Here is a 57,792-nt window from a genome sequence, read left to right as displayed (position 1 = left end):
GCTTGGAGAAGAGACAGCTGAGGGGGGGATATGATAGAGGTGTTTAAAATCATGAGAGGTCTAGAACGGGTAGACGTGAATTGGTTATTTACTCTTTCGGATAATAGAAAGACTAGGGGGCACTCCATGAAGTTAGCATGTGGCACATTTAAAACTAATCGGAGAAAGTTCTTTTTCACTCAACGCACAATTAAACTCTGGAATTTGTTGCCAGAAGATGTGGGTTAGTGCAGTTAGTATAGCTGTTTTTAAAAAAGGATTGGATAAGTTCTTGGAGAGAAGTCCATTACCTGCTATTAATTAAGTTGGCTTAGATAATAACCACTGCTATTACTAGCAACGGTAACATGGAATAGACTTAGTTTTTGGGTACTTGCCAGGTTCTTATGGCCTGGATTGGCCACTGTTGGAAAAAGGATGCTGGGCTTGATGGACCCTTGGTCTGACCCAGTATGGCATCTTCTTATGTTCTTATGTAAGTTCAAGCATGCCTGCTACATATGCCTCTCCCTGCACTCAGCTACAAAATGTCCAAACAGAGGGAGTAATGGTAGAGTGAAATGTGGACAATGGAATGACTTTATGTTATGATTTGTGGGTTGGTGGACCCTTGGCCCAAGGTATGAGTTTTTACAATCTGTGGGGAGGAGCCCCACAGGCCCACACTGATGAGAGGCGAGGTCAGGCATGCAGGGAGCTCTGGGTAAGACTGTGGAGAAGTCCTGAGGAGCCAGGAGGGATTCCCCAGTAGATAAGCAGCTGCCGATAATACCTTGACTGAGACCCCCGGAGGGGAAGGCACCAGGCAGGCCGTAGAGTGGGAGGCTTGATCCTGGCATGCCGGAGGAATAGCGGAGACACACCCCGAGGGGCAGAGCTGCGGAGTGAGGGAGATGTAGCTGTAGTGACGCAGGCTAACCCGAGGAGCAGGGAAGCCCGAGTCAGGTTTCCGATGATGATGTAGGTAGAACCTGAGGGGCGGGGTGCATAGGCAGTCTTTGTATGATAGAGAAGCACAGCCCCATGGAGTGGGGAAGTGCTGGTAGTCTCGTAGCATGTAGACGCAACCCCGAGGAGCGAGGAGGCGCGGACTGTCACGGTAAAGCACAAGGACACTGTCCCGAGGAGCAGTCTCTTGAGAAGTAGGGAGACGCAGCCCCAAGGAGCAGGGAAGCGCAGACAGTCTAGACAGCACGTAGGCATGACCCCGAGGAGCAGGGAAGCGCTAGATTAACTGCCGAGTGGTAAGGGTGTTCCAGGGAACAACCCCGAGGAGCGAGAAGCCTTGCAGAATAGGACTTCCGGAAGCGCAGGGCCAGCCTGAGGAGCGGGGGAGGCTAGGAGACAAGGTCCCCATGAGAGTGCTACTGGCCCCCGAAGTGCAGCTACCAGAGTCCAAGGTCCAATGGAGTCCAACAGCATAGCCACTGGAACACGGAACAGGAGCTACTAGAGATGTACAGAACTCGTTGCCAAGTCGGCTAGCTGAGGGCGAAGGTGGAGCTTAAGTACCTTGATCCGATGACATCATCAAGCAGGGACACCCCCGAGGTTCCTGCCAAAGAGGCTTCAAAGGAGGGCCCGGTGACGTACGTGCCTAGGAAGGCCCGGAGACAACGTAGATGGCAGCGGTGTCTTGGCCGCCACGAGGAACCATGGGGAATGCGGCGGTAGAGATTGGCCTGTGCCACGAGCAGACCCGGGGAGGGCTGGAGAATGGTGCAGGATGTAAGTAAGCGCGGTCGCAGCCATCTGCGACCAAAGGGCATAACACTTTAGCACCAGCCCCTATAAATTTGGAGGCCATGCAGCCATGGCTCAGCATGTACCCGAAGAAAAAAGCAGCAAAAAAATTACTGGTGTTGCAATTCAGCCTTGGAAGGGCCCTTGAGAGGGGGGACTGTTGCGATTCTGCCCCGTTGGGCAGTATCTCACCTTTTTTTCTCTTCTCTGCTGCTTCCTCAGCACGGCTGGAACTGCGCTGCTTCAACTTTACTGCGGCCCAGGGCCGCAGATGCTATCTTCATGCAACTGGAGTCGCGCTGTCACATCTGGCACGGCTCGGAGGCCGCCAACGCTCTCCTTTAGCGGCAGGAGCCGCGCTGAGAGATCCACTGTGTTCAGGGGATCACTGACAGTGTTTCCCCGCAGTCCAGAGACTGCCAACATGCTCCCTACACGGCTGGAGCCGCATTGCTACCTATCTTGCGGTCAGGGGACAGCTGTAGGCATTCCCATGTGGCCCGGAGGGCACCGATTTACCTCAAGCCCTCTTTTGGGAAGGGCCTATCATCCCCGACTTTTCCTGCTACAGGAGGCTGCCTCTGGTCCATCCACGGCAGGGAAGCCGCCTGCCTCCTCGGGGCCTGCCCTGAGGCCTGGTCCCTGCTCCTGCAGTTCTCGGCATCTTCATCGCAGCAGGGCCGCTGTTCAGGGTCCTGCCCCTTCTTCCTAAGGGGCGAATCCATGCCTCTTCTTCATTCTTAAAGGGACAGCATGGGAGCAGTGCAATTCTGACATCATCTTGGGAGCCACCTCTCTAGCAGTATAAAAAGCTTCAGGCTTCATTCCTTCCTTGACTTCGCAAGAAGCCAGTCCTCCTTAGGACTTCTCGTCTTTAGCTTCTCAAGGCATTTCGTTCTATGTGGGATCCCATGTCTTCGTCTTCTCCTGGTCTCTCGTCTCATCAGTTTCTGTGTTCCAAATGTTCCTGATGTTCATCAGTCATATGTCTTCATGTCTAGATGTCTCCTTTTTCCGGATGACCTTCCTTCTTCATGGCAATGCAAGTCTCCAAGAGGTTCCAGCTTTTATTTTCTTTATCCTGACTTCGTCACCGAGGCATTCCCTCAAATCTTCAACCCTGTCTGGATCCTTGGAGTCTTCTACTTGCCTCCACTCCATGAATGAACTCTGTTTCCTGTTCCATCCCGGTGTGGTCTGTCCCTGGCTTTAATTGGCTGTGGAGGGCACGCTTCGGTACAGACTTCGTCAGAGTCTTCACTTCATCTTCTCTTTTCCCTGTGTGGGGAACCACCAGCGTGGTCCGAGACCTGTCTTCATTGGCTGAGTAGGGCACATGATGTGTAGTACCGACTCAGCATCTTTACGACGGCGGCGGTCATCTTTAAATACGGCAGCGGCCATCTTTACGATGGCGGCGGCCATCTTTAAAGATGGCGCCGGCCAGCCAGTGCTCCTACCATGTGACAGGGGCCGGCCAATGGCACGGATACCCTGTCATATGGTAAGGGCAAAGGGCCATCGGCGCCATCTTTATGAGTGGCAGCCGACGGCCCGAGAACGGGAGATCGCTCCTGGGACCACCACTAGACCACCAGGTAAATTTAAAATGTTTTGGGGGGCTCGGGAAGGTGGGGGAAGCTAAGGGGTTGTTTTTAAAGGGTCGGGTGGGTTTTTTTTTATCGGGCCATCGGCGCCATTTTTGAGTGGCAGCCAAAATGGCGCCGATGGACCGAGAGCGGGAGATTGGTCCCCGCGCCCCCACTGGACCACCAGGTACTCGTAAAACGTTTTGGGGGGGGGGGGGGGGGGGTTCGGGAGGGTGGGGGAAGGTAAGGGGTTTGTTTTATAGGGTTTAGGGGTTTTTTTGGTGTGCCGGTTTTCCCTGCCCTCCCCCTCCCCCGATTTACGATTTTTCACGATAAATCGGGGGAATTTCTATTGTATCACGACTCTTAACGATTTTTGACGATTTAAAATATATCTGATGATTGTTTTAAATTGTCAAAAAACGATTCACATCCCTAATAATGAATGCTCTAAATACTATGGCCCCTGTGTCTCTTCAAAGCCTAAGATAAACTGCTGTATTCTATAGTGTGTACATACAGATAATCACAGATGTGAGCAATGTGGCTTTCCATACAGTACCAGAAAACATTTAATAGGTGAGCAGCTAGAAAAAGGCATGGTTAATTAGCAATGCTAGATGGTTCTTAATGCAGATTACTGAAACTTAATTTTTTTTGGGCTTACCTTCCTGATGTACACGAGGCATGGTATCAAACAGGCCAACTCCTCCCATAGCTGCCTCAGACAAGGTGCCGAGGATCAGCTGCTCAGAGGGAGTGAAGGTGCTCCCTCTGCATTCCACCTGGCCCATTTCCACTTCACTATTCTCCTCAGGTCCCTCCACTTGTGCACCAGTTCCCCAATGCAATGGTTGTGGTGGAACACCGAATTGACAGCATGCCTGATCCGCTTCCAGATCTGCTCCTTCCTGTATGCACCCACCATACGAGACTGTGGACCATACAACAGATTCTGGTGCCAAATAGCATGCTTGACAAGCATGCCAACCTCAGCTGGTAAGAAGTTCAGCTTACGAATCAGAACTGCACGTGCCTGAGACATGGTGAAGGTGCCCATTGAGTGGACCAGTGATCCTGTTGAAGGGAGCCCAATTTGCGCATTTCCACACCCACAGTCGCATAAGTTACACGCACAGGTGGATCCTATTAGCGCAAATTGCAATTATGCGTGCCGATAATTAAAATTGATGCGGGCTTGTGTGCGCTGGCTGAGTTGTATGCACTGCCCATTGATTTTAATAAAGATGTGCGCGCTGCCCATTGACTTTAATGAAGATGTGCGTGCCGCCGATTTACATCAATAGAGCTGTACGTGCTGTCCTATAAAAAAATGTGTGTGTGCAGCTATTAACGATTATATGCAACATGTGCGTGCTGTTCCTTTCCCTACCGGTAATTATGAGTAATCACCTACCAGTTTGTCTCACTGCCCTGCTGGGTGTGGGAGGTGCTGATTAGCAGCTGGCCACGATTGGGTTGACGTTCTCTGTGATCCTGCAGTGTTCACAAGTCTGTGCACATACTAGTCATTTGATTGCTGCAACTGTAGGAACCAGAGTGAAATGTGTAGGTAAGAAGGCTTTAATGAATCCTGAGAAGGGGAAATCTGTTTTTATTCTTGGATACTTGTGTATAATGTTTGTATCTCGGATTAGAAGTTTTCTGTGTTTGCTCTGAAAGGGGAACCATGCCATACTTTCTCTTTCTAACATGTGACCTCTGCTTCTCACCAGCCTCTGTGAGGTACATTATCGAGGTTTTATAGCAGTTCACCTTTGTATGTCACTTGAATCTCTTCCCACTGTACCAGCTCACCAAACAGCCTGGTATGCCGATGATATTGTATTGTTTGCTATGTTGTACATTATGAGAGTTAAAGGCAGCATTTGCGTGCCTCCCATTGACTTTAATGAAGATGTGCGCGCCGCCTATTAACATCAATGGAGCTGTGCGCGCCTCCCATTGACTTTAATGAAGATGTGCGCGCCGCCTATTAACATCAATGGAGCTGTGCGCGCAGCCCATTGACTTTAATGAAGATGTGTGCGCCACCTATTAGCATCAATGGAGTTGTGTGTGCAGCCCATTGACTTTAATGAAGATGTGCGCGCCACCTATTAGCATCAATGGAGCTGTGCGCACCTCCCATTGACTTTAATGAAGATGTGCGCGCTGCCTATTAACATCAATGGAGCTGTGCGCACCTCCCATTGATTTTAATGAAGATGTGCGCGCTGCCTATTAACATCAATGGAGCTGTGCGCACAGCCCATTGACTTTAATGAAGATGTGCGCGCCACCTATTAGCATCAATGGAGTTGTGTGTGCAGCCTATTGACTTTAATGAAGATGTGCGCGCAGACTAATAACATCAATGGAGCTGTGCGCGCCGCCCATTGACTTTAATGAAGATGTGCGCGCCACCTATTAAAATCAATGGAGCTGTGTATGCCACCTATTAACATCAATGAAGCTGTGCGCGCCATCTATTAACATCAATGGAACTGTGCGCGCAGCCCATTCACTTTAATGAAGATGTGCGCGCAGCCTATTAACATCAATGGAGCTCTGTTGAAAGCTTATGAGAGTTAGAGGGAATATGTATTACATACCTAGGATAACTTATTTTTGTGTGCAGGCTATGAACACCCTGAAGCTGTATAACATGGGTGAGGTTAACCAAAACCTTTTTTTGGTGTCCTTAATTAATTATGACCATGTGTTTGAGTATGTATGTGCTGTGATATGTAACGAGGGTGTTGTTAACAGAAAACTTTGGCCCTATGGCTGCCCCCTATCCATGGCTTCATGGTGTGTATAGGAATGCAGAGTAAAACTAGGTATAGGGCTGGTATCTACAAACGTGTTGACCCATCAGCTGTTCCTCCTTCTCCATATTAGGATCCATATCTGCACTACACCTCGTGTTAACTTTCTAAGCAAATAAACCTAAATGTCACCTTTATGCCTACACTGCCCTGCCTCCCTGTGCCCCTCAGCTTTCAAGTAATGTAAAGATTGTTAGGAAAAGAGATGACAAAGATATTTCTATGTGTCTTGCATGTCCAGGTCAGTGAACATCCCAGCTGTATGTCTTGTGGGAGATGTTGCTGGCAATCTTCTGTGATCATACGGACTCCGATACCACTCCTTGCCTTTGAAGATGGTTCTTCCTTCTTGACCACTGGATGATTAGTTGCAGTCTTACTGTACCTATACTCTCCTTCCCTCCCCATCTTCCTTCCATGACCCACCTTCCTTCCCTGACCCACCTTCCTTCCATGACCCACCCAGACAATACATGAGCCCTTCCCCCTTCCCCCTTCCCCCTTCCACCCATAACCCAGCAGCATGCCCTTACCTGAAATGAACACACCAGTTTAGAAAAACAAATTTTTCTCTATATAAAAAATATGTACAATATTTACAATATGAAAAAAAAAAGGAAGAGAAGAGGAGAACTAGGGAGCAAAACTATTTACATAAAAAAACCCCCCGGGAAGTTAGGGAGGCAGGGAAAAGAGAGGATGATCACGGATGGATCAGATTCCTCAGGACCTTTACAGCTGCGCTAAGCAGCTGTAAAGGTCCTGAGGATCTGATCTGTGTTCCGGATCATCCTCTCTTGGAAGGCATTCATGGCCCTTAGTCCCTCTCGGACCCCCTTACGAAAGTCATTAATTGCCTTTGAGTCAGAGGCTCATCATCGGGAGAACGTGCTCCCGATGATGAGCCTCTGTGCTGCTGCCGTGAGGGGGGGCGGTGAGGCACGAGAGGGCTGAAAATGCCTTCCTGGACCAGCAAAGGCTGGCCCCTGGGTGCCCTGGTGTCCCTAACTCCCCGGGCAAAATGGGGAGGATGCCCTACGGAGGGGGGGCTATGGGGAGGCCTGGGGTGCGCCTCCACATGGGGAGGTGGCCACTGCCGATGTCGTCTCCTCGCGGAGGGGGGGGGGGGAGAAGGGGAGAATCCGCGCCCCCCCCCTCCCGGAGTGGCTGCAGCTCCTTCACATGGAGCTGGGCCTGGCCTGGCCTCTTCAGCATCTGTAGCATTGTCAAACAAAAGGAGAGGTCAGAATAAACAGTACAATCAGGTTCAGAAAGAAGATAGAAAATTCCAGTAGATTGGAAGGATCACTTACCACCAGGCCCAGCCCGCTCTGCCTGCAGCCGTTCCAGCCACCTCCTCCTCTGTAGGCACAGCCACAGGGCCTTCTTCTTCAGGTCCTCTATTCATTAGAAGAAAAAGAAGAGAGAACCATGAGTGTACTCTGATAGTAATAATAGGAACTGCATACTTGAATGTGAGTGGTATAACATTAATGAACCTTGAAGAACCATGATAATAAGCTTAAATAATCATGTAGGTTATAACCTTTGCCAATTATCTTTTAACATTACAGTAAACTATAACACTGCAATACTCTGCCTGGTTCCTCCTCTGAGGCCTAACCTGACATTCACACTCCCACATTACCCCCATCTGCTGTAGTAAAGTCTACTTACTCCACGGGTGTGCGATACTTGCTCATTATAGTGGACTTGCAACCGCCTCCAGGATTGCCGAAGGCGGGGGAAGTCAGTCCTACGGCCACAGACTGGAAACAGGGTGCTTTGCCTTTCTACTACCAGGGTCGCCAGCAGTTCGATGTCCCTGGTGGTGAAATTTGGCTGCCTGTCTCGACCTGCGATTTTGCTGTATTGGCAAAACGGGAAGTCCCGCCCTCGCGTTCGCATGCACATGGGCACACGTGCACGATTGCGAGAGGCGCACAAGTATATTTGTGCGCATAACCCGCGCGCACGGCACCACGAGTGACGTGCACAAATCATGGCCAATACATTCGCGTATTTTGTATAGTGCGCACACGAGTGTGCAAACTGCAAAATTTATGTGGCCCACTGTATGCGCAGTAGCACGCGCCGTTATATAGCCGCGCGCGGGTCTTTTAAAATCTACCCCAATAGGTCTAAGTGATTTACAATAAAACATACATAAAATTAATATTAATGACAACACATGCACAATAAAAAACATAACAATAACTAAAGATCAACCAACAACAGCACAAGGTAAACATAAAGATTATACGGAAGAGAGTTCTTCAGAAGGAGTTTGTGTTTTATAGAAATTATCAAATAGATAAACATCACCCGATCAAGCCTCTGTTAACTTAGGCTAGCCGTAGGCCTGCTGTAAAAGGAAAAGCTTCAGTTGAGATCTAAATTTTTTAAAGTTATCTTGAGTACGGAGATCATAAGGTAATGAGTTCCATAAAGATGGCGCTGCTACTGAAATGAGGTTTCTCGGGTTGAGGTCAGATGGGCAAGACGAACAGAAGGTATGTCTAGTAATCGGCGTTGTGAGGATCTTAAGTCATGAGTTGGCTTATAGATCCTTAACAGAGCATTGGATCATGAAGGAGAGTCAGGACTGAGCAGTTTAAAGGTGATCATAGCAATTTTATACCAAATGCGTTCAAGAATTGGTAGCCACTTTAGACTATTTAGAATAGGTGTGACAGTGGCGTAGCCACGGGTGGGCCTGGGTGGGCAGGTGCCCACCCAACTTAGACCCAGGCCCACCCAACTGGCACCGGAACTGCAAGGCTGTCGCGGGATCCCATCCCCGCGACAGCGAACAAGAGAACCCACGCCTCGCGCGCCATCACGGCACACATGGGGAAGCACTGCTGCGGCCGTATAGCCAACCGGTCTTCCTGTTCGGGGGGGAGCGGAAGCGCCGCGCGCAGCTTCCGCTTCCTCCCCCAATGCAGGAAGATCAGCTGCCTCTCCTGCTGCCACCCGTTCTCCTGCTATCTTCAGACCAAACAGCCCGCCGAATTTCCTGTTTGGGGGAGCGGAAGCGCCGCGCACAGCTTCCGCTTTCTCCCCCAAAGCAGGAAGATCAGCTGCCTCTCCTGCTGCCACCGGCCTCCTGCTATCTTCGGGCGTCGGGCCGTACTGCCCGCCGATCTTCCTGCTTGGGGGGGGGGGGGGGGAGGGAGGAAGCGGACGTTGTGCGCTGCGCTTCCGCCCCCCCCCCCCCCCGACAGGAAGTTCGGACGCCCGAAGATAGCAGGAGTCCGGTGGCAGCAGGAGAGGCAGCTGATCTTCCTGCTCTGGGGGAGAAAGCGGAAGCTGTGCACGTGCTTGAACGTGTATGTGTGGATGAGAATGGGAGTGTGTGTGGGTGAAAACTGGAGCCTGGGTGTGTATGTGGGTGAGAATGGAAGCTTGAATATGTGGGTGAATGGGAGCTCGAATGTGTGTATGTGTGGTTGAGAATGGGAGCCTGGGTTTGTGGGTGGGTGAGAATGGGAGCTTGAATGTGTGTATATATGGGTGAGAATGAGAGCCTGGGTTTGTGTGGGTGGGTGAGAATGGAAGCTTGAATATGTGGATAAGAATGGGTGCTTGAATGTGTGTATGTGTGGGTGAGAATAGTACCTTAAATGTGTATATGTATGGATGAGAATGGGAGCTTGAATATGTGTGGGTGAGACTGGGAGCATGGGTTTGTGGGTGAGAATGGGAGTCTGGGTTTATGTATGTGGGTGAGAATGGGTGCCTGGATGTGCGTCTGTGTGTGCATAAGAATATAAGCCAGGGGAGGGGTGAGAAAGTGAGAACTTGAATGTGAGCTTGGGGGTGGGGGGGAGAGCATATGAGAGTGAGAGCTTGAGTGTGTGAGAGGGAGTCTGTGAGAGAAAGCGTGTGTGTGTGTGTGTGTGTGTGTGTGTGTGTGGAAGGGAAGAAGACAGTAATAGAAGAAAGACACTGAAAAGGAATTAGGAAATGAGCTATAAGGGAAAAAATGGGAAAAAGAGACCAGGACCAACTGATTAGAAAAATACAAAGATCAGACAACAAAGGTAAAAATATATATCTATATTTTGAGATGTTAGCAATTTAAATATAAGCAACACAACCGCTCTCTCAAAATTTATGGACAGGTAGGAGCCGTGTATAAAATCGTAATAATAAGAAGGCTAAAGTACCACAAATCACCGTGAATTATGTTTGTATCATTAAGTAAACCTCATACTTAGGCGTAGATGTGAATGCTATGCTGCATAGTTTGGCATTATTTATCAGTAAAAAAACAACTAGTAGACCTGCATGCCTACAGCCCACCCATGTTAACCTTGTGCCCACCCAAAAAATCAATTCTGGCTACGCCACTGAGGTGTGATATGATCAAAACATTTTGTATTAGATACGAGTCTGGCAGCTGAATTTAATAATAATTGTAGCGATTGCAAAGAAGTCTTAGGCAAGGCTAAAAGTAGACTATTACAATAATCTACATGGGGGAAAATAATGGCATGTACGATGGTGTGGAAATCAGGATTATGAAACAAATGACGTAGTCCAGAAATTAAATGTAGTTTGTAAAAACCTGTTTTGATAATTGATTTAATTTGAGCCTGAAATGATAGATTGCATCAAGAAAGATGCCAAGACTTTTAATGGGATTGTCAAGTGAATAAGTTAAATTGTCAAGAGTATTTGTGTTGTTTTGAGAGACAGAGTGAGGTCGATGTAACAAGAGAAATTCAGTTTTATCTGTATTAAGTAATAATTTGTTCTGGTGCAGCCAATGTTTTATAGCTGACAAACAGATATGAAGATGGTCTAAAGTATTTTGCCAGGGGGTTTGTACTTTGATAAAAAACTGGATGTCGCCAGCATAAATTTTGAATCCATCAGTGATGCTAGCCAGTAACTTAGTGATGGGGGCAAGGTAGACATTAAAGAGCATAGCGGTTAAGGCAGAACCTTGTGGAATGCCAGATTTTAAGTAGTGAACTTGTGATTGCTGATGATTACATTTAAATGACTGTATACGATCTTCTAAATAATCAGAAAACCACGAAAGGACAGAACCTGCAATGCCACAGTCGCGAAGGCGAAAAAGCTAAGTGTCATGATCGATCGTATCGAAGGCTGATGATGTATCCAAAGATACCGGAAGATATTGATGGTCACTGTCGAGACCACGTTTAATTGTGTCAATAAGGGAAATGAGAAGTAATTCAGTGCTCCTTGAACAGCGAAAACCAAACTGATGTGGGTTTAGAATTTCATTGTCTTCAAGAAAATCAGTAAATTGTTATAGGACTACACATTTGATAATCTTTGCTACAAAAGGCAGGGAAGAGATGGGTCTATAATTAGTGCATCTAAGTGAGGTTTTTTGAGTAACGGCTTAACTACTGCTTTTTTTTTTAAACTACTGGGGACAGATCCAGTGTTCAGTGACTTATTAACAATGTAAGTAAGAGATGAAGTAAGAATGTCTTTGATGGCTTTGAATACTGAAATGGGTACATTAGTCATGGGCTAGAACCGAAGCTCAAGGGCACTCTGCACAAGCAATTGTTAGCACCAAAAGCGCACACAAAACTTTATTTGGTCACAGTTTCAATATTCAGAATTTTTTTTATTCAACACTGTGACTCCTTGCATTAGGGTGCTCAGAACAATAATATATATATTTCCCTCGACGCCGCTGCAGCTCACAGACGTATAAAGAAGCGAAATAATCTTCTCCGATTATTATAATCTTCTCCGATTATTTCGCTTCTTTTTTTCGCTTCTTTATACGTCTGTGAGCTGCAGCGGCGTCGAGGGAAATATATAAATGACCTCATATAAATAGGCATGTTGTGTAATGCTAGATAGCATGTAAATAATATGCCATTCAATATAATCATGGGTCAACTGTAAATGAGCATTTTCACTATGCTTCGTGAATTAGTCCAGGAAAATTCCCAAGATATTCAAAGTTTCACAGAAGTCACAAAAGTTATTTCGAATAGTATTAATTTCTGGTTTAACTTTGCGAAATTACTAGCATCATTAGACCAGACTATTGAGAAACTTATAAGTGAATGATTAGACCAAGGGACATCCTGTATACTAAGAGTACTATCAGAATAATGCTTAGATGAATTATTAATGAAAACAAGGTCAAGAATATTTCCTAAACGATGTGTTGGGCTATGAACTAATTGGGACAACCCCAAAGAAGAAAATATCTCAATGAATAGATTCACTTGATTATCATGTGCCATGTAATTAAAATGTAAATTGAAATCACCTATCAAGATATTATTTAGATCAGTTTTAGCTAATAAGAGTTGTTCAAACAACAAAGACAAATTAGAATAGGAAAATTAGTTCTTACCTGTTAATTTTCATTCCTGTACTACCACGGATCAGTCCAGACCGTGGGTTGAGCCTCCTTTCCAGCAGGTGGAGACAGACTAAAACTGAAAGGATGTCCTACATGAGGACAGAGCCTATCCTGTAACCCTTCAGTATAACCATTGTCAAACAGAAAACAAGAAAACCAGAATAGGATCAAGCAAGTAACCATAAGGCTCAAATGAGCAACTGTAGAACAATGTAAGAAACATGGTATGACTATATGCTCTTACATGTATTTGGTATTTGAACAACCAAGGCTTCCGGTGTAATTGCTCAGTATTCTTGCAAAGAATGAAGTATCAAAATCTGCGAATCTGCAAAAACAAGCTTCGAGAGAACAGAACAGAAGACAGACAGGGAAGGGCGTCTGGACTGATCCGTGGTACTACAGGAACAAAAATTAACAGGTAAGAACTAATTTTCCTTTCCCTGTACGTACCCGGATCAGTCCAGACCATGGGATGTACCAAACCTTCCCTATCCTGGGTGGGATTCAGACAGTCCCGCTCGAAGCACTTGCCACCCAAAGGAACCAAAAACCGGCACTTGCACATCCAGATGTTAGTGTTGAGCAAAAGTATGCAAGGACGTCCAGAATGCGGCCCTGCAAATCTCTTGCGGAGAGACCGATTGGCTCTCTGCCCAGGAAGTAGCCTGAGAACGTAGCGAGTGAGCCTTTAAGCCCTCCAGAATTGTCCGTCCTTGGCAGAGATAAGCCGAGGAAATCGCTTCCTTCAACCATCGTGCAATAGTGGTCTTAGAAGCCGGCTTGCCCCGATTGGGACCACTCCAGAGGACAAAAAGATGGTCCAAGACCCGAAAGTCATTGGTAACCTGAAGATACCAGAGGAGAACGCGTTTGACATCCAGTTTACGAAGGTTGTCTCCAGAGGTACCCACAATTTCGTCCGGAGAAAACGCTGGAAGCTCTACCGACTGGTTGACATGGAAGGCGGACACCACCTTCGGAAGAAAAGAGGGCACCGTTTCGAGACAGACACCGGAGTTGGAGAATCGCAAAATGGGTTCCCGACAGGACAACGCTTGAATCTTAGAGACCCACCGAGCGGAGGCGATTGAAACAAGGAAAATTGTCTTGAGCATAATGTCCTTTACCATAGCCCGACAGAGAGGTTCGAACGGAGCAGAACAGAGGGCCCGGAGGACCAGATTGAGACTACATGAAGGACAAGTATTGCGAGCGGGCGGCCGCAGGTGTTTGACTCCCCTCAAGAACCGAACTACGTCCGGGTGAGCTGCTAAAGGATGACCCTCGACCCATCTGAAAAGAGAGCCAAGAGTAGAAACTTGCAAGCGGAGAGAACTGAAGGAGAGGCCCTTGGAGAGACCCTTCTGTAGAAAAGAAAGAACTAACGAGACTGGGGCGGAGTGAGCTGAGACACCTGACTCCTCACAAACAGTCTCAAAGACTTTCCAAATGCGCACGTAGGCTAGAGAAGTTGACTGCTTCTGGGCTTGAAGCAAGGTGGAGATGACCTCTTCCTTGTAGCCTTATGTCTTAGACACTGCCGTTCAAAAGCCAGGCCGCTAGACAAAAGTGATCGGCCTGGTCGAAAAATACGGGCCGCTGCCACAGTAGACGAGGAAGATGGCCCAGCCGCAGAGGTCTGTCCATCACCAGGTTGACAAGATCTGCGAACCATGGCCTGCGAGGCTACTTGGGTGCTACCAGAACCACTGGCCCCCTGTGGAATTCTATTCTCCTGAAAACCTTTCCCACTAGAGGAAACACATACAGAAGGGCGTCTGCGGGCCAAGGAAGAGCCAGATCATCCACTCCCTCTGAGCCGTGCTCCCTCCAGCGGCTGAAAAACTGATTGGCCTTGGCATTGCGCTTGGTCGCCATTAAGTCCAGGTGGGGGGGACCCCACCTGCCGACGATCAGATCCATGGCTGCGTCTGAGAGTTCCCACTCTCCCGGATCGAGCAATTGGTGACTGAGAAAATTGGCTTGAACATTCTCCTTGCCCGCAATGTGGGAGGCCACCAGGCAATCCAGGTGTCATTCTGTCCAGGCGAAGAGACGGCTGGCTTCCAGGGCTACCAGGCAACTGCGGGTGCCCCCCTGACGATTGATATATGACACGGTGGTGGAGTTGTCGGACAGCACTCTCACCGCTTTGCCGCTAATAAGGGGCAAGAACTCCTGCAGAACCAGACGCACCGCCCTGGCCTCCAACCGATTGATGTGCCAGCGAGTCTGAATGGGCGACCAGATCCCTTGAGTGGACCGGAACAGGCAGACTGCACCCCAGCCCGAGAGACTGGCGTCCATAAGAACATAAGAACATAAGAAAATGCCATACTGGGTCAGACCAAGGGTCCATCAAGCCCAGCATCCTGTTTCCAACAGTGGCCAATCCAGGCCATAAGAACCTGGCAAGTACCCAAAAACTAAGTCTATTCCATTGGAGAGACTGGAGAGACTGAAGGGGCATTCCCCAGAGAATATGGGAGAACGAAAGCCACCACTGCAAGTCGGCGACGGTAGAGGCCGAAAGAGGGAGGATTATGTGAAACTGTTCTGACACCGGCTGCCAACATGATAGCAAAGATTTCTGTAACGGTCGCATATGAGCAAAGGCCCAGGGAACTAGGTCGATGGTGGAAACCATGGACCCTAGTACCTGCAAGTAGTCCCAGGCCGTTGGAAGAGGCAGCGAGATCAAATTCTGAATCTGGCTGATCAACTTGAGGGCCCGCGCACGAGGCAAGAAGACCTTGGCCAGTCGGGTGTCGAAGCGGGCTCCCAGGAACTCTAATTCCTGGGAGGGCTGAAGGTTGCTCTTGGAAAAATTCACTATCCACCCAAGAGACGCGAGGAGGGCTAATACCCGATCTACCGCCTGTTTGCAGAGGCCCGCACAAGTCAGTCGTCCAGATAGGGGTGAACTAGAACGCCTTCCCAATGAAGGGCTGCTGCCACCACCACCATGATCTTGGTGAAGGTGCGAGGCGCGGTCGCGAGGCCGAACAGTAGGGCCCGAAACTGGAAATCCTGGTTGAGGATCTGGAAACAAAGATACTTCTGGTAATCGCGGTGGATCGGGATATGGAAGTACTCCTCTGTCAAATTGAGTGAGGCGAGGAACTCTCCGGGGTGAACCGCCGCAATGACCGCTCAGAAGGTTTCCATGTGAAAATGTGGGATCTTGAGAGCTCGGTTGACCCATTTGAGGTCCAGGATCGGCCGGAAAACCCCATCCTTCTTGGGAACCATGAAGTAGATGGAATACTGGCCTGCGCCAAGCTCTCTTTCCAGGACCGGGACAACCGCGCCCAAACTCAATAGTCTGGAGAGGGTTTGCTCTACTGCTTCTCATTTGGAGCGCTCGCAAGGGGAGAATAGAAAGAGATCCGGTAGGTCGCAAACAAGTTCGAAGGCGTACCCATCTCGAACAATGACGAGGACCCACTGGTCTGATGTGATTTTGACCCATTCCTCGAAAAAAAGGGAGAGGCAGCCGCCTAGAAAAGGGACTGAGGAATGGGTCAACTGAACATCATTGAGTGGCAGGCTTAGGGGTGGAGCGCGCGGGCTGGCCCTTGCAATAGGGCCAACGCCCACGAAAGGGCTGTGACCAAGACTGAGACCGGGAAGAGTAACCCCTCGAGGGGCCACCCCGACCACGTGGGGTATACCGTCTCTGTCCCTGGAAATGAGGGCGGGAGGGTGTAAAGGAGCGTGATTATCTCGGACGATCCTCCGGGAGCTTATGGATCTTATTGTCCCCCCAAGGAATCCATAAGCTTCTCAAGGTCCTCTCCAAACAGCAACTTACCTTTGAAGGGCAGCGAGCCCAGCCGTGCTTTGGAGGACGGGTCAGCCAACCAATTGCACAGCCAGAGGAGTCGCCTAGCGAACACCGCCGAGGCCATCGCTTTCGCCTGGACGCGGAGGAGATCATAGAGCGCATCAGCCCCATAGGCGATGACAGCTTCCAAACATTCGGCCTGCTCCGCCTCTGCCGACGGAAGGTCCTGGGCACCGAGTAACTGTTGGGTCCACCTAAGACCTGCCCGCAACATGAGTCTGCTGCAGGCAGTCGCGCGGACCCCCAGGGCCAGGACTTCAAAAATGTGTTTCATATACGCTTCAAGCTTGCGGTCCTGTCCGTCTTTCAGGACCGTCGATCACTCCACAGGGATAGTAGTGTGTTTGGTGACCGAGGAGACGTAGGAGTCCACTGAGAGATTTCTCAACATTTCGAAACATTCCTCTGGGAGGGAGTAGAGCTTGTCCATAGCACGCTTCACCCGGCATCCTGCTTCAGGAGCCTCCCATTCCCGCAGGAGCAATAGCTTGTGCATGGGATGAAATGGAAAAGCGCTTGCTGGAGCCCTGAGTCCCGCCAGGACCGGGTCCATATTTTTGGGTAAGGAGGCCCTAAGGGTATCTGCGGGGGGGGGGGGGGGGCCTCCAACCCCAATTCCTGGAGGACAAAGGGGATGAGGGGCTCCAACTCCTCCCTTTGGAACATACGCAGGATCCTGGGATCATCCCCCTCCAGGGGAGGGAGGGTAGCAGTGGGATCAGAAAGAGGGACAGGGTCCGGAAGTACCAGGTCCACCGGAGGGTCAAGGGGAGGGCACACCCGGGACCACCCGCACCCGAAGAGACTCCTAAGCTCTGCAGCCGGGCAACCAGTCAACGGCGCGGAACGAGGAATTTTTACCGGCGGGGGGGTCAAGGGTGGGCTTCCCCCTCCTCCTGCAGCTAGCTAAATAGGATTTATACATGAGGAGGACAAAATCCGGAGAAAAATGGGTCCTGGATTTCCTGGGGGGGGGGTGAGGGGGGGTCAGGGACCATGTCTTGGGAGGCCTCGGGGCTTAAATCAGGGGGTAGATCAAAAAAATTCGGCTCCCCAGCCCCAGGCATCTCCGAAATGGGAGCTGCTGAAAAATCCAAGATGGCTGCCGTTCTCGAGCTTTGTTGACTTGGGAACGGCCTGGCCATGCGCTGGGGATGCGATCCCCAGGCTAAATTTGCCTGCCCTGCCAAGGAGGGGCCTTCCCCACCCGGCAGGCAGGCAGAGCAAAGTCCCTCTCACAAAAATCTCGACGAGGGCAGCCCACAGGCAAGGCAGGCTGCTGGCCGTGGCATGTGAGAAGCTGCTCTGAGAAGAAAAAAAGCTAAAAATAGAAATGATTGGCAGTCTGCAGGCAGGAGTAAAGCAGGGGAGAAAACCTGCTGACGGCTGCCGGTTCAAGCCCCCTGAAAACCAAAAGAATAAATATATAAAAAATATTTTGTAAGTGCTGTACAAAGTTAAATAAATAACTTTTAAACCTTGAAACACTTTTTTTTAAAAAACTGAGCACAGCACTGGGGCTTTAAGCCCCCTCGGCAGCCAGAGAAGGGGGAGACGAGAACTGGACCACCAGCCTCGGTCCCCACACCTGGAAGCACTCATGGACTCAGGCTATGCTCCGCACAAGGGGCGAAGCCCCCCTGAGTCCGGCAAGAGCCAGGAGACATCTCCTGCACAGAAAAAAAGACTAACTATATTATTAACTTTATTTTTTTTTTTTTGAAAGAAAGAAAGAGCCAATTGAACAAACTAAGAAGAAGTACTTGCTTGATCCAAAGAAATAAGAAGGATAGCCGGCTAACTAGCTGAAATCAGGAGACCGAAGGGTGAGCTGATGCACCTGCTGGAGAAGACAAATACTTAAGGGTTACAGGATAGGCTCTGTCCTCATATAGGACACCCTGCTGGAAAGGAGGCTCAACCCATGGTCTGGACTGATCCGGGTAGTTACAGGGAAGTAGCAGTTTAGGCGGACAATAGACATGACAAATGGAAAAACCTGGAGTATAAATAAGAAGTAGTTCTTGCAAAGAATTTCCACTGAAGTTTTGGGACTTAAGATTCCATGGTCCTTTAAAGATTATAAGAAACCCCCACCTCTACCTTTGATACATGGTTATGAAATAAAAGAGTATCCCAGGGGGCACATCTGATTTAGAGTGATCAAATCAGAATCTAGAAGCCAGCTTTCAGTAATGCAAAAAAAAAAAATCAGGTTTTCCATGTGAATCAAATCATAAAGTAGTTGAAACTTTTTTCTTATAGATTGAGCATTAATTAACATAATTTTAGCATCAATAAAAACAGGACTAGGCACAGAAGAAGTAATTGGAACACTTACTAAACAAGAAGGTCCAGGTGTTTATAGAAAGGTCACCATATATACCCATATCTGAGATTACGGGAATAAAATAAGAATCAGCATGTAAGAAATGGTTGAGGGTACTTTCAGCATTTTGAGTCAGTCGAGGGTACTTTCAGCATTTTGAGTCAAATTCACACTCGTCACGCACGAAGGAGCAAACAAAGGAGCTCCTTTGTTGCGCGACTCCTCGGTGCAAAGCGCCTCCAGTGTCCCGCACTGGATTTTCACCCACCTGTTCGGGTGACATCATTGGGGGCGTGGTCTTCAGCCCAATGGGATCGAGATGGGGCAGTGGTGGGCGGGAACAGCATCTTTGTGCCATCAGTCTCTCCTCTCTCAAAGGGGCCAAAGAATGAAGAAAGGTCCGTTAGTCCGGGAAGAGGAGGCAAGGCTGAGTCAAAGGTGGAAACAGAACTCCCTCCGGTATCCCACGCTGACTCTTCACCCCCCTCCCCTCCTGTTCGGGTGATATCATCGGGGGGTGTGGCCTTCAGCCTAATGGGATAGAGACGGGGCTGTGGCGGGCGGGAACAGCGTCCTTGTGCCATCAGTCTCTCCTCTCAAAGGGGCCATAGAATGGATAAAGGCCAGTTAGTCCAGGAAGAGGAGGGGGCACTCCATGAAGTTAGCATGTGGCACATTTAAAACTAATTGGAGAAAGTTCTTTTTCACTCAATGCACAATTAAACCCTGTAATTTGTTGCCAGAGGATGTGGTTAGTGCAGTTAGTATAGCTGGGTTTAAAAAAGGATTGGATAAGTTCTTGGAGGAGAAGTCCATTACCTGCTATTAATTAAGTTGACTTAGATGATAACCACCGCTATTACTAGCAACGGTAACATGGAATAGATTTAGTTTTTGGGTACTTGCCAGGTTCTTATGGCCTGGTCTGGCCACTGTTGGAAACAGGATGCTGGGCTTGATGGACCCTTGGTCTGCCCCAGTATGGCATGTTCTTATGTTCTTAAGGCTGAGTCAAAAGTAGAAACAGAACTCCCTCTGGCGTCCCGCGCTGGCTCTTCCTTGTTCTTCATTTCTCTTGACCCCTCTTCGATGTTCTTGGCTGAGTGTCCAGGGGATTCTAGTCCAGATGTCCTGACATTCCAGAAGTCTTCATGTACAGATGTCCTCGTCTTCAAACTCCTTGATGTCTTTGTCTTCAGTTCTTCGCTCTCTGGCATTCTGACCCTTTGGCTCCCTCATCAGGGTAGCCTTCCTCTTGGATGTCTAGGTTCCAGATTCACCTCCTAATGTGCTGCCATCTTCTGGTCACTTTCGTGATGACCCTTGGGTGTGTCTTCCATGCTGGGTCTGAAACCTTCGCTTTTTCTGGTTGGCCTGCACCGATCATGCTTGTCACTGAAGCTCTGTCTGGCTTGGTTGCTGCTACGAGTCTTGGCCGGATCCCTCTTCATACTGAGTTTTAACTATCCATTCATCTAACGTCCTCATCAAAATTCCTGATGACCTTTTCTTCAGCCTTGCCTCAACCTCTTCAAGTATCGTCTGACCCTGTCTTCAAGAGTCTTCATCTGATTGTATCTTCAGTCTTCATTTCTTGTTCCAGTGTCATCCTGCCCTCAGTCTCTGTCCGTCCTGTCGCATCTGCTGTTTCGTACGGCAGGTCCGAAAGGGTTATCGAGTGGCCGGATGGCTACTTCAGCGACCAGCATTGCGTTGCTGGGTCTCTCTGATGCGTTCAGGTATGGCAGAGGCCAGGGCTTCTCATCTCCAGTCTGGTGGCCCGTGCTGGGGCACATCTCGCCTGCCATGGTGCTTCCCCAGAGCTCCTCTTCGGTCACGTCGTGGCCTAAGGGTGCACTTCATCGCCGGAAATGGGGCAGCTAACCGGCCTTCCCGCAACAGCAACAGTGACATAATCACCCGGCGCCCCTTAAATGAGCCAGGTCTTAAAAATACAAGGGGGGAAGGAAATAATAGAAGAAAAAAAATAAATGAATGCAAATAAAAAAAAAAAAAAAGGATGAGGGAGGGAGACAGAAAGTGGCAGGGGGCCCCAGGCAAGCCCCTGCTGCAAGGATAAAGTCTTCCACAGCCCTGTGAGTCCCAGCATGCAGGAGAATGTGATTGGCAGCAAGGGTCCTTGGGAGACTCCTTGCTAGGGATGTGCAGACCAAAAGTTTATGTTCATAAGTCCATAAGTCGAAAGGGGGTGTCAATTTCGGTCAATATGGACATATGGAGAATTCCATAAGTTGAGTCTATGTCCATACGTGCAAATAAAAATTTAAACCCCTCACCCTCCTTAATCCCCCCCCCCAAGACTTACCAAAACTCCCTGGTGGTCCAGCAGGCAGTCAGGACGCCATTTCTGAACTCCTTTGCGAGGAGCACGTGACGTCGGCGTCACGTCGGAGTGACGCGGTGTCACGTGATTCCCCGCGCGTTCGCTCCGGGACCCTCGTTGCACCCAAAAGGAACTTTTGGCCAGCTTGGGTCAGGAGGCCCCCCCAAGCTGGCCAAAAGTTCCTTTTGAGTGCAACGAGGGTCCCAGAGCGAACGCGCGGGGAATCACGTGACGCCGCGTCACTCCGACGTGACGCCGACGTCACGTGCTTCTCGCAAAGGAGTTCAGAAATGGCGTCCTGACTCCCCGCTGGACCACCAGGGAGTTTTGGTAAGTCTTGGGGGGGGGGGGATTAAGGAGGGTGAGGGGTTTAAATTTTTATTTAGGATCAACAATCGCGATTTCCAACTTATTCAACATAACTATGTTGAATAAGTTGGAAATCCGATCGTTTTTGCCTCATCACTTTTTTAAGTTAAAAAAAAAAAAAAGTTGCTTTTTACATTTACGTTCAAAACGAATGCACACCCCTACTCCTTGCTGCTTCTGTGTATGGAAGAGCACACTGGAGGCTACAGGTAAGACCTGGAAGGTAAGCGAGCAGAGCCCCTGGGGAGAAATAATTTAAAATGAAAGATTGGGCCAAATTGAGTATTGGGGTGGCCAATGCTAGCCCGATCACCTATGCCAAGGAGGTTGGACACTTTAATGTGGCCAGAAAAAGCCCCTATTCCAGGAATCCTGTCCAGGTTTTTCTACAGGCACTCTGTATGTTTATTGTAGCGGCACAAAAGCACAAGGGCTGTCCTCCTGCTTTTGGATTAATTTGCCCAGTGTAGTAAAACTAAAAATTAAGGTGACCAATCCCTGGAGACCTTGGTCTGGACAGTGCAGCAACTTAAAAAGATTACGTAAATAAAATAGAGATGCCTGGCACCTGTTCCCTGTCATTAAAATGGTTGAAAGTAGCAGCATCAGGGGAAGTTAAAAGGTTTTAAAAGCAGTACTACTCTTTGGGTGACATCAGTGGAGTTAAAGATCTGCTCCCTGAAGAAAAAGGGTCTGCACGTAGAGACTGGCAGAAGTGCTGATCACCAGCTCTGCCAGACTCCAAAGAATTTGTGGTAGAGCCAGCCTGCACCCGAGGGCAACACCCACAGGAACCAGTAACACTTCTGTCGGAGATATAGCCAGGCTATTGGCACCCACAACCAAGTGAAAAGGTACACCATCACCCTGAACACAACATACAACACCGCGAAGTTGGAGGCTGATAAATGTAGGAGGCTTTAATTTTAAGTTTTTATTTTATCTCGGCAGTTTCCTCCTGCCCCTTTGGGCTTCCAGCTCAGTCGGAACCAGTACAAGGATTCTGGAACCATCAGCTTTATTTACTCAATCTATATTTAAAACTTTATAACCTGCTCTATCTACAGTTCTAGGCGGGGTACAAAATGACATACATATTAAAACTTATAACCATCAAAAGGTTTACAAACAAATATTTGTACATCGATGGCACAAATATTGTTCACTATATTTAAATTAGTTAGATTTCTAATGTAGGAATAATAAGCATGGAAAATATTTGTATCTGTATCTTATGGATAGATCAGAGGATTCAGAATCATCAGACCTATCGCAATGTAAGAGACTGGGAAACTGCCCATGAAGTTTCTCTAGGGGCCACCTGGAACTGTGGGTATTTGCACACTCACAGACTTTGTTCCTGCTTTAAGCAGATACAAAATCAACACCATAAAGCACATGCAAGAATTTCAAAATGAAATCACAGCATGTTCCTTCCTGATTCCAGTGTTCTCCATTACAGCATTGTGTCCCTACAAGTTGCATACTTTTTAATTATAAGATTTTATATTAAAAAGAACTGTGAAGTACAGTCTTCTACGATAAAAATATCTCTTACTACAGCATGTATATTATATTTACATGCGCTGTTGTGGTGGCAAGAGAAAACCCTGCCAAAAAAAACAAAATAGATACTTGGTACACATATGGTATTTGGCCTGTGGCATGTTGGGTGTGGACTTGACCCTCAGAAAACAACGAATAAACTGAACTACAATTACAGCATAGTTTGTGCTGTTTTGGTATGGGAAGTTTACTATCAGCAATCAAATAGCAACAATCCTATCTTTGGAAAAGTAGCACTATAAATATTGCACTAACAGAAGTTCACCTCCTATTAGGAAACTAGAACAAGCCAGTTTGCTATACATACTTACTCAGAAGGTACATGCCAGCAAAATACCTCACCTTAGTCACAAGGCTCAACACAGACAGACCATCCTCTAATATAAAGAAGTGTTAAAGTTTAAATAGAAATTTACAGGCAAAAAGTAAACTGGAAACCACAAGAAGCCGGAGTCTGTATGCAGTGCAACAATGAAAAACCAGAAACATCACCATTACTCATAAAACAATAAAATAAAAAAATAGAAATCATCAATCATAATAGTAAAACCATACTTATACAAATAAATGTTTCATAACAACTGATGACTAGAACATAGAGAGGCCGATATTCAACCACGGAGTGGCTAGTTAAGTTAGTAGGATAGCACTGAATATACCCGGTTATCTTAAAGTTAGCCAGATATGTATATCTAGCTAACTTTAGGTCAACCCTTCAGTGTGACCAGAGATAGCCACATACATTAAGCGGCTAACTCTTTTCCTACTGGAAATGCCTTTCACCTGCCACATATGGTGATGTATCTCGTCGTTTTGCCATTTAGTTGGATAACTTTTCAATTATCCGTCTAAATGGCTTTTGAATATTGACCTCCTAATAATTAAAAACTCATAAAAGGTTTCCAAATACTAATAAAATATTTAAAAACTGCAGATACATCGAATAGTACCCAATAATTAAAACTAGTAAGGATTAAAATAAATCCACTGCTTTCCATACATGGGAATTTTTTATTTACAGATGCCTTGAGTTTGTTGTGCATTAGCAGAGAGAGTATGGGGCTGTTGTGCACACACACTCTCACACTTTTTCTCTCATGCTCAATCACACACACGTTCTCTCACACGCTCAGTCACACTCATGTGCTCTCTCACATCCTCAGTCACACACACCATGCACTCTCACATTTATTTATTTATTTATTTATTTAACTTCTTTTACTATACCGATACTCAAGACGAGGTCTTATCGTACCGGTTTACAATATAACAGGGGGAAACCAATTTAACAACTAAGTGGAAAGGTAAAGTTACATTAAACAGGGAGCGAAAACATGGGAGATGGAAAACAGGAGAGATTTTAAACGATAACAACTGGAGAGTGATAAAATTAATGAAAACAATATAGTAGCGAGACATAAACAGATTTATCTTAGGTGATTATTATGTTAATAATCATAATAACATTCAGTCACATACACAAACACACAAGACAATCATGCATTTCCTTTCACATGCTCAGTCTCACACACACACACACACACACACACACACACCCACCTACTTGCTTTCTCACTTGTTTCCCTTCCTCTGGAAGCACAGAAGTAGCAGCAGAATCCTCTTCCTTTGGCCCATTAGACTTTTCCTAGCCTGGGGCCCCTTGGCTCCTGTTCCTAATGGTGGAGAGATTAGACGGATAGTGCTTGTTTCTGCTAGCGGGTCAAACTTTTCCTCTTGGCAGGGGGAGGGGGGAGCTGCTTGTGCTGCTGTTCCGGCTCCGACTGGATGAGAGGAGGCTGATGGTGATTCCTGCGGCCCCACAGGACACACTGTTCCTCAATGCAGAGAGAGAAGTGTCTGCATAGGTTGCTTCTGAGCTAAGCAGCAGTGTGGTCACGATTTGGTTTCCTCCCCTACCTTCAAGGATGGCCCTGAAAGAAGGGGGGACTCCAGGAGCCAGTACAGTAGTTCTTCCCTCGGGAGGCAGAGCTCTAGTCTTGAGGACCAAGAGTGGTATCGGGAGGCGCAGAAGCGGCTTTTCAGCCACATTATGGGCCAGATTTTCAAAGGGATACGCGCGTACCCCCCGAAAACCTGTCCGAAGTTCCCCCTGCGCGCGCCGAGCCTATGTTGAGTAGGCTTGGTGGCGCGCGCAAGTCCCGGGGCTTTCCTGGGGGGGGGCGTGTCGGGGGCATGTCGGGGGGGGGGGGGGGTGTCGCGGTGGCTCGTCATTCGGGGGCAGGGCCGCGGGTGTGGTTCAGGCCCTGGGGGCATTTCGGGGGTGTGGCCGAGGCCTCCGAAACAGCTCCCGGGCCGGGGAATCGCGTAGCCTGTGCGTGCGAGTTACGCCTACCTCTGGCAGGCGTAACTTTTAAAACAAAGGTGGGGGGGGGTTTAGATAGGTAGGGGAAGGGAGGGGAAGGTGCGGGGGGGAAAGGGGTTGGAAGGAAAGTTCCCTCCGAGACCCTCCGATTCTGCACGCGCCGACCCCGGATTTTAAGGGATACACGCGGCTATGCGCGTATCTATTAAAATCCAGCGTACTCTTGTTTGCGCCTGGTGCGCGAACAAAAGTACGTGCGGGTGTACTTTTATAAAATCTACCCCTATGAGAGCATGGTGGTGCTCCCTGGTGGAAGGTGCCTATGGCCATGATCATATCAGCCAGAGACTAGCTATAGCTCTTGCTTCTTCTACTGTTTCCCTGAGAAGACTGGAAGAGAGAAAAAAAAAAGAGGAAAACAAAAGGCGTTTGATTCCCAAGTGATTCCTGTGCCCTGGAGGAAGGTAAAAAGGGGACAGGGTAGTTAAGAGTAAAGAAGTGAACAGGAACGTGATAGTCTTGCCTTTTCTAATTAGAGGAGACTGTAAAGTTTGAGAAGATTGTGAAAAGTAAATGCTGTTCTGAAAAAAAAAAAGACAGGGAATTATTGTTTATCATATAGTTCCTTTAGCCAGATAAAATAGTTTCATCAAGCTGCTGGGCACCTGCACTAGAAAGATCCTTAGCAGGTAGAAGATTCTCAGTACCAGGGATGCAGTCTTTGTTGTTGATTTAGTACAGTCAGGTAGTAGGTACCCCCCCTTGTAGGTGAATGTTGACGGAAGAAGGCCCAATGCCAGTGACCTCAATTCCCATCGCCAGAAGAGACATGACTGCATCCAAGACCATCTCATTGGAGCTTGCATCACAAGGGACTGAGATTAGACCAAGACACAGATAAGTGTGTACACACAGCTACAAATCGAGTACAAATACTGAGCTCAGTAGGAAAGCTACACAAAGAGACAGACAACATTGAAAAAGCAAACACATACAGTGAAGAATAAGAAAAAAATGGATTCTACTACTTACCATAAAGAGGGACTCTGTTTCAGAAGGTCCTGAAAAAAGACGAAATATCACAAAGACAGTTTCTTGAGGTACAGATTTGAAGGTTGGACACAGAGTACAATAAAGACAAACACACAAAAAAGGTGATAAATGACTGATAGTTGGTTCGAGTTCAAAGCTCTGGAAAAAGAGAAAAGCAAATGTTAAAATTATTTCCAAAGTATTTCTATGCTAAAGAAAAAAAAGTTTGAAAGCATTTGAATTTCATATTGTTGTCTAATTGTTGATTAATGTAAAAGAAAAACAAGAAAAAGTATTGTTTCACAGATACTTGTTCAAAGAACTTGAATACTTGTTGAATTGTGCTGCCGAACATCAAAATGGTGCCCTCCAGTGGGGAGGAAGTGCCTGGATTAATTAACTCCGGCACCTCCCCAGCAGATGGCATCATTTCATGCATGAAGAAAAACGAAAAAAGACAGCCAAGAAAACCTGGGCCTGGAGGCCCAGGGGTCGAGATCCAGCCTCCCGGTCAGATCCTGGCCGCAGGCCGGGTCTGTGCTTAGGCCCAGGCATCAATATCCAGCCTCTGGACAGGGCTGAGGCATCGGGGCCTGGGCTCGATTCCTGGCTTAGCCCAAGGCCCAGGCGTTGAGTCCAGGCTTTGAAGCCTAGGCTGAGGTTGCAGCAGCCCTACCATGGCCTAGGCCTATGCAAAGCCGAGGCTTCAGGCTATGCCTAGGCCTTGGCATGGGATCCCCCTGGACCAGGTAAGTAATGGCTGGGGATGATCCTGGCCCCGACATTTTTTCGGATGGGAGTGATGGGCTTGGGAGGCCCTGCTTCTTTCTTTTTTAGTTTTTTTGTGGTTTTAAAAAAATATTTATTTCATTTTTTTTAACTAAATAAACTAAATAAACATTGGCCAAATCAAAATTCAGGAAAAATCAAACCCCCAAAAATTAAATAAAAAATGAAAGAAAAATGACTCTTCTTCCCAGCCCTATTGGATAGCAGCTCTATGCCACTCTAGTTCTATGTGCTTGTGTCTGCATCTGTTAAGGATGCTCTATCCACTGTGCCTTTCATCCATTAGGGCCTGGATGTCCCTAAACAAACTTGCTTTAAACATTTGGAAAATAATAAACAAGATTATTCTTCCAGAGAAGTTCCATTAAATGAAATTCCCTCTAATTTGCATTTCGATGGTTTTCAGAGTGCTATCGCTCTTCGGGTTTGGAGTCTGGGAGTCCAGATGGACTTCACGCTTTCTTTGAGACCCCAGCCATCAGTTGCTAAGAGTGTCTTTTTAAGTTCACCTGCTACGTAAATCTTAAACCATTTCTTTCTGAATATGACCCTAAAACCGAAATGTAGGCTTTAGTCACATCGTCCCATGATTATTTATTATAATTTATTATACGTTTGTCTTCTGCAGTCAACACCGAGGGCAAAATGCAGCAGTTCAGTTCATGTCTAGGGCTAGTGTTTGCAAACATCTAACGCCAACTTTATTCACGCTGCACTGGCTGCCCATCACCTGGAGGATCAAGCTCGAATAATATTAGTTTTTAAGGCTATACATAGGTTGGTCTCCAGATGTTTTCTCCTCACAACCCTAAAGATCCTCTTTTCAGAATTTAGTAGCTGTTCTTTTGGTAAAGTGGATCATCTTAGTTGAGTCCTAGGAGGGTTTATTTTGTGTGCCTGGCCCTAACATCTGGAACTCATTGTCGGACCACGTGAAGGCAGAAACTTCTGTAGTCAGGTTCTGAAAATTTTATTTTTATGGTTTCAAAAGTTTACACAAGGAATACCTTGATCAGAAATAGGTTGTACAATTCAAGAAATAACAAAGAACAAAGAACAAAGAAAACCAATTTTTTTCTGCAGAAATAACCATACAACCTCATATATTAAAAAGGAACAAAGGGTGTGTGTCTGTCTGTGTGTGTGTGAAATCTTTCATCAGCGAGCAGAATACAGGAAATACAACAAAAAGAAAGTATGAGAGCTACCAGTACCTATCCCCAAAATGATAAGGGGAATGGAACAGCTCCCCTATGAGGAAAGACTAAAGAGGTTAGGACTTTTCAGCTTGGAGAAGAGACGACTGAGGGGGGATATGATAGAGGTGTTTAAAATCATGAGAGGTCTAGAACGGGTAGATGTGAATCGGTTATTTACTCTTTCGGATAGTAGAAAGACTAGGGGGCACTCCATGAAGTTAGCATGGGGCACATTTAAAACTAATCGGAGAAAGTTCTTTTTTACTCAACACACAATTAAACTCTGGAATTTGTTGCCAGAGGATGTGATTAGTGCAGTTAGTATAGCTGTGTTTAAAAAAGGATTGGATAAGTTCTTGGAGGAGAAGTCCATTATCTGCTATTAAGTTCACTTAGAGAATAGCCACTGCCATTAGCAATGGTTACATGGAATAGACTTAGTTTTTGGGTACTTGCCAGGTTCTTATGGCCTGGATTGGCCACTGTTGGAAACAGGATGCTGGGCTTGACGGACCCTTGGTCTGACCCAGTATGGCATGTTCTTATGTTCTTATGTTCTTATCTTTCTACTGGTTAACCCTCTGGAGAGTCTAACAGCATACGTAGTTGGGAGGGTTAAAAAAATATGTAGTTAACGTTCCTATGTTTAACCATGCACTTACATTGAAGGCACCCCTTTTTATGTAAAGACATTTAAAAGAGCTAGTCTGAGATGTTCTTTATTATCTGTGTATGCAGGACACCCAGTCAGGATCGATGTATGGGTTGACTGGGGTTAATGGTTTTACCACTGTTTTAATTAGTGCCAGTTGCATTGTATGCTTTATGTTGCTGTATACACTGGGTTTTTATCCGTTTTGCTGTTTTTGATACTTTTTATGGTTGTGATTCTGTGAGCTGCCTAGAATGGGCGATAGTGCAGGCTATACGTTTTTTAAATAATTAGTCATCTAAAGATAATTTCTCCAAACCAGCTCTATTCAGGAAATCCAGAGATCCTTGAGAAGCCTGCAAAGCTGAATCAATCTCCCTAGGGGAAGAGTCGAAATTTGTATGTGTGCGCCACCGAGTGGAGGGGGTATTTTCCTTGCACATCCACAATTTCTGAAAGTGGATTTATGTCCACTTAATTTCTTTTATTGATTTAGTTATTGTGTCTTTTTTATTTTTGCCTCTCTCTCTTGAGAAGTATTTTTACTTTTATGTTGATCTTCTCTGCTGCCCGCTGCCCAGCCTGGATCGAAGGAAGGCAGAACTCCAAGTGGACAGTGCAGATCTATTGGGATCAGGAGCGCCTAAGCGGGCCTACCTCGCTTGCCCTCTCCCGACGCTGCTTGGTCCTGCCGGAGAGCCTGCCCCTAGGTGAGGTCATCACCATACATTGTCCTCTCAATCAGCTCCCCACTCTTTCCTACGACATCTTCACCATCCCGAGACCTAAGAAACGAGGCGGAGGCCTCCTTTTAGCAGTTAAAAAGCACATAAAACTCAAACATGTGAACATTGACACCCCACCCAGATTTGAGATCGGGCTGTACAAATCCCACGAGCTACAAATCTGCCTTGTCTACTCCCCCCCACCCCGGCCTCCTAGAACTCAACCCCTCCCCCCTTATTGAATTCATTACTGATAACATCAATATTGAAGCCCCTGCCATCATTTTAGGAGATTTCAATCTCCATGTAGACGTTTCCCCCCTTTCATCGTCCTGTAAAACTTTCCTCAACTCTCTCTACGCCATTGGCTATAAACAAATCATTTCCCCCCCACCCATAAAGCTGGGCACACCCTAGATCTCATTTTTATTAACTCCCATATCCTTTCCACCAACACCGTCCTCATGCACCCCTGTTCCATGGTCGGACCATTCCCTCATCAAAACCCTACTCTTCATAGAGGTACCTACAGTGTGCAACCCTGCCCCAAATACCTCCATTGTTTTCAGAAAATCCTGCCCCAGCGAAGATCTTATCTCAGCCTTTTCCAGATCCCTGTCCAAACTCGACTGCACTAATCCTGATGCTGCTCTTAATTCGTGGAGCAACCTCACCCTCGATATTGCAAATAACTTATGCTCGATCATCAGATGCGAGCTGAACCAGTCTGCAAAAAATAAAAAACCATGGTACACCATTTGTTGCGGACCCGGGCTGTGCCCCGGGACCTTCACTCACCTCTGCCCCGGCCCTTGCCGCTGGTGCTTCGTTCTGGCCTCCGACGCGGCGCTCCCCTCTCGAGGGAGACACCGGCGTTCTGCCGCGACTAACCCTGCCCCCTACGCGCGTGCCGGAGCTCCCAATTTAAAGGGACCAGCACGGAAAGATCCAGCACCACCCTCAAGCTGACGTCAGATGCAGCAGGGTGACCAAAGTTTAGCAGGAGGTATAAAAGTGGGAAGCTTCTGTGGGGTTTTTTTTTTTTGCCTTTCTCAGTGTGGGATGTTGGAGAGGGTCCTCCATGGATGTGGTCACCAGGAGTAGCCAGCCTACAGGCCAGTGGGTCCAGGGTCTGTCCTAGCAGGATTGGGACTCTGCAGGGGCTCTTCCACTCAAGAGGAGTGAGCCAAATGAACTAACTGAAGCTGGGTGAAATGGGAGTTGTTCTTTCTCTTAAGGAACAAGGCCAGGAGAGAAGGAATCTGAAGAAGAGTGGCCCAAGAGATCAATGGTGGGGGAAATGCCATTGAAAGTCCACATGCTATGGAACTGGAAAGGTGAGGGGAAGGTCATAGACTAAGGAGTCATGAGTAATACTAGCAATGGAAATTGCACTGTCCCTTTTGAATGTGTATTTTGATAAGTTATGTCTGGGGAAATTCAAAGGGTGAACCCTATTTCTGGATAGAAGTGTTGGGGAATGAGTTAATCAGGAGGAAACTTAGCCTGTATTTTTCAGGGAAAGAATAGGCGGAAAGGTCCAAAAGAGTTCCCTCAAAAGTGCTATCTCTGTGTGGATAAAATGTAATTCTGACTGTTTGATGCCCATGAGTTCTGGTGTATTCAGTACTGACAATGTTACCTATTCCCATCTTTATACACAGTTGCTGGCTGGATCGCCGAAAAAGAAAGTTAACAGTTGAAGTTGGAAGGGGTGTCTTCTATGCTTTATTTTAGGCAGCCATGATATAGGCATTGTGGGCCAGAATTTATGGGGTAGGGGTGGTGGGTGGGGAGGAAGAGATGGGATGTGGGTGGTTATTTATTTATTTATTTATTTAAAAGTGTTTGTATACCGTCTTTACAAACAGGGGCGGATTTTAAGAGCCCTGCTCGCCTAAATCCACCCAAATCCGGGCGGATTTAGGCGAGCAGGGCCCTGCGCTCCGGTGAGCCTATTTTACATAGGCCTACCGGCGCGCGCAGAGCCCCGGGACTCGCGTAAGTCCCGGGGTTTTCTGAGGGGGGCGTGTCGGGGCGTGTTGGGGGGCGGGCCCGAATCGCGCAGCGTTTTCGGGGTGTGTCGGGAGCGTTCCGGGGGTGGGCCCGGGGGCGTGGCTACGGCCCGGGGAAGTCTGGGGGCGTGGCCGAGCCCTCCGGACCCGCCCCCAGGTCGCGTCCCGGCGCGCTGGTGGCCCACTGGCACGCGGGGATTTACGTCTCCCTCCGGGAGGCATAAATCCCCCGACAAAGGTAAGGGGGGGGGTTTAGACAGGGCCGGGCGGGTGGGTTAGGTAGGGGAAGGGAGGGGAAGGTGAGGGGAGGGCAAAAGAAAGTTCCCTCCGAGGCCGCTCCGATTTCGGAGCGGCCTCGGAGGGAACGGGGGTAGGCTGCGCAGCTCGGCGCGCGCCGGCTATACGGAATTGATAGCCTTGCGCGCGCCGATCCAGGATTTTAGAGGATACGCGCGGCTACGCACGTATCTACTAAAATCCCGCGTACTTTTGCTTGCGCCTGATGCGCCAGCAAAAGTACGCCAAATTGCGCGGTTTGAAAATCTACCCCACAGTGTTTAATCAAAACGGTTTACATAACTAAATAAAAAAACAAATGTAAATAAAGATTTAAATTTAAAAGAACATAAATATTATCAAATTATAAAAGCTCAAAATTACAAAAATATATAATAAAAATAATAATCTAAAACAATGAATAGTTTACATAAAAAATAAATCAATATATAATAATGTTGTGCCCTGTGTGATGGAGAAGTAGTTATGTTATTTAGTGTGTGATATATGGAAAGCAGATTGAAATAAATGTGTTTTTAGGGATTTTTTGAAGTGTTTGGAGTTGGATATGGATCTTAAAGAGTCTGGTAATGCGTTCCATAAGATTGGTCCAATGACAGAGAATGATCTTTTTCTGGTGATGTCAAGACGGGCCTGTCGTGGTGATGGGATGTCTAAGAGGTTTTTGTCCAGTGATCTTAGATGTCTGGTGGGTTTGTAAATCCGGAGAATGGAACATAAGGTAATTGAATTAGGAGTGTAGATGAGAGAGTGTATAATGGACAGGATCTTGAATTATATTCTGTATTTAATTGGTAACCAATGTAATGATTGAAGTATCAGAGTGATGTGATTTTTTATGGAAGAGTTTGTTAAGATACGTGCTGCTGCGTTTTAGATCAGTTGAAGTGAGTGAAGTGTGTTATCTGGGAGACCTATATAAAGAGAATTACAGTAGTCAAGCCCCGAAAAGATGAGTGATTGAAGTATAGTCCGAAAATCATGAAAGAAAAGTAGAGGATGAAGCCGTTTCAAGAGTTGAAGCTTATAAAATGAATTTCTGGTTAACTCTGTACAGGTCCACTTCACCATCCCCACTAAATAAAGTGGGGGATGATGACTCATAACCAACAGGGAAATCTTTTCCCATCATTTAATGTACACCTGAATGAAAAAATGAAATGAACTGAAAGGGTTTTGTGTTCAACCCTTAGGTCTCACCCCTTCTCATACAAATTGTCCTTTGACATCAATAGAACCAGAAATGGAGAGGTCCATATTCAAAAGCATTTAGTTAGCCAGCTAACTCAGAATATTTGGGAACATATCTGGCTAATTTCTAGCCAGCTAAGTTAGGCAGCCAGAATTTAACTGGATAAGATAGGGGAGTTCTGGGGGCGAACCTGGGAGGATTTGAGCTAGCCGGCTATAGTTAGCTGGCTAACATTAAGATAGCCGACTATATTCAGTAGTGCAGCTACACTATTGAATATACAGAACCTCCAAAGTTAGCTGGATAAGTTTATCTGGCTAACATTGCTATCTGTCTGTGTCTGCGTGCTCAGAGTGAATAGAAAATAAAAGAAATCACAGCAACACTGATGTGCATGCAAATAGCACGCATTGCCATGCTTAATACTTAAGTGTTAGCTTACGCCTATTACTATCTAGGACCTGTTTTGACACACAGACACACACAAGGGAAGTTGTTTAAAAGCAAGGGGCTCGAATCAACTCCCTCGTACCCCCCATACTTCCCATCAGATGTTTGGGTCTTCATTACGTGTAAAATTGATTAAATATCAGTTGTCATTAAAGGGGATATTAACCTGTGCTTTTTTTTAAATGTTTCTGCTCCAGATGGGAGGGTTTACTGCTATTCAGTTATTGTCTTTTGTTTGTCTTATGTAATTTGATGATTGTTACTTTGTAACCTGCCTACAACGGTTGATAGGTGAGCAATAAATATTCTAAATAAATAAATAAGATTTTAACTGACAACCTGAGCAGAGATGAATATGAACCTTGTTTGGGTTCCACTGTCTGTCTTCTTCTCCTCCCTATTAAAGGAAATATTTGTAACGCCCTGCACACCAGATGTCACCTCCCTGGCCTAGGGGAAATATTGTAGTTACTTTCCCGTGGTGGGGAAATAAATCTCCGGGGCTGTGAGCTGGGGACAGGATAACCTGCAAGGCCAGTACCAGGCTGAGAACAGTCCACATAAATAAACAACTCTCCAGACTCAAAGGGGTAGATTTTAAAATGTACGCTCGATTTTATAACGTGTGCACACAGCTGCGCGCATGTTATAAAATCAGGGGTCGGCGCGCACAAGGGGGTGCACACTAGTTTACCTTGCACGCGCCGAGCCCTCGGAGAGACCAGCTGGCTTTCCCCGTTCCTTCCGAGGCCGCTTCAAAATCGGAGCGGCCTCGGAGGGGACTTTCCTTTCTCCTCCCTTCCCCTACCTGTCCCGTCCCCCCAGCCCAAAAAGCAAATAAACCCATACCTTTGTGATCCCCGGCACAGGGGCAAATATGGTCGCTGTGCCGGGAGCCTGACTCCACCCCCATCCCTTTAGTAAAGCCCCGGACTTACACGCTTTACGTGTGCCGCCGGGCCTTTTGAAAATAGGCTCGACGCGCGTAAGCCCCCCCCCCCCCTACGCGCGTAAATCCTTGAAAATCTGCCCCAAACTGGGCTTCAAATAATAAATAGCTTACCGCAGAACCTCCAGGATCAAACATAATGGCAGTGGCATTTCAGGTAGATACAGAAATCAAACAGAATCACAGTTCCAGAAATCTTAACTCCTCTCCTAAGTAACAGTTTCTTCTTACAGCAACACAGTAGTTCTGGTTACTTTGTTTCTCTTCTTCTTAGGCTTTACACATGCACAAGTGAGCCTGGTCCTCTCTTTAGTCTCCTTAGTTAGCAAAATAGTGACTCACAACATGTCCTGCTCAGCTGAGGGAAAAATTCTTCTGGCACAGTCTCGGGATCCTCTAAGCCCCAAACCAAGTTCCCTCTGGCACAGTTTAGCTTCCTGGTCCAGACAAGTTCCTGCTTTAGATAAGTGCAGATTTCTCCTTTTTCTCTTTTTACTTCTAGTGGGAGCACTGAAAGGAGAGGATCACCTTGCTGGTGGCTAAAAAAGAATCGGTACGTACAGCTTGGGGAAATTTTGAAAACTTAAAAGATTTGGAGAGAAGTAAAGTATTGGGGTATATTATTTAGTGTATTTGTGTGTCTGGATTGAGTAGCTAGTCAGAGGGCAGACAAAAACCAGGAGTTTGTGTGTTTTATATTAAATAGGTAGTCAGAAAGGATGTTGGGGAGATACCCATTCTAGACTCTCTAGAATGGGTATCTCCCCAACATCCTTTCTGACTACCTATTTGATGAAATGATGAAATGAGCCAAATTATGGTGAACCTGGAAGATGTAGTAGATCAGATTGACAGATTGAAGAATAGTAAATCACCTGGACTGGATAGTATATACCCCATGGTTCTGAAAGAACTAAAAAAATGAAATTTCAGACCTATTTCAATTAATTGGTAACTTATCAATAAAATCATCCGTTGTACCTGAAGATTGGCAGATGGCCAATGTAACTGCAAAATTTAAAAAGGGCTGCGGGGTGATCCGGGAAACTATAGACTGGTGAGCCTCACTTCAGTTCCAGGAAAAATCATGGAAACTATTATAAAGAATAAAATCACAAAACATTTAGATAGACATGATTTAATGGGACACAGCCAGCATGGATTTACCCAAGGGAAGTCTTGCCTCACCCAGATGATTATGAATATGAGTTCTCAGCTCCTGTTTTAAGTGGCTCTTCATGTATGGTAATAGACATCAGGCGAATAACAAACCTTTGTAATAGTACCTTTAACATTTATAATGAAAGCTACTGCAATGCAACATGCAAATCCTATGAGGAAATAGATTAATAATTTTGTTCCCCATCCTTTAATTTGTTCCCACAAAGATAACATTTTCATCACCCTAGTTCAAGTAATTAATCAGGGGACAGTTAATAATTGTGTTCTAAATGCTTAATTACATTAAGAACTATAGGGGTACTATTAGTCACGTCTACACAACACTAACAGCCATAAGTGTTTTAGAGTGTATGGCATACACCTCATGGTATTATTAATAGCAAATCCAGTGCTAATCAAAGTTAATTCTCTTAAATGAATAATATGTTTCTGTGAATCCACTGTAATGTGTAAAAATAATTCTAAAATTATGAACACAGACCTTTAAAGTTTCAATCTTATTGTTCAATTCCTATACATCATGTGTCAAAAATGTGTGTGCACCAAACTAAAATGTATTCATAAAACATAATATTCAGTGTATTACTAATTTTAGATATCTGTCAACTTATTTCAGCATTCAGCACTAGGAGAGAGCTGTTTGCATTAAATTCTCAATCTCCTGTTTCACTGTAAGTGGTTTTCTTAAGTCATGTTTTCACTTTGTATGTGTGACCTTGCCCTGTGACCTGTGTAGGCAGCAAGGTTCCAAGCTACCTCTAGCAAAAGGAGAACTTAATCCTAAAATGTACTAGAAAAATAAATGATCATTGGAATTATACAGGATATAAAACACACAGTGCATTTCTCATCTCAAGTCTGGAAGTAAGCACTAAGAAAGGAAATGTACAGATAAGCATACAAATTCAGTTCAGTCAAAAGGGAAAGTAACTTAAATTTATATCCCCTTGACAGGAACTTACTATTTGTACAATTTGCCGTTAAGGTTAATTGTATAGGACATTTAAACATGAGATGATGTAATTAAGAAATATAAAAAAAAAAGCCAATAATATCCCAAGGGTTAAATTATTTCACACTTACTACATGTTTGCATGGCATGTTACCATAATTATCTTATCTGTGATATTTGTGAATGATTCGAATACTAAGTATATTGAAATGCAATATCAAAATTTTAAAGCAATCAAATGTAGCATTTTGTACAGAATGTTCATAAAGGTAGTCCACGAAAATAGAGATGGAACAAGAGTATGCAGAATTGAAGGTCTTTTGCATTTCTACTTGGTCAGGGCTTGTGAATTCATTGATTACAGACAAGCAGATCTAACAATCGGGCCGATACAGTAAAGTCCACTCTCCTGTGTGCGCGATTCAGTATGCAAATTAGGCCCGGTGTTAAAAACAGGTAAAAGGAGGCGCTAGAGACACTAGAGCGTCACTAGCGCCTCCTTTTGGACCGAAGCAGCAGCTGTCAGCGGCTTTGACAGCCGATGCTCAATTTTGCAGGCATCGGTTCTTGAGCTTGCTGACAGCCACGGGTTCGGAAACTGGACGCCGGCAAAATTGAGCGTCCAGTTTTCGACCCGCGAGCCAAAGTTCCTACCTTTGGGTAGGCGCTAATTTCTGAAAGTAAAATGTGCGGCTTGGCTGCACATTTTCCTTTCTAAATCGCGCAAGAATACCTAATAGGGCCATCAACATGCATTTGCATGTTGCGGGCACTATTAGGTTCGGGGGGGCGGGGGGGGGGGGGGGTTGGATGCGCGTTTTCAGCCCCTTACTGAATAAGGGGTAACGCTAGTGCATCAAAAACGTGCGTCCAATCGAGGGTTAACAGTGAAAAATTTGTAACCTATGATTAAAATCATCCATTGTACTTGAAGAGTGGAGGGTGGCTAATGTAACCCCACTATTTAAAAAGGGCTCCAGAGGCGATCTGAGAAACTACTGACCAGTTAGCCTGACTTCAGTGCCAGGAAGAAAAGTGGAAAGTGTTCCAAATATCAAAATCACAGAACATATAGAAGGACATGGTTTAATGGAACAAAGTCAGCATGGCTTTACCCAAGGCAAGTCTTGCCTCACAAATCTGCTTCACTTTTTTGAAGGAGTTAATAAACATGTAGACAAAGGTGAACTGGTAGATGTAGTGTATTTGGATTTTCAGAAGGCATTTGACAAAGTTCCTCATGAGAGGCTTCTAGGAAAAGTAAAAAGTCATGGGATAGGGGACAATAGCCTTTTGTGGATTACAAACTGGCTAAAAGACAGGAAACAGAGGGTAGGATTAAATGGACAATATTCTTAGTGGAAGGGAGTAGGCAGTGGAGTGCCTCAGGGATCTGTATTGGGTCCCATACTTTTCAATATATTTATAAATGATCTGGAAAGAAATACGACAAATGAGGTATTCAAATTTGAAGATGATACAAAATTATTCAGAGTAGTTAAATCACAAGCAGATTGTGATAAATTGCAGGAAGACCTTGTGAGACTGGAAAATTGGGCATCCAAATGGCAGATGAAATTTAATGTGGATAAGTGCAAGGTGTTGCATATAGGGAAAAATATCCCATGCTATAGTTATACAAAGTTAGGTTCCATATTAGGAGCTACCACCCAAGAAAGAGATCTAGGCATCATAGTGGATAACACATTGAAATTTCGGCTCAGTATGCTGCGGCAGTCAAAAAAGCAAACAGAATGTTGGGAATTATTAGAAAGGGAATGGTGAATAAAACGGAAAATGTCATAATGCCTCTGTGTCGCTCCATGGTGAGACCGTACCTTGAATACTGTGTATAATTCTGGTCCCGCATCTCAAAAAAGATATAGTTGCAATGGAGAAGGTACAGAGAAGGGCGACCAAAATAATAAAGGGGATGGAACAGCTTCCCTATGAGGAAAGACTGAAGAGGTTATGACTTTTCAGCTTGGAGAAGAGATGGCTGAGGGGGGATATGATAGAGGTGTTTAAAATCATGAGAGGTTGAGAAAGGGTAAATGTGAATCAGTTATTTACTCTTTTGAATAATAGAAGGACTAGGGGGTACTCCATGAAGTAGCATGTGGCACATTTAAAATGAATCGGAGAAAGTTCTTTTTCACTCAACGCACAATTAAACTCTGGAATTTGTTGTCAGAGGATGTGGTTAGTGCAGTTAGTGTAGCTGGGTTTAAAAAAGGATTGGATAAGTTCTTGGAGGAGAAAGTCCATTACCTGCTATTAATTAAGTTGAATTAGAAAATAGCCACCGCTATTACTAGCAATGGTAACATGGGAGAAACTTAATTTTTGGGAACTTGCCAGGTTCTTATGGCCTGGATTGGCTTGGGGACCCTTGGTCTGACACAGTATGGTATGTTCTTATGTTCTTCGTATGTTCTTATGTATGTGAGCAACAAAATAGTGGCATCTGCAAACATGTATGTAATGAGGTATTAACTAAGTGTAACATATAGAAACATAGAAATGACGGCAGAAGACGACCAAATGGCCCATCTAGTCTGCCCAGCAAGCTTCACACATTTTTTTCTCTCATACTTATCATTTTCTCTTAACTCTTGGTTCTATTTCCCTTCCACCCCCACCATTAATGTAGAGAGCAGTGATGGAGCTGCATCCAAGTGAAATACCTAGCTTGATTAGTTAGGGGTAGTAGGGGTAGTAACTGCTGCAATAAGCAAGCTACACCCATGTTTATTCCCTTTACCCAGACTATGTCATACAGCCCCTATTGGTTGTTTTTCTTCTCTCCTGCCGTTGAAGCGGAGAGCCATGCTGGTTATGCATTGAAAGTGAAGTATCAGGCCCTTTTGGTTTAGGGTAGTAACCGCCGTAACAAGCCAGCTACTCCCTGCTTTGTGAGTGCGAATCCTTTTTTTTTTTTTTTTTTTTTTTTCTTCTCCCTGCAGTTGAAGCTATTCTGGATATGCGTGAAGCCTCAGCTTTTCTTATTCCCCTGCTGATGAAGCAGAGAGCTATGCTGGAAATGCTTGATGTATCAGCCTCTCCCATGCCATGAAGCAGAGAGCCATGCTGGATATGCATCGAAAGCGAAGTATCAGGCACATTTGGTTTGGGGTAGTAACCGCCGTAATAAGCCAGCTACTCCCCGCTTTGTGAGTGCAAACCCTCTTTTCTTCTCCCCTGCCGTTGAAGCAGAGAACTATGCTGTATATGCTTGGAAAGTGAAGTATTAGGCTTATTTGGTTTGGGGTAGTAACTGCCGTAACAAGCCAGCTACTCCCCTCTTTGTGATAGCAAATCCTTTTTTCCACATTTCCTCTTGCCGTTGAAGCTTAGAGCGATGTTGGAGTCACAGTAAGCATCTGTATGTTTATTTAATAAGGGTATTGTCTCCGGGCAGTAGCCATCGTTCTGGTGAGCCACACACTCTACATTGGCGGTCTCTTGACTTTATGGATCCACAGTGTTTATCCCACGCCCCTTTGAAGTCCCTCACAGTTCTGGTCTTCACCACTTCCTCCGGAAGGGCATTCCAGGCATCCACCACCCTCTCCGTGAAGAAATACTTCCTGACATTGGTTCTGAATCTTCCTCCCTGGAGCTTCAAATCGTGACCCCTGGTTCTGCTGATTTTCTTCCTACGGAAAAGGTTTGTCGTTGTCTTTGGATCATTAAAACCTTTCAAGTATCTGAAAGTCTGTATCATATCACCTCTGCTCCTCCTCTCCTCCAGGGTGTACATATTTAGATTCTTCAATCTCTCCTCGTACGTCATCCGATGAAGATCCTCCACCTTCCTGGTCGCCCTTCTCTGTACCGCTTCCATCTTGTCTTTGTCTTTTTGAAGATACGGTCTCCAGAACTGAACACAGTACTCCAGGTGAGGCCTCACCAAGGACCTGTACAGGGGAATAATCACTTCCCTTTTCTTACTCGATATTCCTCTCTCTATGCAGCCCAGCATTCTTCTGGCTTTTGCTATCGCCTTGTCGCATTGTTTCGCAGACTTCATATCATTAGATACTATCACCCCAAGGTCCCTCTCCTGCTCCGTGCACATCAGCCTTCCCCCCCCCCCATCGAATACATTTCATTCGGATTTCCACTCCCCATATGCATGACTTTGCATTTCTTTGCATTGAATCTCAGCTGCCATGTCTTCGACCACTCTTCCAGTTTCCTTAGATCCCGTCTCATTCTCTCCACTCCTTCCGGCGTGTCCACTCTGTTGCAGATCTTAGTGTCATCCGCAAAAAGACAAACCTTACCTTCAATCCCGTCCGCAATGTCGCTCACAAAGATATTGAACAGGACCGGTCCCAACACCGATCCTTGCGGTACACCACTTATAACCCTCTCTCCTCAGAGAAGGTTCCATTTACCATCACACATTGTCTTCTGTCCGTCAACCAATTTGCAATCCAGGTCACCACATCGGCACTCACTCCCAAGCTTCTCGTTTTATTCACCAGTCTCCTGTGCGGAACCGTATCAAAAGCTTTGCTGAAATCCAAGTATATGATATCGAGTGCTCTTCCTTGATCCAATTCCTTGGTTACCCAGTCAAAAAAGTCAATCAGATTTGTCTGACAGGATCTTCCCCTGGTGAATCCATGTTGCCTCTGGTCCATCGATTCTCCGGACTGTAGATTGTTCACTATTCTCTCTTTCAGCAGTGACTCCATTACTTTTCCCACCACCGAAGTGAGGCTAACTGGTCTGTAGTTTCCAGCCTTCTCCCAGTTGCCACTCTTGTGAAGCGGGACCACCACCGCTCTTCTCCAATCACTCGGCACCACTCCCGTTTCTAGGGATCTATTGAACAGGTCACACAGTGGAGCTGCCAGAACATCTCTGAGCTCCCTCAATATCCTTGGATGAATACCATCAGGCCCCATGGCTTTGTCCACTTTCAGGTTCTTTAGCTCTTCCCACACATTTTCTACTGTGAAAGGATTTTCATCTATTCCACTTCCCTCCAGTTTCTTGTTGTGTAGAGATGGTCCTTCTCCAGGGTCTTCTTTAGTGAACACAGAGCTGAAGTATTCGTTTAATATTTCTGCCATTTCTTCGTCACTCTCCACACATTGATCATTACCACCTTTCAATTTTGCTATACCACTTTGGACCTTTCTCTTTTCGCTGATGTATCTGAAAAATGTTTTGTCACCATTTTTTATCTCCTTGGCAATCCTCTCTTCCGCTTGACTTTTTGCCAACTTGATTAATTTCTTTGTCTCCCTCAGTTGATTCAAATATGCTTCTTTGTGCTCCTCCCTTTGGGATCTTTTATATATCTTGAATGCTGTTCTTTTAGCTTTAATTTTGTCAGCCACCTCCTTTGAGAACCAGATAGGTTTCAGTTTCCTTTTGCTTTTCTTTACATTTCTAACATATAGAGCAGTTGCCTTGGTGATTGCTCCTTTTAGATAGGTCCACTGCTGATCCACATCTCTCTCGTTCTCCCATCCTTTTAGTTCTTCCTCCAGGTACTTACCCATTTCCTCAAAGTCTGTGTTTTTGAACTGTAAAACTCGGGTCTTTGTGGTTCTTTTCCCTATTCTTTTATTGATATTAAACCATACCGTTTGATGGTCACTGCTGCTGAGGTGGGCTCCCACCTGGACATCTGAGACATTATCTGCATTAGTGAGCACTAAGTCGAGTATAGCTCCTTCTCTCGTGGGTTCCAACACCATTTGTTTGAACAAAGATACTTGCATGGCATCCACTATCGCTCTACTATTTTTAGTTTCTGCAGATGGGATTTTCCAGTCTACATCTGGCATATTAAAGTCACCCACGATCACCACTTCTCCCTTCTTACCTATCTTATGGATGTCTTCAACCAGCTCTCTGTCCAGCTCTTCCTTTTGGTTTGGAGGCCTGTAAACCACTCCAATATAAATGGATGCTCCGTCATCTTTTTTTAGGTCGAGCCATAGAGCTTCTTCCTTACCCCAACTTCCTTGTAGCTCAGTTGCTTGGATGTTTTGTCTGACATAAAGAGCCACACCTCCCCCTTTTCTATCCTTTCTGTCCTTCCTTAACAAGTTGTAGCCTGGTATTGTTGTATCCCATTCATGAGATTCTGTGAACCATGTTTCTGTTATAGCAACAATGTCTAATTCTGCCTCAGCCATTAGGGCCTGCAGATCTGGGATTTTATTTCCCTTACTATGAGCATTTGTGGTCATTAGGGATGTGAATCGTGTCCTCGATCGTCTTAACGATCGATTTCGGCTGGGAGGGGGAGGGAATCGTATTGTTGCCGTTTGGGGGGGTAAAATATCGTGAAAAATCGTTAAAAATCATTAAAAATCGAAAAATCGAAAAACCGGCACATTAAAACCCCCTAAAACCCACCCCCGACCCTTTAAATTAAATCCCCCACCCCCCCGAACCCCCCCCAAATAACTTAAATAACCTGCGGGTCCAGCGGCGGTCCGGAACGGCAGCGGTCCGGAACGGGCTCCTGCTCCTGAATCTTGTCGTCTTCAGCCGGCGCCATTTTCCAAAATGGCGCCGAAAAATGGCGGCGGCCATAGACGAAAAAGATTGGACGGCAGGAGGTCCTTCCGGACCCCCGCTGGACTTTTGGCAAGTCTCGTGGAGGTCAGGAGGCCCCCCACAAGCTGGCCAAAAGTTCCTGGAGGTCCAGCGGGGGTCAGGGAGCGATTTCCCGCCGCGAATCGTTTTCGTACGGAAAATGGCGCCGGCAGGAGATCGACTGCAGGAGGTCGTTCAGCGAGGCGCCGGAACCCTCGCTGAACGACCTCCTGCAGTCGATCTCCTGCCGGCGCCATTTTCCGTACGAAAACGATTCGCGGCGGGAAATCGCTCCCTGACCCCCGCTGGACCTCCAGGAACTTTTGGCCAGCTTGTGGGGGGCCTCCTGACCCCCACGAGACTTGCCAAAATTCCAGCGGGGGTCCGGAAGGACCTCCTGCCGTCCAATCTTTTTCGTCTATGGCCGCCGCCATTTTTCGGCGCCATTTTGGAAAATGGCGCCGGCTGAAGACGACAAGATTCAGGAGCAGGAGCCTGTTCCGGACCGCTGCCGTTCCGGACCGCCGCTGGACCCGCAGGTTATTTAATTTATTGGGGGGGGGGTTCGGGAGGGTGGGGGATTTAATTTAAAGGGTCGGGGGTGGGTTTTAGGGGGTTTTAGTGTGCCGGCTCACGATTCTAACGATTTATAACGATAAATCGTTAGAATCTGTATTGTATTGTGTTCCATAACGGTTTAAGACGATATTAAAATTATCGGACGATAATTTTAATCGTCCTAAAACGATTCACATCCCTAGTGGTCATTACCTTCCAGGTACTCTCTTTAAGGTTATTGCATTTCCTGGACTCCTTATAACATAGAAACATAGAAACATAGAAATGACGGCAGAAGAAGACCAAACGGCCCATCCAGTCTGCCCAGCAAGCTTCACACATTTTTTTCTCTCATACTTATCTGTTTCTCTTAGCTCTTGGTTCTATTTCCCTTCCACCCCCACCATTGAAATATCTAGCTTGATTATCTAGCTTCACTCTTTCTTTTTGTAGTTGTGCCACTGTTGACAGAGTTATTCCTCTCAATTAGATTTTTCTTTTGGTTATGGATCCTGAAATACTGCATGCATTGTGTTTTTTCCCTCTTTTCTTATAACACTTCCATGTTTTTCTCCTTATAAGACTCCTTATAAGATATTAGTTGAGATTTGTTATTCACTTCACTCTTTCTTTTTGTAGTTGTGCCACTGTTGACAGAGTTATTCCTCTCAATTAGATTTTTCTTTTGGTTATGGATCCTGAAATACTGCATGCATTGTGTTTTTTCCCTCTTTTCTGGTAACACTTCCATGTTTTTCTCATGAACTTCTTCAGTTTTTAATATAGAGAAGGCTTGTTCTTTTTGCATTTGGTACATGGTGTGTCTCCTCATCACAGGTCTAATTCTACCAGAGCCCACTGTATTCCTGGATTTTAAAGAGTTTCTTAATGACCTGTTTGAGTGGGGGGGTATACCTGTTGACTGCTCTTCTGTCAAGAATGGGTGACTGTGGGTCCTTCCTGAGCCTAATGAATTTCCTTTTCTTGACTCCTGGTTTTTCTGTGATATTGGGGAATTATATTCTGAGTAATGCAATGTGGGTGTATTATTTTTAATTGAAGCTAATTGATTTTTAATGTCAGTCAACTCCTTTTTCAGGGAAGAGAGTTGTGCACAAATTGGGCAAGCTCTAAGTTTCCAGATGCTTTCCCTCAGAATAAAGGCTCCACAGCAGTTACATTGGATAGTCCTCATCCTGGTAATTTATGATTTGTATGTCCTTGACTGTTACCAATGTACTAATTTATGTCGCTGCCAATGGCAAGTTAGGCAGTCTTTATTAGAAAACAAGCCCCAGGGGTGGGTGGGAGTTAAACAGTTAAGCCTGGGACAAGCTGGGTAAAGCAGGGCACTTCTGGACGGTTATCTTAGCTTTTTGGTCAATTGTTTTAAAAAACAGTCTTTATGCCCCAATATTTTAGTTTGAATAGATTATTTCTGCCAGCTAACCCCAAATCAGAGAGATTATAACAGTTTACAAGCTGGAGAGAGTTTTTGTTGGGGGGGGGGGGGGTTCTAACTTTGTGCAACAAACAGCAATTTAACTTACTAGAAAATTATTATCTTACTATAAAGAAAATTAAAACAGTCAGGAATTAGGCACAGAGGCTTTCTGCACAAATACAAAGCAGTAAGCCCTGTGCAAGCAAACAGCAAATGAACTTACTGGAATAATTTCTTACTATAAAGAAATGAAACACACTATAAATAGGCACAGAAGCTTTCTACACAACTTCAAGAATAATCAGAAATACTTAGCCACGATGCAGGTTCAAAGCAATAAGCAGAAATACTTAAGCCACAATGCAGGTTGCACAATGAATATACACGTCCTCCAAGGGAAATCACTCCAGCGTGTGCACAGGACAATGGCTTCTCCTACTCTGATTACCTTCCTCAAGGCCTGAGACACACCCAATTCACTTAGATTACGTCACTTCTGGACGGTTATCTTTGCTTTTTGGTCAATTGTTTTAAAAAACAGTCTTTATGCCCCAATATTTTAGTTTGAATAGATTATTTCTGCCAGCTAACCCCAAATCATAAAATATTTCATCATGATAGTCAGTTATTACATTTCAAGTAGAGATATATTGCTTCATGAAACAAATGAAAACAGGAAAACTTGAGGACAGAGCTTATCCATAAATTCTAAGGTTGAAGGGGTCTTTCGGAGGCAAAGAATGTGATTGGGATGTGAATCGTTTTTTGACGATTTAAAATATCGTCCGATATATTTTAAATCGTCAAAAATCGTTAGAGCCGCGATACAATAACAATTCCCCCGATTTATCATTAAAAAATCATAAATCGGGGGAAGGGGGAGGGCGGGAAAACCGGCACACTAAAACAACCCTAAAACCCACCCCGACCCTTTAAAATAAATCCCCTACCCTCCCGAACCCCCCCAAAATGCCTTAAATTACCTGGGGTCCAGAGGAAGGGTCCCGGTGTGATCTTTTACTCTCGGACCTCCGGTGCTTGTAGAAATGGCGCCGGCGCTACCTTTGCCTTGTCATATGACGGGTCAAAGGTAGCGCCGGCACCATTTTGTTTTTGTCCCCCGAGGTCAGGAGCGTAGGAGATCGCTCCTGGACCCCCGCTGGACCCCCAGGGACTTTTGGCCAGCTTGGGGGGGCCTCCTGACCCCCACAAGACTTGCCAAAAGTCCAGCGGGGGTCCGGGAACGACTTCCTGCATGCAAATCGTTTTTCCGTACGGAAAAATGATTTGCGGCAGGAGATCGCTCCCGGACCCCCGCTGGACCCCCAGGGACTTTTGGCCAGCTTGGGGGGGCCTCTTGACCCCCACAAGACTTGCCAAAAGTCCAGCGGGGGTCCGGAACGACCTCCTGCAGTCGAATCGTGTTGTCTACGGCCGGCGCCATTTTGCGCAAAATGGCGGCGTAAAATGGTGCCCTGGGGGCCAGGAGGCACTAGGGACACGCTAGTGTCCCTAGCGCCTCCTTTTTGATAGGAGCGGCGGCTGTCAGCGGGTTTGACAGCCGATGGCCATTTTTGCCGGCGTCAGTTCTCGAGCCCACTGACAGCCACGGGCTCGGAAACCGGACGCCGGCAAAATTGAGCGTCCGGTTTTCGGCCCTACAGCCGTGGGCCGAATTCAATTTTTTTTTTTTAACTTTTTTTACTCTTCGGGATCTCCGACTTAATATCGCTATGATATTAAGTCGGAGGGTGCACAGAAAAGCAGTTTTTACTGCTTTTCTGTGCACTTTTCCGGTGCCAGAAGAAATTAGCGCCGACCTTTGGGTTGGCACTAATTTCTAAAAGTAAAATGTGCGGCTTGGCTGCACATTTTACTTTCTGTATCCCGCGCGCATACCTTATAGGGCCATCAACATGCATTTGCATGTTGAGGGCGCTATTAGGTGCTGCAGGTTGGACGCGCGTTTTCCTCCCCTTACTGAATAAGGGGTAAGGAAAAACGTGCGTCCAAGAGAAGGCTAACAGTACGCTCTGTCGTTGAGGAGGTGTGACGCTCCTAACTCAATTACCCTAGGTTTTAATAAAAGAAAGTGCTTTCTTCTTTCCTGTGTCACCCTGGACAGGTCTGGGAAGACACTAACTTTTAAATTTAGCAATGTAGCAGAACGATGTCTGAAATACATTCTAAGTATCCATTGTTTATCCTCTTCTAATAAAAAGAACATTACCATAGTTGCTGGTATAACCAATTTCTCTTGGGAAGTTTCCAAGATTTCAGTTATATTTAACACTGATGATTCAGTTGGGGCCAAAATTTGAACCACCTTCTGCTTTTTTTTTTTTTTTTTTATTTATCAGCTTTTACAGTTACAACAAAGATTACTATGCTTAGAAACATAAGAATACATATCAAGACATTTTTTTATATAATCACAAAATAGAAATATTCTCGTTCTACATGCGGTAACATTGGGGAGAAAACTTAGGAATAATTATGGGGAGAAAAGGAAAAGAAATATTATCTCATTAAGGCTACCCTGATAACCATATATTACTTCATGCACGGTTATTACTGGTGGGGGCCAGCTCCTTGGAACTCAAGAACTGCCTAAGCTGTCCAGGGTTATAAAACACAAAGGTATTTCCAGAGAATTTAATGACACATTTTGCAGGGTAACGTAGAATAAAATTAGCACCCTTCGTTAATGCTTCTGGGCGCATTTGTAGAAATTCTTTTCAATGTAATTGTGTCGCTCTGGACAAGTTGGGGAAAATACGAATCATACCCCCAAGATAGGTAATATTTATACACTTAGGGGTAGATTTTCAAACTCCGCGAATAGGCGTACTTTTGTTGGCGCTCCAGGCGCCAACAAAAGTACGCTGGATTTTAGTAGATACGCGCGGAGCCGCGCGTATCTGCTAAAAACCTGGATTGGCGCGCGCAAGGCTATCGATTTTGAATAGCCGGCGCGCGCTGAGCCGCGCAGCCTACCCCCGTTCCCTCCGAGGCCGCTCCGAAATCGGAGCGGCCTCGGAGGGAACTTCCTTTTGCCCTCCCCTCCCTTCCCCTACCTAACCCACCCACCCACCCGGCCCTGTCTAAGCCCCCCCCTTACCTTTGTCTGGGGATTTACGCCTCCCAGAGGGAGGCGTAAATCCCCGCGCGCCAGCGAGCCTCTTGCGCGCCGGGCCGCGACCTGGGGGCGGGTACGGAGGGCGTGGCCACGCCCCCGGACCGCCCCTGGCCATAGCCACGCCCCCATACCCGCCCCCAAAACGCTGCCGACACGCCCCGAAAACGCCGCACATTCGGGCCCGCCCCCCGACACGCCCCCTCCGAAAACCCCGGGACTTACGCGAGTCCCGGGGCTCTGCGCGCACCGGTAGGCCTATGTAAAATAGGCTTACCGGCGCGCAGGGCCCTGCTCGCCTAAATCCGCCCGGATTTGGGCGGATTTAGGCGAGCAGGGCTCTGAAAATCCGCCCCTTAAAGTAATGCTTCATAATTAACCCTCTATCATACTCAGAGTAAAAGGTAACGAACAAAACCGTTCTTTCTGCCATTTCACATCCAGAGCTTTCCAAATAATCTGAAAGGTTATCAAAGTTCCCAGGATCTCCCTCCAATTGGTGAAATTTGAAACTGTGATTGTCTCTGTTGGAGATCTATTACCTTTTTTACTGATGGCATTTGTTCTTCAGGTATCTTCAGAATTTCTTTTAAATACCTTTTAAATGTTATCAATGGAACTTCTCCCAAAACTCGTGGGAAGTTCAGTAATCTTATATTCAGCTGACGGAGATAATTTTCTACTGACTCTAATCTGCGCATTAGTATTGACTGTTCCCGCATAGTAATAATATTTGAGTCAGTTATTCCTTATAAATCATTTTTTATCTCCATAATGGCTTGGTTTTGTCCTTCCATTTTCACTTTACATTCTTTTTCAAGAAAGTCAATTTTTTTGGAGGTAGTTTCGACTCTATAGGCCTGTTCATTTTGACCAGCAGCGAGCCCCACAATTAGGTCCCAAAGGGACTCCAGCGTTATAACAGCTGTTTTTTTTAATTTCTAGGGGCTTCATAAAGCCTTTGTTTACCTCCCTTCCATCTGCGCTCGATGGCATAGCGATTCATCCAACTCCTTCTCTTTCCTCAGTCGAAACGGAGGCACTGAAAAACCTCTCCCGCTCCTCGACTGCGCTGAGCTGAACATCTTCCTGGGTCTGACCTGGGGAATCCTTCCCCTGCAATACCAGCTGCTCGATTGTGGTTAGGGTGAAAAGCTTCCGGCTGCAACCGCGGCTCTGGAGGACTGAGCGATACATCCCCAGGAGGAGTTGGAGCTCCCCCCCCCCCGTACCTCCAATGGGGCTCGGCGTCCCCATCTGTAATATGGGAGAGGTGAACTGCGGGATGGTTCTCTCCCAGCTGGAATTTGAGGCTCAGATGGGAAAACTCTCAATTTTCCTTTCTTCTTGTGAGGCATTGTAAAAGGCACGAATTATCTGAAGAAAATCTTAGAGGCTTGCCAGAGCGTGGGCAGCGAGTGTCCGTTCAGGGAGCCAATTTGTTCCCCCCCCCCCCCCCCCCTGAAGCCCCTTCTGATCTGAATCTAAATCTTTCTTTTTGAATGGTGGAATATAGAACACCCTTGATGTAAGAGGAAGGGCCTGCTCTGGAATCTGTAGAATATCAAACATATATTTTTTCAGCATTTCCTTAGGAAGTATATAAATTGGTCCCTAGGAAAATTTATAAATCGTAAATTCTTAGCTCTACTCTGATTCTCCAATTGTTCCATCTTAGAAGATGGCATTTGATTTTCTTTAATTAGGGAAATATACATATCTGATTTTCCTTTTATCTCTTCTATTTTCCCAATAGATTTCTTTTGTTTAACTTATTTCTTTCTCCACCTTATTTAATCTATTTCCAAAATTTCCCATGAAATTATATACAGGCACTGCAGAGCTTCCCAAATTGAGTCCAAAGAGATCTCTAGAGATCTTATCAGGTCAGTTTTCTTTATTTCTAAAGGCAGAAATCCCATTTTACTGATACCTTCACTGGCACTCGGATGAGGAGTAGAGGATTCATTTTTAACTCCAGCTCATCCCTCTCATCCCTCTGACGAGCCAACTGCCACTTCAAAATGAAGTTGTTCCATAAATCTGTGCTCAGCTGGATTCACCGGCGCCACCCGATGTATCAGGGACAGCGTTGTTTGCAGCTCCAAGGAGGTGTCGGGTAACTCTTGCTCCCAACCATCTCCTAGCGAGCTCACTCCCGGTTCTACATCTCTCTGTCTTACGTGTGTGTCCATCGGACCTGATATCACCAAAGCAGGTATAGTAGTTGGGGGTAGGGTTTCTTTTTCCCTTGCCCTCCTTTTCCTCACCAAATGAGGCATTTTAATATGTATTGATAAGAGGCTCTCAGCAGGCATCCAACGCTTGACATTAGGTCCTTTCAGTGGAGGTTTTAGGAGTTCCAGAGGGACAAGCAAACTTTATAAAATTCAACTTTATAAAATACAAAGAGGGGATAGATGGAGGCAAAATTAATAAAACAAAGTCCGAAAACAAGACAAAGCCGTGCGCCAAATAGGCTGCTACTGGGCCGTTTTTGTAGGCCCTTGTGGCGTCACCCACCAATGATGTCAGTACCAGAAAACGGCCGGCTGGAACCCTGTCGAGGCCGGGAAATCTACCGCACCTCCGGAACGCCGGTTCTCTTTTCACTTCCTTCTTCTCTCCCACCTCAGAGATATGCTGCTGCTGGGCCATTTTTGTAGGCCCTTGTGGCATCGCCCACTGATGAGGTCACTTCTAGGAAACGGCCGGCTGAAACCCTGTCGAGGCCGGGAAATCTACTGCACCTCTGGAAGGCCGCCGGTTCTCTTTTCACCTCCTTCTTCTCTCCCACCTCCATTATTTTATCTTATTAAATATAATTTTCACTCAATGATCACTATAATTGCAGAGAATGGGGCAATTTTCACATAGCCTTCAGAGTAGCTAATTATACGGGCACTTTTAGCATGCACACTTTACACTAATTTTCAAAGAAAAAATACTCAGGTATTTTCTCTTCAAAAATTACCATAAAGTACCTGTGCAAAATCACCTATATACTTTGTAATTACTATTTTGTCTGGGCAGTTGAGGAGAGTAAAATAACACATATTTTTATAACATCATGTATGCATGCTCTTTTTGTGCCCCCAAGTGAAACACGGCCCCAAGAATTCATCTTCACAGTCTGACTAAAAGTACATATATTGTGGAAGCTCATGTGTAATTTATAACATCATGTATGCATGCTCTATTCATGCCCCCAAGTTAAACACAGTCCTGGGTATACATCTTCACAGTCTGACTAAAGGTACATGCATTATGGAAGCTCATGTGTAATTTTAGCCAGGCTGAGAAGGGCAGTCTAGGCATGTTGATCTGTTTTATCATGGCTAGGTTGCTTTAAAAAGTTGTCCTTCCCAGGTAACTGAGAATGGAAAACTGGAACATAAGACTATGTGAATCGGGAACCCTGGACATTATTTTCAGATTGCCTGTGTGCATGATTGACCCTCTAATACTTCCTGAGTGCTTCTCTTGCCAGTGTTCATTCTGGTATCATTTTTTAACTTGGATTTTAGAGGATACTACTGCTGGCACCACTTCAGTGTATAAAGTTAATGAGATGATTTATTTCAGCTATTAACAAGTTATTTACAGGGACATACATTGCACGTGGCCTTTTAAATCAAACCAAAAAGATACAGCATATAAGATAATAATATGGCTGTAACTGGAGATTCAACTAAACTCTTCCTGATTTTCCTAACATTACAGAAAACCTCTCTTAAATATAAAGCTGTTAACCTCCTATGGAGAGATCTCACCACTACCCACACAAATTCTCATTTGACATGAAGGGTTTGAGTTTTTAAAAACTGTGAGAAGCTTGCTGGTCCACAGACTTGCAAACCAGTTTTCAAATGGAAACTCGCTGTATAAAGGTTTCTTTTGAAAATCTGGGGCTTGTGCTTTTTCAACCCACAGACTCTGTATCTGCTTTATATCAGGAGCACAGTATACATGGTAAAATCTCAAACGGGAATCCCCATGCATGCTTTACCTGCCTCTGCCACTTTCTGCCATGGTCAGTGTAGGCTTGCTGAGAAACCACGAGCGTGCTTTGGCCATTGAGTGGAGGGCAGTTTTTGGCTGAGGGAATTTATCCAGCTAGCTGCATAGTTATGTGAGGTAATACCTTTGAAAGTTGTCCTCTGTTAGCACTAGAAATAAGTGTATAGAAAATAATTGATAGATAGGGGAGGTAGGAATATGAAGTGGACGCTGCAGATCAGTCGTATACAGAGACACCAAAGATCTTATTTGACTTTGAACTCTGGCAGGATAATTTAGGGCACATTCTGAAAGGGAAAGGAAGTTGGTGAATTTTTCTAATGATTATTTTGTAATTTGTCTTTGTCTGTTTCAGATGGATTGGTATAAGGATGGAATTGTAGGCATCTTCACCGTGGTTCTCCTCTTTGCTTGTCTCATCCTAGTCATTGAACTGAATTCTGTTAAATTCTGCATTTTCTGCCACAAGAGAGCTGGTGGTAGACGTGATACCTTTTTGATGTTACCAGACATTGACTGCAGGGAGAACCCTCCCTTCCTGGTTATTCTCATCACTACACAACCTTGGCAGCTGGAAGCTCGGGCTGCGATCCGTCAGACATGGGGGAAAGAGAGAATAATAGGGGACAAGCGGGTGGTGTCCTTTTTTCTCCTGGGGACGATGAAGAAAGAGAACAAGCAGGCAGAAGCCAGCATCATCAGCGAAAGCTTGAAATACAAGGACATCATCCAGAAAAACTTCACAGACTCCTACTACAACCTGACACTGAAGACCCTGATGGGAATAGAATGGGTTCATCACTTCTGCCCACAGTCCAGCTTTGTGATGAAGACGGACTCGGACATGTTTGTTAATACATTTTACCTCACTGAACTGCTTATAAAGAAGAACAGGACCACCAATTTTTTCACTGGCTTCCTCATTTTTAATGCACCGCCCATAAGGGACAAGAACAGCAAGTGGTACGCAAGCGAGATCGAGTATCCAGGGCAGAGGTATCCTCCTTTCTGCTCTGGCACAGGTTACGTTTTTTCTACTGATGTTGCCTATCAGATCTATAACGTTTCACCCAGCGTCCCATTTTTTAAACTGGAAGATGTTTATGTAGGGCTGTGTCTGGACAAGCTGAGAATACCACCGGAGGAGCTTCACACCAAAGACACTTTTTTCCCTGTAAAATTGCATTTCTCTGTCTGTCGCTTTAGAAAAATTGTGACCTGTCATTATGTCCAATCCCATGAGTTGCTGTTGTACTGGGATGCCTTGCAGAGATCACAGGATGAACTGTGCCTAGGAAGTGACAACTGATCCATCAGCTGTACTGAACCAATATAGGTCTCTAAAATCAATGTGTGTGTGGGGGGGGGAGGCAGTGGCCATGTATATAGCAGAGAATTAATTACCCTTCTCTATTCCCTCGCCAGCCATTTATATTATAATTACCATCAACCATCAACACCCCCCCCCCCCAAAAAAAAACTAAAAAAATAAACTTATCTCATCTAAAGGGTCTGTTTTTTGTAAGAATTGGTCAGTGGTTGATGGTGATTACATATAAGAATAGTCAACAGCGTTTAGATGAGATAAGCTTATTTTTTAAGTTTTTCTTAGTGGACAAAAGTGCTATGAAAATTCATATTATAATCTCCGGGTTGATTAGCTAACTTCACAGTAAAAGCTGAAATAGTTCCAAATGTTATGCAAAGGGAGTCTTAAAGTATCATCTGCTTCTTTAAAGAGGAAAGGCCTTGTTGATCACAGTGTAAAATTCTGCAGTATGTTCATTTTGTTATGGTGTGATCTCAAAGTGCTAGCCTGTAACAGAAGACAGCAGATCAAGACCAAATTGGCCCATCCAGCCTACCCAGTCAAGATTCTTCCACTTTGGGAAGATGTGTGTAAATTGTTATATGCAACCCAACACCAGTCTCCCCCCTCCATTTTGTCTTTTATCTGACCTCTCAACACTTTTCCACTGTCGCCTTCCATATCCATCCCAAGCATGCCAAAAATCCACTAAAAGTGTTATCCACCTACCACCTCTGCTGGTTGTGCTTTTCAGGTCTTCTAATCTTCAGCTTTAATTCTTAGCCAATATGTCATCGAGCATTCAGACCCCCTTCCAATCACAAATACACCTTATAAATGTGGAAGGGGCCTGGGTGATAGAATTTAAAGTATTGGTCTGGTTGGAGCTGCCCCCATACTCTGATAATGAGTATGCTTGTTTCTCTGCTTGCCAGACCTTTCTTACTTTAGCATGTGGTGGTGATGTACAATACCTACATGTCTAGAAATTATAATAAAGTAATGAGAGAAAACATCAGAATGTGTGGCACAAGACACAGTGCTGAGCTTTATGCAGCCTTGAGACAAAAGCGCAATATAAACACATTAGATTGTGAGGTTTTTGTTTTTTTTTAGTTCATCCACTGTACTGTATCAGCCACTGTTCCATCGTGGCTTCCTGTGAAGCCTATACCTAAAGTGGTTATTTGATGGACTTGTGAAACCTGTCTGGTTTGAGTCCTTTCACTACCATTTATTCAGTACATGACCTACCTATGTTACTTAACTTCCCAGTTCTTGGATTGTAAACATGTTGGGGCAAGAATTTAAGTGAGTTATATTATACACTGCTGTTACTATATTACATACTGTTTAATTTCTTATCAGTTGTTTTCCAAACCTGGACTTTACCCTCAAGATGCCTGCATTCTACCAACTCCTGGTTTCTTAGAATAGTAATATAGTAAAACCTTTTTGCAGAGCATACACAGAGTTCTTTGGTGTGCAATTGCTAGGGCTCAGTTGATGATAGAAGTTGACTTTTGGGGATAGATGTACTAAAGTGCACTAAAGCAAGAGGGTAGGCGATCTAAGAAAGCTGTGAGGGCAACACAATAGATTAAATGCCAAATGTCCGTTTAGAATCTTTATTTTGGAGACCTGCTCATCAAATAAAATGCCCGACTCAGGCCGAGTTTCGCCCACACAATGGGGCTGCCTCAGGGGCAGTACATCTATCCCCAAAAGTCAACTTCTATCGTCAACTGAGCCCTAGCAATTGCACACCAAAGGGGGCAGCCCCATTGTGTGGGCGAAACTCGGCCTGAGTCGGGCATTTTATTTGGCATCTAATCTATTGTGTTGCCCTAAAGTGCACTAAGACATTTCCCAAGTGATAAATGCTGTGCCATAGGTATAACCATGTATTGCATCTCTTAGGGCATGATAAATAGGGTTATTTTGGCTACAGTAACATTTATGGGCTAGTTTTAGTATAATTTTTATCCATATCCTAACCAACTAGATTGTGGCTGAAAATTAGCCTATAATTAACTTAGCTGGATGGCTGCTGATGAACAGTTTGCTGGATATTTTACCCTTCAAGGATCTACCTGTCTGACTCTTTAAGTTAGGTGGGTAGACTCTTTGGGGGAAAAAAACAAACCCCTTCTCTTACCCTGAAGCACAATATTTTATTGTAGAATCCCTCCAGCACTTAACCCCTCACCTCAAAGCCCAATTGAAAATATTAGAACGCCCCAAGAACGGTGCTCGACCCTCCCCCCACCCCAAAGACCTGATCAGAAATAGAATCCAAGGATCCCCAATGTTTGAATGCAACATTCTGACAACCCTCCCCACACCTTCACCTGTTTCAGAGCAGGAGGCAGTGTGCTTACCTTCTCCCTGCTCCAGCGCCAAGTTCCAAATGCTGCCTGTTGGAACTGCCGCGCAGTTGAGTGGCTAGATCATTTTAAAGGTTTATCCTGTATAAATGTGCTAATGGTCATGCAAAATGAAGACGAATAAGCAGAATACTAGGTCTCCCACTATGTATTAAAGTGTGATAAGTGGTATATTTGTCATGTGATATTTAAGTCTCAAAAAAAAAAGCTCACCACCTGGAGGGTAGTTTTGGAACCTGTCTCGAGTGCTGTGAAAACTGTGTTAACTAGACGAAAGAGGTCTATATTCAGCCGCTGGCTGACTAGGAAAGGTAGATAAAGTTTAGTGGCATGAGTGCACCACTGAATATACCCGGTTATCTTAAATTTAGCCAGATAACTTTAGGACAGCTGAAAGAAGTTATCCAGCTACCTTACAGGCCGATACAGTACAGTGCGCTCCGGTGCATATTAAGTCGGAGGCCCCAAAAGTAAAAAAAAAAAAAAAAAAAAGTAAAAAAATTGGCCCGCGGGTCGGAAGACGGACGCTCAATTATGCCGGCGTCCGTTTTCCGAACCCGTGGCTGTCAGCGGGTTTGAGAACCGACGTCGGCAAAATTGAGTGTCGGCTGTCAAACCCGCTGACAGCCGCCACTCCTGTCAAAATGGAGGCGCTGGGGACGTGCTAGTGTCCCTAGCGCCTCCTTTTACCACTGGCCCTAATTTGCATAGGCCACCCTCCTGAATCGCGCGCCCAGGAGAGTGGCCTGTGTGCGCGCCGGGAGAGCGGGCGCTCTGTATTGGCCTGTTAGCTAGATAACGCTGAAAATTGGATTATCTGGTTAAATTAGCTGGATAATGGTGCTCCATCTCAGAATGCTCTCACATTGCACCTGATATACTCAGGAGTGGTCAGACTAGCGAAATTTTAAAAACCTGGCATTTGTCTGGTTACGTGCCAAATTTAGCTAGGCAAACATGCTGAATATAGACCTGTAAGTGGTGGCTGGAAGGTCTACAGAAACTTTCTGCTTCCGGATCATTTTGAACTTTCAGATTAGGAAATTGCATTCTTTTTTTTTTTTTTTTTAACTTTTTATATAATATAACAGAGGCTATCCAAGATCACAGTGGCCACATATCAGAAACACATTTGGCCTGATTTTTACCCCCCCCCCCCCCCCCGCACATAAAAAAACGGAGTTATGCATGCAGCTGGGCCTTGTGCGGGCTGCGTGCATTTTAGAAGAGGCCCGTCTGCGCTCATAACCCCCGTTACGCGCACAAGAGCCAAGCCTCTATCAAGAGGCGGTCCCAGGGGCGGGGAGGGGTGGAGCAGAAGTCCTCTGGTACAGCGGCTGTTTGCCACTGTGCTGGGGGATCGTGAGCCCAGCAGCCTGTCAGCATGTGCAAGTTACTTCAGGTCGGCCCTGAAATAACTCTATGGAAAACAGGTTAAATAAAAACTAAACAAAAAAAAAAGGGATTTAGAGGGTGGGGTGGGAAGGGGAAGGGGAAGGGAGGTTAGGGTAGGGGGCGGGAAAGTTCCCTCCCAGTCTGTCCCTAAATTGGAGCATACTGGGAGGGAACTGGAGGAACTCTGATCTCGTCGCTGAGCAAATTTGCATATTTTTACCC

At 45.7% G+C, this 57,792-nt stretch overlaps 1 protein-coding gene across 1 annotated transcript; it reads left to right on the top strand.

Annotated features, from left to right (window-relative positions):
- The first annotated feature begins 35,135 nt into the window (after window positions 1-35,135).
- LOC115077023 (beta-1,3-galactosyltransferase 5-like) lies at window positions 35,136-56,578 on the top strand. The gene is made up of 2 exons (XM_029579160.1): window positions 35,136-35,170; window positions 52,835-56,578. Exon 2 carries the CDS (start codon window positions 52,835-52,837, stop codon window positions 53,786-53,788), a length of 954 nt encoding a protein of 317 aa, XP_029435020.1. The 5' UTR covers window positions 35,136-35,170; the 3' UTR covers window positions 53,789-56,578.
- The last annotated feature ends 1,214 nt before the right edge of the window (window positions 56,579-57,792 follow it).

This window comes from Rhinatrema bivittatum, chromosome 15, assembly GCF_901001135.1.
Source record: "Rhinatrema bivittatum chromosome 15, aRhiBiv1.1, whole genome shotgun sequence".
NCBI classification, from domain to species: domain Eukaryota; kingdom Metazoa; phylum Chordata; class Amphibia; order Gymnophiona; family Rhinatrematidae; genus Rhinatrema; species Rhinatrema bivittatum.
Note: the sequence above shows the minus strand (reverse complement) of the source record. Positions and strands in the feature narration are given on the sequence as shown.

Bases quoted from the DNA above. Each gene is read 5' to 3' on its own strand.
- LOC115077023 (XM_029579160.1), top strand. From the start codon at position 52,835: ATGGATTGGTATAAGGATGGAATTGTAGGCATCTTCACCGTGGTTCTC.